General features: G+C 38.4%; 4 protein-coding genes across 4 annotated transcripts in view; 2 read left to right on the forward strand and 2 right to left on the reverse strand.

Annotated features, from left to right (window-relative positions):
* The window catches only part of LOC108669690 (importin subunit alpha-6), a 10,212-nt gene extending 2,599 nt beyond the window's left edge, over positions 1-7,613 (forward strand). Inside the window, exons 3-12 of the mRNA XM_018157092.2 lie at positions 259-382; positions 1,596-1,679; positions 2,194-2,369; positions 2,778-2,857; positions 3,443-3,618; positions 4,693-4,831; positions 5,428-5,603; positions 6,400-6,582; positions 6,910-7,104; positions 7,465-7,613. Of these exons, the coding sequence (XP_018012581.1) occupies positions 259-382; positions 1,596-1,679; positions 2,194-2,369; positions 2,778-2,857; positions 3,443-3,618; positions 4,693-4,831; positions 5,428-5,603; positions 6,400-6,582; positions 6,910-7,104; positions 7,465-7,608 (1,477 nt within the window). The 3' untranslated portion in view covers positions 7,609-7,613. The remainder of the gene's footprint in view (positions 1-258; positions 383-1,595; positions 1,680-2,193; positions 2,370-2,777; positions 2,858-3,442; positions 3,619-4,692; positions 4,832-5,427; positions 5,604-6,399; positions 6,583-6,909; positions 7,105-7,464) is intronic.
* A 614-nt stretch (positions 7,614-8,227) lies between these two features.
* On the reverse strand, positions 8,228-14,303 carry LOC108669691 (protein farnesyltransferase/geranylgeranyltransferase type-1 subunit alpha). Its single transcript, XM_018157093.2, has 8 exons — positions 14,162-14,303; positions 11,826-11,967; positions 11,402-11,525; positions 10,857-10,952; positions 10,323-10,457; positions 9,902-10,102; positions 9,136-9,511; positions 8,228-8,950 (listed from the first exon to the last, which is right to left on the reverse strand). The coding sequence occupies exons 2-8, from the start codon at positions 11,959-11,961 to the stop codon at positions 8,843-8,845; spliced, it is 1,176 nt and encodes a 391-aa protein (XP_018012582.1). The 5' UTR covers positions 11,962-11,967; positions 14,162-14,303; the 3' UTR covers positions 8,228-8,842.
* Positions 14,304-28,973: 14,670 nt separating this feature from the next.
* On the forward strand, positions 28,974-34,051 carry LOC108669687 (patched domain-containing protein 3-like). The gene is made up of 3 exons (XM_018157090.1): positions 28,974-29,440; positions 30,508-30,715; positions 31,390-34,051. The coding sequence occupies exons 1-3, from the start codon at positions 29,094-29,096 to the stop codon at positions 33,994-33,996; spliced, it is 3,162 nt and encodes a 1,053-aa protein (XP_018012579.1). The 5' UTR covers positions 28,974-29,093; the 3' UTR covers positions 33,997-34,051.
* On the reverse strand, positions 34,028-38,852 carry LOC108669689 (stromal cell-derived factor 2). Its single transcript, XM_018157091.2, has 6 exons — positions 38,723-38,852; positions 38,237-38,298; positions 37,716-37,849; positions 37,467-37,566; positions 37,022-37,143; positions 34,028-36,365 (listed from the first exon to the last, which is right to left on the reverse strand). Exons 1-6 carry the CDS (start codon positions 38,769-38,771, stop codon positions 36,197-36,199), a joined length of 636 nt encoding a protein of 211 aa, XP_018012580.1. The 5' UTR covers positions 38,772-38,852; the 3' UTR covers positions 34,028-36,196.
* Positions 38,853-72,089: the final 33,237 nt, after the last annotated feature.

Below are 72,089 nucleotides of genomic sequence, written 5' to 3' on the forward strand. Positions count from 1 at the left end.
AGTTTGAAAAGGGGAACTTTTGGCTCATATATATAAGTTTAAAAAACTTATATGCACTATTTTCATACTAATGAGAAAAATGAATATAACACTACCAGAAGAATTTGTCTGTCTGGTGAAAGAGGAATAAAATAAAAGAAACGAAGCTTTGCTCACTCGAATGGCTATGATTGAAAATGACATTACATGCTTCGGTCTAATGCTTATTGTTGTTAACCGTGCATGAACGCCACGAATTACAAATGCACTTTTCTCCAGCCGCGCCTCCCCCGACATGGGGGCAAACGTGCTGGACAAGCATCGGTCCAGCGACCCCCTCCTCGGCAGACGAGGCTCCGATGGGGAGGCCTCCACCCCCAAGCCTGGCAGCCCCAGCGAGAACGTGAGTGTCGTGATATTCCCCTTCAGTTTATTCAAGGATACTTTCCTATTTTTTTTTGCATTAATGCGTGAATGGAACTGGACAGGATTAGTATGGGAGTACAATGCGACGGCAGCGGCAACAATAAACGCGAACCTTATACAAGAAAGAGCCCCAATTGATAACTTAATCTGATTAATCAAGTTTGAAGTAGTTTAATAACATCATAATCGGTTATATTTGACTACTGATCTCATCAACTTTTTAACAGAGAATTTATCGAACGAGTTCTTTTTGACAAATCTCAGGTTCGGTTTGACAATCTCTACACTGCTTCAGCATTAGTTATCACACTAATATCCGCGTTTAACATTTTTTATTCTCATTGTTTCTTAAATTCAACTTCATCAATCTTATTTGCGCCATAAAGATTCTGTTCAGAACTGTAGAAAAGTTTTTTTTACACGCCGCATAGGTTACTGACAGTATACTCAGTTCTCTTTCCCTTAAGAGGAGCGTCTACCCCAAAAATTATCTCGGCTATTTACGAAAGGATCACTCTGAAACTTGGTACACATTTGTAAAATGAAAAAAAACTCACATTTTGTTCCTGTGAATTTTTTGAAAAAAATGAAAGAAAACGTGAAATTCATAGAAAACGGTCGAAAAAGGGGGTACTTTTGAAATCTATCTCCTCCTAGGATTTTCAAGCTACGACATCGAGACACATATCATTCGATGCGTAAAATCTTTATCTATAAAACGACCTAGCCGTTTTTTTAATTTCTAATTTTTGCGGGTGTGGGAGCATTTTTCGTAAAGTTTTCGGAAATTTTTCGATTTTACCCCTTTCCACCCCCTTAAAGAGCTCACCAGCTAATTAGTTCCTATCTAATTACTTAAAGAACTCCCCCACCCGCCCCCCTTTCATGAAATGTCGTGAAACCATAAATCAACGTAGAGAGATGGCAGTGGTACCGTTGGATAGGGCAGAATGTCAGCTTTAAAATTAGTATGAAAACCGAAAAAGTAAAAATTTTCAATTTTAGGGTAGACGCTCCCCTTAAATTTTCATAAATATAGAATTTATCAACTATATCGAAATATAAATTTCTTTCCTATTCGGTACAAAAGTCATCAATCGGCTACCAGTTCAAACGATATTTTGTGAATTGATAAATAGGATCAAAAGAAGTGATTTTAATATATGTCATGTTTCCTCTACAATTTTCAGATATATAACAGTTCTACACTTGACTATGAAGATCTAGGAAGACCACCTGAGGAAGCCGAGCCAGTAGAACCGGAGATTCTACAGGTGATTGTGCCTTAATCAATTTTGGAACGCTTACGGAATTCCTACAGAATTTGTTTATCATAATTTTGTGCTTCAGAAAATCTATTGAAATAATAATCCGTATCGCAGTTATTATTAAGTCGTAGGCATCGAAATAATTTATTTCTCAAATTAGAACAGCGTCTTCACGTGATCAAACCTTCTGTCGTATTGACATGTCGATTAATCATTTTTCATACCTGAAATATTCTTTAGGTTAACTGACAGAACGCTTTTTTACGCATTTACTTTTTATACTCCGTTGCCTGTAGATTCAGAGTAACCGCAACAATCGAAGAGCCTGCAACTCGCAGGGGTGACTTCTCTGCTGCGAGAAGAAAATTTAAAAGACACACTGCTCAGTTTCTATTGTCACTGTCGTGACCGACCGCTTACATAAGGTTTATAATTAGCGAATATCTTTTTACTGTGCATATCTTCCTATAAAAACAAATATTATTGTATCTGGATATGTATTTTGTTCTGGCGTCGACAGGACAGTGAGTTGCAAGACATTTTGGAGCAGCTACGCAGCAGCAGCGAGAGCACACAGCTAGTGGGCGCAAGAGCGGCCCGAGAGCGCGTGTCCGAGACTGAGAACGATTGTGTCGACCGCTATATCCGCGCCGGCATACTGCCACTACTGCTTGCTCTTTTCCATAAGGATCACAAGTAAGGATGCGTGAGCATTATTGTCAGTATAGAACTATAGAAGAAAGAACGTAATTTTTTAACAACGCAGCACACAAAATCCAAAAAATTTCTGCCTCCTCGGCTTACTTTCTTCTATAAGGATCGAAGTGAGGATAAATGCGCACTATTGTCAGTATTGACAAATAAATATCATTTTTGAAACAACGCTGCTGACAGAATTTTTCAAAAACTCATGCCAGCTTTCTTCCATGAGGTCATAAGTGGAGATATGCTAGCATTATTGTCAGCAGAGACGAAAGAAAAACGTTTTAAAAAGGGTTCAAAAAAATCTTCGTAATATTCGTACACCAAAAACTCGAGTACAATTTCGCATTATCATTACCTTCGTTTTTGATTTGCCATTGACAAATCTTTCATTTTTTTCAGCCCAGAACTGCAATTCGAAAGCTTGTGGGCGATCACTAACATTGCCGCTGGTAGAAACGAACACACCAAGGCCGTTATTGGTGAGTCTCCGTACTGTGCGACGTCGAGATTTATTTTCATTTGAAGTTGACTCCTATTATTCATGTTGAAAATACCTCAAGACCAATCTTTTGACGTTTTTGTACGTCCATACTCAGTGCATTGCACACTAATCATTTTTATCCTTTCACCTGTATTACGGACAAAAATATAATTATGACAGTAAAATTAAGCTGGTTTATCAGTAATGTTCCCACAATATATATAACCGTGATCGTGGCAATTGACTTTTTTTGGGTTGATAGTATAAAGTTTTCCATTCGATTCTGCCTTGGTTAATCTTCCTACAATGGGTAAAAAATGCCTCAATGCTTGTGAATTTTTCTTGTGTTCATGTCAAGCATCCCGAGACGAGTAGTTTACTCCATGACATACCTGTCTTATTCAGGAAGTTCATCCATACTCAGTCGCATGCGCGGATGTTCTTTTTATGCATTAATAATTTTATACCCGGTAAGAACTATTTTCTCTAGCCTTTTATCAAATATTTCTAGGACCTAATGACTTGCCTGCATATTTATCTTATTCTTCCTCATACATTTAAAATTTATCTTTATTCCCCGCAGACGCTGGCGGTTTACCAGGAATTTTGCGCCTGCTGTCGTCGCGGCTGGAGAAGGTGGCGTTGCAGGCGGTGTGGGCGGTGAGCAACATCATCGGCGACAACGCTGCCATGAGGGACTATGTCGTCGAGGCTGGCGTCGTCCCTATCCTCAGCCAGCTCGTCCATAGGTACCAGTCCGTGAGTACTGCCACGACGGCCCTATCCTCAACCAGCTCGTCCATAGATACCAGTCTGTGAGTACTGCCACGACGGCCCTATCCTCAACCAGCTCGTCCATAGATACCAGTCCGTAAGTACAGCCACGACGGCCCTATCCTCAGCCAGCTCGTCCTTAGGTACCAGTCCGTGAGTACTGCCACGACGGCCCTATCCTCAGCCAGCTCGTCAGATTAATACAATCTGATTGTATTAATATTTTTGGTTGAATATTACCATTAGAGCTACCTCTGGATGTTGACAGCTATTCAAAGATAACGTGCAACGAGCGAAGTGAAAAATTTTACTGAAACGTTATGTTTTATAATATGAATAATGGTTAGTTTTATTCGGTAGGAATTTACTAATCGAATGCCATTAAAATTATTACATGAATAATTGTTAGTTTTATTCGGTAGGAATTTAATAATCGAATGCCATTCAAAGCCAGACGGTGGTAAATGTGTCACTGTTGTGGAAGATTGTTGTATAATTTTAAGTTAAGGTATATGCATGCATGCATGCTTATGGGAAAATAATACTTAGTTTAGTGATATAACTGAGTGATTTAACTTGAAAATTATTGGAAGCCATTACCAGGTATCGAATTGTTGAATTGAAGTGAATAAAATTCATTACAAATTTCCTGCTCCTCTCACAGTCAAAGACTTTTTAAAAGCTAAAAAACATAATTAATTGAAGGTTCATCTAAGAATGGGTAATTGTGAACCTGGCGTGAATGTTATCTGGTATAGTATCTCGAATTTCAGAAGCTAAAAATTAAAATTCGTAGTTTATATTTGCCGAAGAATGTAAGTCTCAGCCTAAAATCATTATTGGAGCTTAGGTTTAATTTGCTAATCGAAGTATTATGGCCAGTTTCACACGCACGTCAACTTCTCCATCAATTTCCCTTATTCCTTATTTGATGAACTACGTATATATTTCGTTCACTGCTTGCATGTAAGAAAAACTCTTAAAAAAGAGGATAATTTGCGGCATCTGATTCTCACCAATGAAAGTGAAATCAATAAATTATATTTCCTCGTTGAACAGGTGGAGGCTCAACGCATCATTTCGTGGACTCTGAGTAATTTATTAAGATTTAAACCCGTCGGTATGAAGGATGAGGAGCGAATTATGTGCCTGAAAGCCCTGCAGCCTTACTTACAAGCTGACGACGCTGCGGTCAGAGGTGAGGACAAAATACCCTATGACTGGCTATAAGTATTACTTACCACATGACAAACGTCGGTACTGAAGTCTTAAGATGAAAACATTGTCAACGTGAGTTACAGAATTAATCATGATAACAACATCCGCTCCTTGTCGCTAACGAAACACGCGAGGACCAATTAATGTTGACGGAGACATCATTTGATATCAGTTCATGATGACTTCCACATAAAAAACCACCGGATGATAGTTTCCTCACTGATTTCTAAGATATCTGTTTTAGTAAGGGGATTAGGATATCTTGATTTTTTTATCCCATCCATTGCTTCGCAGTTGTCGAGGTCATCAAACCTCCTTGAAGCCCTCTCTCCTTGAGAGCTTTCCCTCAATATTTTGGCGAGACAATAATATACTATGTATAGAGAGAATATAATATACTCTCTACAGGGAGACTGTAATATACTATCTATAGAGAGAATATAAAATACTACCTAGAGGGAGATTATGCACAACAAGAATATAATATGCTCTCTATGAAGAAACTATAGTTTGCTACCCAATCTAAGTTGTAAATCTCACTATCACCCGACGAATATTTTACGTTCCTTGGTGCAGTGGACGCAGCGCGAGGCATAGAGTTTGCCAGCGACGGCAGTGACGCACATATTCGTCAGGTGTTGGAGCTCAATGAGCTATCGACGTTCATCAGCTTCTTGGACAGCGCTGATTACCGCCTAGTGCAAGTCGGGGCCAAGATTATCGGCAACATCGTATCCGGTGATGACGAACTGGTCAGCATTAAGGCGATCACTGTAGAGTACGAGTCTTGAAATCTTGTATATTCATGATTAAATTAGGTAATAACTTCAACCGAGAGGCCACAGCCTTGATCGGTATAGATTGGAAATTCTGCATTCATTTCGTTCCTGGGTGAATATATTTCATTGTTGTGCCTGTTGATGACCAACAAGGAATGCTGCGATCGATGAGTGCAAGCTCTCTGCGTGCAATGATGGCGTGGCGAGTGAGTGTTTCGATCAATAAGATGATTTAGGTAATGAATGGTAAATGTCAAGTGATGATAGAAGTCAGCGAGGCGGGGTTGATGGTGGTTAGAGTAATTTTCTAACGATTGCGGTAACAAAATAGACAGAAAATAAAAAAAGTGATACACTGCAGTACGCATATATTATTTAATACTAAATAATAATCCTATACGATATACTGACTGCTATTTTGATCGTGCTTTTGAATTTACTGGCGTTCGTCGCTATGTGAGAAACTTGTGAAATTCAGATTTGCAGATCATGTGATTAATATGCTGATTAAATGTATGCATGGTATTATCATGAAAATAAAAAAATCACTTTCTTCTTTCAGCACATAGAGATTTTGATAAATTACTTTCCTACCTTACTTCAAAAAGTTTCATTAATTAAATTGAGCATCCCAAAATTTTACAAAGCTGCTGGTTTCATCCATACTACGGTAGAGTAGTTCCTCTCTCCATTCAAAACTTCCGCTTTTCAAAACATATATCATTCAATGATGCGATCGTTTAATAAATTAGAAACTTCTAATTTTAAGACTGAGCAAGTTGTAAAGGCCGGCGCCATCCCACCGCTCGTGGCCTTGCTGAGAGACGACGAAGAAGGCATCCGCAAGGAGGCAGCTTGGGCTGTCTCGAACATTCTCGCAGGAACAGCCGAACAAATCAAGGAGGCTATGAACGCTGGCGTCCTAGCCGAACTTCTTTACATTTTGGATGATGTGAGTGCAGCCTTGAAGAGAGACTCGTTTGATTTTCTGCTGGACGAATTAATTGATGTGTGAAACCCAAGACTTTTTATATATATAAATTTTGTTTTCTTTTGTCTGTATTGCTCATTGAATTGATTTCTCAATTGGTGCAAATTTCTCTTCTCTGTCAGCAGTTGAATTACATATGTTTGTATTTTGTTTTCGAGCTCTGATTAACTTAATTTCTCTGACAGACTCGTCTATTGTTGTAAGATGATGTGTAGGTGGAAATAGTTGTTTGTGTACATTCGCATTTATGTATCTACTTTCTAAGTTTCAAATTTGTTTCCCATGTAGCCCGAAGAGACTTCGCAAGTAGGGCGCGAGGCCAGTTGGTGTCTGAGCAACATATGTAACGGGGGAGCTGACGAGACCATCGACGAGCTCGTCACCGCAGGCACCATCACCACCATGCTCGACTACCACAAGAAAAACCGGCACGACAAGGACCTAACGACTCTCCTTCTGATGGCGTGCAAAGAGGCCATCAAGGTCGGTTGATTCGGTTTTACCGTCTGTTTCAGTGAATAGGAACGATTCAATACTAATATTTTTGCTTTGCAAGCTCCAATCCCCTTCAAGTGAAAGTGTGATGTACATTGTAGTTGAGATCCGTTTACTCCTGTCGATCCGACTAAAATACGACATTGATCAAAAAGTATCGTTGATGAAGTTTCATTTCATTAAACAAATGTTGCGTCTACCGTTTCAAGGACTTGTTCTGATTAGCTCTAGATGCGCGCTGGAGTGAATGAGAAAACTCTAAAAATAGTTATTGACCCTATCATTCTCTTTCAAACCTGGTTCATAAACGTTATAACTTTCGTCATGTAAATTTTTTTTTGTTTACAGAGGACGACGCGGATAGCAGCGCTGAAGGAATCTTTAAACTACGGCGAGACAGAACAGCTACTCTCGCTCCTCATAGACGAAGGCAACGAGAACGCGTTAGGGCTTTGGAATGAGATTAAGAGCAAAGTCTTCAATAAATCGTAACAGTTGTAGGGCAATTATTATGATGCCGTTTGATCGATTTGGATCCAAGCACGAAAAAATAGTATTGTGGAGTTCTGGGACGAGTTTTACAATTCAGGACCTGAGAACTCTGCCCAGGATCCTGACTCGTGTTTGACTAACGCTACGGTATTTCATTGAATGCCATAATTGGGTAATAGCCAATACGTTTTAGGTCAAATGGATGGATTTCATCAGTTAAGCATCCATGTCACTAGAGAAGCAGAGAGGTTTTAGAGAAGTAATGCCACTGAAGTTGCATAACTAGTTACCGATGCACCGTGCCGATACACCGTTCCCGATATACCGTCCCCGATACACCGTATCGGGGACGATACACCGTATCAGATCAATTTTTCAATGGAATATGCAATGAAGCAGATTGCAACTAATTTTATGAGTGAATATAAATTTCCTGATCTGTGATAACCAGCAAAGTAATCGGACACGTTGGCGCATTGTAACATTAACATCTGTATATATTCATGATTATCATGCCAATCAAGATGATCTAAGACGAAGCAACAATACGTACTTCGATAGGATAGCAAAGATAGTGATCAATAACAATAAATTGTCCTATGTAGAATAAAAAAAGAGATGTTCTTAATCTTTCATTCTCTTATCCCGATCACTTAAACATGGAACATATGATTATTGGATGAAAGTCTTGAGAGAACCAATAGTAATGTAATGAATTCTCAACCTATCATATTGATGGCTCTTGATGCCTGAAGAATAATAATTGCCGGAGGAAGTTGGCAAAGAATCCGTATCCTTTCTAATTGCGTGATGAATTTAGGAATATATATATGCCGTTCATTAAATTGAAAACATGATGATGTATACGAGTAGAAATCGAGTAACAAGGCAAAATGAAGCTTAGAAATAATTCGGACAAATTGTGACAGAGATTTTCGGGTGTAGATATGAAATTTTAAAAATTTATATAGGTACTACATAACATTCAAACGAATGTAAATACTAGGTGCTCAGTTTCAGAAAGATAAGGGACTCGAGAGATCATTTTCAACACGAAGATTGCAACAACTTTGTCATTTTGTAACCCGGCTGAAGTTATTATTAAAGTGTTTGAATTCAGAGTACAACGCAGAAAATGAGCCTTTGAAATCTCACGGTGCAGAAGTATCCTGATAACGGTTTCTGTATTCATTTCTAGCATAATCACTGCAACTAGAGTGAAACAGGGAGAGGATCAAGCGCTTGCAGAGCTACTTCTGTGTTCATGTTGTAGTTGACGTCTCACGTAGTTCCAGTATCGAACTCTGATGCAGTCATGCTGCTTGGCCAGAGTATCGCAAACCTGCAGTAAGGAGGGCAAATTTTAAACTCCAACAATAATCTAAGTACGTTATGAAATCAACAGATGCGATCTTATAAACTAAGAATTTAATTTACAGCACATTTGGAAATGAAGACAACACGAATTATGAGAGAATATTTTCGTTAAAAAGCGGAGTATTTGGATAACTTTCACAAATTTCTTACCTGCAGAGCAATTTTCAGAGGAGTTTCCTTACGCGCGGGGTCTTCAGTTTTCTCGAGCTGATGCACGATACAGTCTAACAGACCTATTAGCAAATGTGGACTAATGCAGCCCTTTGCTATACTCGGCACTTTATCGATCAAATTAGAACACTCGGTATCAGTTGGTAGGCCATTAAATGCATTTCTTGAGCTTTCATTAATGTATGGAAAATTGCAGACGTCGTCTGATCCGTTGTCATCTGGGCTACCATCGTTGCTGTTAGAAGACATAGTATTTTTTGAGACGGCTTTTGCAAGCAAATTCCAACACCAAGCCGTTGTGGTACACCAGCTCTTCTCGATTTCCTCTTCATCGCCTGACGTGTCCATCAACAAACTGCACGGCAACAATAGGCAGATAGGAACAGAGACACTTTGATCAAAATGAAGCTATAGTATCGCCACAGACAATGTCTGTATACCGTATCGACTTTCTATCGACTTATGTATCGTCACAGAATTTAATCACGACTGCATACAGCAGTCGTGATAAAAGCAATAGGGAAAGACAAAGAATATATTTTCTAACTCATGGTATGATTAATTAACGAAGTTGGCTGATTACTAGACTAAATTGTAGACAAAACTTTCACATTTGAGCAAGGCATTAGCCAATATGAGGGCCCTGGTTCTTTCATAAATAAAAACGTGAAAGATGATATCAACGTAATTTCGTCATAATGATCCAGAGGCTCCCTGGCATTATTACTGAAAGATCATAACAAACCCTTTAATGTAAGCCCAAGGGCTCTCGTTGTCGACGAGCTTTTCAATGGCTTCCTGAGTGAAGACGAGCTCGGATTGCAGCACCTCAGGCGTGAGGCCAGACGTGCGCGTGAGCACGAAGTAGCGGTGATTCCATGCGCTGTTGTTGCGCGCATCCTCGCGTAGCAAGTCCGCTGTGAACTGCAGCTCACCTTCGTAGCAACTGCACGCACACAAACGTATTTCACAATAATTACTCATTTTACAGGTACATAATTTTGCCTTCTTACAATAATTTTCGAAAAAAATTGAATAATTATCCAAGCTCCGATTCAAATTCAAAAGGAAATTGCACTCGTACTAAGTTTTAAGGTACATTAGTTATCGAATTTCTTCCATTTTTATCCAACTTGAAATTATCTTGGGGTGAGGGAATGCCTCACCCAAAGGTCCTGAGTGCCCACTGGCGATGCTCCCAGGCATGGTAATTCTTGGCATCTTGAGCAAAGATTATTTTGGTGAGCTGGAGTTCCTTGGAGCCATCGCCCAGCCAGCCAACTATGACTCGCCGGTGATGCCTGTAATCAAAATGTCTTAGTCACCATTTTCATAGTTGATTTTGCCACAACTAAAGCACACTGCAAAAATTAAGAGGTAGTGAAGTTAATTTTTATTTTGCATCCAAGGTATGATAGCATTTTAGCATTCAGAACTATTTACCAATCACTACTTTTTGACACTGGCCATTTACTGTAGACATTATGTTGAATAAAAGTTGAGGCGAACAAAATGCAAAGAAAATGACTGCGCATCCATTATGGATTTAATCAGACTATCATAGCTAATTCTGTTGCAATAAATACATGAAGCTCACAGTGATTTTGAAGATATTTTAGTAGATATCAAAGAAAAATTCAACCTGTCTGGCACTAAATAAATATATGATAAAACAAATTTTTTATGAATGAATACCTTACCAAACTTGATAATTTTTTGGATTGGCTTCAATCATTTCTCGGCAGAAGAGAAGCTCATCTTGAAGATCACATTTAAGATGTTCTAGAATTCGTCGTCTGTAGTGAAATAATAGAAGCATATTAAAAAGCAATGCAACAGTAAAAATTAATGCAGCAATGATGACTGAAAAAAAACCAAGCACTCCAGTGTATAACTGTCAATACAATGTTGCCATCTATCAAGTAAATGTTGCAGCATAAAAAATAAACTTGAGAAAGAAATGCACATACTACTGTGATACATATTAAACTTTAGATGATTCTCCAGGCCCTAGGTTATTTCTAGATGGAAATATTCATATAGTACAGCTATCTAACAACCTAAAGCAGAAGAGAAAGTTATCCTGTAATGAAGCAGGTAATTTTTTTGCACAAATGATGATATTAACTTGATTTGAAATCAAGTTCAAAAGTCATGCCAATGAAACTAAAAATCAATGGGAGTATAATGCGCAAAATAGATAGAACATAAAAAAATTGAATAAAGTTAATGGTTTCATATATACCTGTACTGCCAGACGGTGTAGTTGGCTGCATTCATCTGAATAGCATCTTCAGTGAGAGTAAGTGCACGCATAGATAGCTCTCCGGCAGCCACCACAGCACGGAAGTAGTCATAAACATCCTCAACTGCAGGAATATATAATTTATCAGGAGATTTGTATAGGTTAGGGTTGGGAAGCAACTAATATTCATAGAAAATATGCTAATAAGAAGATTCAATATATATTTCTGAAGTGATAGATAAGAAAATATAAACTGAAATACTGTAGGTATATATGTATAATTAGATGCTAAAAAATTAGTGCTTTTAACCAGGAAAATGCATTAATTTAGAAAGATATAGATGCATCACACTATAAAATAAAATTATGTAGAACCTTTTGTACTATATACTCAGAAATATAATTCACAATGCTCACTACTCACAGTCAGCAGAGTAAGCTATCTTCACAACTGGAGTAGGACCATCATTTTGCTTGATTGGTACCACATCTGACCATTCCTTTCTGTCTTTGTACCTCATCCAAACTTCATCTTGACTATCATCAATTTTTTCAGCCATTGATACCGTAAAATGGGGTAACTTAGACCACTTTTTTTTCTATGAATGATGCAATTTTTTTACTAGCTAAATTAAACTTGAATTGAAACCTGCAAAATACAGGTCTATACTCTAGCTTCACTCACCATAAATTGTTGGCTCCTGCCTCTCATAGTCTTTATGTAATTTCAAAAAAAGTGATGGTCTTTGTTACCCCAGCTCTTGGGGTAACTTAGACCGGGTGATAAAATCAATTGTCATTCGGAAACCTGCTTTTCGATCTCCCGGCTCCAGCTAGAAATTTGGTTCGACTCATTGAAAAGACGAACAAGAAGATTGTAAATAAAAAGCATGCTCTGGTCTTCAATCAAACTTGCATAAAAGAGAAGCTTTTGCCGAACTACACCAATATATATATATATATATATACAGGGGCCAGTGTCTCTCATGTGACACATGTACAATTAATTTCTTATTTTATTCTTTAATATTAAAAAAGTATTATTTCAATTCTTTTCAGTGTACAAAATTTTTTTCTAAGTATTTAATCTGTCAACTGATTCATGCATTTTATCCAACTTTATGTAAAGTTCAAAATTTCAGATGGGTTGGACAGGTAAAAGTGTGTTCAGTATTGATTACAAGATTTGTAGCAGACAAACAAACAAACAGAGAAGAAGTGAAGTTAAAGAGAATTGTTTTCATAATAATAAGTAGAGAAGAGGTGACTCAGGTTAGTGATACAAGATTGACAATCTGCTGTCTGCATGTCTGCAGCTATAAAGCAATCATTAGCCAAGTTGCTAAGATGTCATGCTGTTGTTTGGCAATTATTGGTGCTTCAGAGACTTGTCCATGAAGCTTCATAGTCCACAACTGTAGGGAAATTTGTTGAAGCTGTAGGCTTGTAGCCACGCCCACACGCTCCACACTTAACAGCAACTGTAGGCAAAAGACTGACAGCTCAGTCTGCTCAGTCAGAGCATTGCAACTGCATGGGTTGCAGCAATTGCTAACCAAAAATTTCAAAGTAGGGATAGTACTACCAGTCCACTGTGCAGAGAGTGAACGAAGATTTAAAGACCTACGGCGACACATTATCGGCAAAATTTTCGCCTTCAGAAGATCTTGCCGACACATTTACATTGAAATTCTTGCATTTAATATATTTCTCAGTCTTCAGCCAACTATTTAGAGAAAAATTAAGGTTTCCGGTACGTTGGATGGATTATGATGCAGCGAAGCTTGTCCGGAAATCAGTTGCGATGAGTTCCCGCAAAAAATGTAAATAACATTTTTTCGATTATGTAGTTTCGGTTGCATTAGAGCAGTCAGACTGCTTTATTACTTGTTCAGTTGACACTTGCTGTACAACCGGACTGTTTTTAGGGTAAAATTAGTTATTTGGGGTAACACGTGCATGCAACCTTGTAATAAGTTCGTGGCTTGTAAATAGTTCGTCATAACTCAGCGTAAGTGGCTTTTCATTAAAAATTACCCGGCGACGCATCTTTAAAATGGCCGGCAACGCTTTGGGCTTAAAAATCCATATATTGCCAACGCTGCATCCACCCTCTGCATAGTGGCTACCAGTACTAGTTAATTGATCTGCACAGAGTGCCTCCACTTGAACTCCTAGATGCACCGGTAGGCTAGTCTGGAAAAGTCCTATTTTTGTCTGAAATATCGCGGCTCTAATATCATATAATTTCAGTAGGTAGGAAATCTCGCGGCTCGAATGTCATAAATTTGTTTGATTAAAAAATCGCAGTTTGCACTTCGCAAACATGTCATTTCATAAAATTTTCAACTTCCGCAATCCGCATTGCTTTACCGTTTCCGCCAAAAATATCTTGCAGAAAAAACATAAACATCGTAATGTAAACAAATAAACAAAACATTTGTTGAAGATCGCGCATAGTTGCGGTCATGTCAAAGCGGTCAGACTGTATATTAACACGTGCTGAACTTACAGTAGAGACAAATTTTATTGTTGCCGTTTGACTGTTTAAGGGTAAAATTAGAGATTTGGGGTAACACGTGCATAAACCTGTCTCTTATACACATCTAGATGTGTATAAGAGACAGGTATTAGGCCTTTAATGCCCATTGACAAAATTTTTCTATGTCAAATAGTTTTTGAGTTGTGGGGGTTTTTGTTAAAAAAACTAAAAGTGGTCTAAGTTACCCCGCCGGTCTAAGTTACCCCATTTTACGGTACTGACTTACTTTATTATACAGAAGGGTATAAAAATGGAAGCTTGTTGCGCTATGATACAGATTTCTATTTCTCACTTTGCAAAAAGGCATAAGGTTTCTGCAAAATTAATGAAGAAATAAACTCCAAACATCCAATTACTGACTCACATGATGGAAAGATATCTTAAGTTATACAGTGATACAGTAGGTAAAGAAAAGAAGACAACAGTATTTTTACCCAAGATTCTCAAAAATCACCTATGAAATTTTACTAGCAATTTTAGGAAACTTCTGCCTGATATTCCAAACAGGCCTGTGCACAATACCCAGTATTAGAATTTTCCTAATTATGAAAATAATATGCATTCAAATATTACTTTTCAAAGACAAACTGACTTGTTTTTACGAATAACCGAGCAGTCAGTCTTGCTTAACTTTGCACAACTGTTGCAGATGGTATCCCCGCAACGATCACAGGCCACTGTAGCGTCATTGACGTTAAGCGATCCCAGCTTGCAAAATTTACAAATTTCTCCTCGCTCATTTTGCAATTTGATCTTCGAATTCGGTTTAACAGGACTGGAGGCCTTCTCATTTAATTTTTTTCCTCTCTGACCAGCCATCATGAAATGCAAGAGCTAAAAAAAAGCACAAGCTAAAACTGAATCAAGTTGAGTAAAAATTGTAAAGTTTCCAAAGTGCTGTAAAAACTTGGTTACAGACCTGAGAGTAAGTGACTCTCAGTCAGCGGCTGAAAAGGTGTTCAGGGTAGGGGAGGTATGCCTGGCTATAAAACAAGGGCTCTATTGTTCTACGCTGGCGGGGCAGTGCTCGTTGCCCTCGCTTGACGACCATCGCTGACTCTAGATCGCGTTATTTCAGATGGAAACACTTTTACTATAGGCTTTTTTTCTATTCGCACTCTCTTTTACTGACTTCACTGAAAATTCAGTCATTCACTGACACGGAACATAAAAAAATGCAAAAAGAGTTCCGAAAACGGCACAGTAAAAGTTAAAAGTAGAAAATCTGGGACCGCAAAACACGAGCGTCCGCTCTCGACCACGGTTGAATCTTGACTGTAAAACCTTGAGATCTCGAGAGACCTTAAGATCCCCCCGGGTATTCCCCGGAGTGTTTAGGGTATTCACCCTAACGTTTCCGTATTCAGCCAAGGCCATGCTGAAAGCACCACCTAGACGACTGCGACTCATTCGACGGCGGGACTTTTCAGTCGCCGCCCAGAGGCGACACCGAGAAATTAACAGAGCTTCACGAGGCTCGAACCCACGCCTCTAGCTCCATCTCGGTGCCGCACGCCACATGCGCATACAGTGGAGTGGTTCGCGCAGACCACTGCGCTACAGTGACGCCAATTGTATATGACCAATTGTATCTCTGTATCAAGTATGACCAATTGTATCTCTGATATGAGAGCAAATTTTGACTCTTAATATAAAAATGGAAGTTCATGGAGCAAACAAATTATCTAACAGTCGATAAACAGTTGAACATTCTGTTTGGAATGCTTGATTGATTTCTAATCTATCAATTTACATTGAAAGCATTAAATACTAGAGTTTTAATTACAATAGATATGGACAATACACGTTTAGCCAACAAGTTAAATATATATATTATATATATGGTAAATAAAAATCTTCATGCAAAATGGCTCACGACATCATTTGGTTTCTGTTTGTTGCTACGTTAACATATCGCACTCATTCAGCATATACCTGTTCTTCGTTATAGGCATAAAATATTTCCTGAAAAGTTCAACGATTAAAATATGAGCTTCTGCTAAAGTTTTTTCATCACTATGGCCATGCCATGGTTGAACTATATAACAATCATGGGTCATGCTTTTGCTTTTTTTTCAAATAATTAAATAACAAGATTGTATTGAAATCAGAATCCTAATAACATAGAATTAGGTTAAAGGTAGACAGTTTTCCTTAATATAGCGGTTTCAGCGTTTATTAGGCCATAGGCCCGTCGCCTATTCTTAACATTGCAGAACATTCACAGTTTATTGCGGGCTTGAACTCGCAACTCACTGTTTCCAATTTTCTGTGCTTAACCGCCCGGCCTCCTTGCCGATTCTGACCTGAAACTGGCGCACAGACCTGGGATCGAACCCGCACCTCTCTGCGCCAATCTTGGTACCCTGAACTTTAACCACTGGCCACAAATATTTTCAGGTTATATTTTCATAATTTCAAACTCTTTGATTGTTGTTAACTTACTGGCCAGGATATGATAATTTCTTCATTGGTGATTTCTATAAAATGCTCCATATTCAAACTTCTGAGCAGTCCTGTTTCCACATGTCAATATTGTTTCCACTGTTACCACCCGTCAACATGATCCAAAATACGCGTGCGATACGTGTTACCTCGTTTCCTACATACATTGAGTACATATTAAGCATGCGAAGATAACACAAAACTGAGTTATTTATAAAATCATTATAGAATAAAAATAGATCATCATCATGCTTAGAACAAATCACACGAAAGGATTCCGGCAAATTAAAAGCAATAATCACTTACTGATTCCGTTACATATGGAAGCAAATGTTGAATAAAATATTATTTTGAAATTGAAGTTCTGAACCGGCAAGCGTTATTTAAAAGTCAAGCAAGAATTGGCAAAGGCTGTTTATGCGATAATCGCCGAGAGGGTTCGCATATGGAAACAATAATTATGCAGCTGAGCTCCGATAACTAGCGGTTCTCACGCAACGACCAGGAGTGAATGATAACCTTTTAAACACGTCTTTTTGTTGCCGATAAGTTTAATTGTTTAAATTTAAGAGGCAATCAATAAAAGATGGAGCGTCAATGCATGATCTCTATAAGGCCATGCAGAATAAAACTCAATGATCCTGGTCAATTGAAAATTTCATAACATTAACGCTTTAAAAGCTATATTTTATGACCGCATTTAAAATATTGAGTTCAGTCTTGAAAATTTATGTGCATTGAGTGTGACATTTTCAGCCTGTCGAGTCAAATGAATGCGGATGGATTGCATAAATTTCCTTGTACAAAGATTAAAATTTACATTGAGTCACGGTATTGTTCTTATTTAAACGCAATCGCGAGGTCTGAGGTCCGTCCGGACGTTTCTATGTGAGCCAAATTTTAATCTATCAAATTATTGCATGCGCCTTTGCATGCGGCTTACAGGAGGCGATCGCTCATCAATTTATTTTAGGGGCTTGTAATACGATGCTAGTATAATGTGTCAGATACGATAATAAATGGATAATGAAAGCAGGTTGTATGTCACCATGATAATCACGATGCAGTCAGGACGTTGATTTAATTTTCAGAAAAAAACGTCAAATAAATTTCATCAAAGTGATTTATTTTTACAAATTTAAAGTGATTTATTTTTTTGCAAATTTTAAACAAATTTAATATTAGAGCAACGTTGTATAGGTAACAGCATTTCAAAACTCTCCGTTAACATCAAGACGACGTTGTATGAATGGCGTTGCCTTAATTTTAATTTCAGTCCCCGTATTGTACATGATTCAAACAAACGTTGTTCAAACGGTGGCTGTTTCAACGTTGATTCAACCAGGCACTGTGTGCTGGGTGGCTGTTCAGTGTTCACTCCACGTTAATATGAGTGTTGCGAGTGTCTTTGTTATCATGCACACTTGCATTTCTTGTGCATTTCTTATTTTTCTGTATTTAAGACTCTAAATGCTTTAATAGAAAAAATTTCAGATTAGATGATAAATAAATACCTATTCCGATTTAACTATTAAGGAAAAGATGTTGCCCACACCTCTCATACAATATGGTAACGGACAGGTTTCATTCATGCAATTGCATGCCAATCAATATAGAAACAAGTTCTATTATAATATTTTGTGATTATTAACACCGAATCGAAACTTCTCCGAACCCACCTGCGAACTAAGGACAAACTGTTAGGAACTTCCATGCTTTCGAGTTTGACACTAGGGCTGGGCCAGTGGCTATATACGAGACGACTCGTGAAGAAAAATAGTTGTCATTTACTTCCAAGTAATAAACTTCACTAAGAAGTCATTCATTTTCAACATTGTTATTTGACTGTTCTTGTAAATATATACATATATATTTTTTCTGTAGTGATGGACGTAGAGAAAAGAATTGAGGGAGCATAGTTTAAAAATTCAAAAAGTGCAACGCAAGAAGTAGGTACAGTGACGTAAAAAAACTATGTAGTATACCATAAGAGACCAATTCGAGGAAACGCATGAGATTTATTATGAATACTTTCTTTTATGTAGTAAAAAAGCATCAGGTTAAGATTTTTGACATAATGTATTAGCATTCGAAATTGAGGAATCAATATGATCACTTGATTTCTTTTATAACAGAGTCATACTTTAATCATTTTTTTTTCAATTGCAAGGCATCGTGCGAACTTTGTAAGGGTGCCCATCAACAGGCGATGTGAACGTTAAATGGGGCAGGATTAGATGCATCAAGGTTAATTAGCAGTAAGTAATCTGCATTTAGGAGACAATGAAGATTCTTTTATTTGCACCATCGTATCATAAATTTGTGAGTTTTTGCCGGCCATGTCTTCGTTTTACCAAGATAATTCCTTAATTGATTTGGTCAGGCTAAAACTCTTGCATCTTATCGATAGAAATTTAAGAAATTATCTGAAAAAAACAGCCAGACGAGCTCATATCAGAATGAACAGCTGCAGATTATAGGTAAAAAATACGCACTGAGACTTGCCATGTATGCTTGAACTTTATATCTTAGAAAAATGCAAATTTAGTGCAATGTATTGAACAAATCAATTGCCTGTACACGATTCCACTTACGTAATAACTCAAGGACGAGGACAATTGTTTCAAAAGGAAATGTTGACGAGGTCTTAAGAAATAAAATAAAGCAATTAAATAAATAAATAAATAATAAAACAAAGACGAGGACAAGTTGGTGCAAGACGAGGACAATTATTTCTAAGTATCCGATAAGTAACCCGACAAGTAACCTATCTGGAAGTATTGACTATCACTATGGTACAATTCACAATAGATTTAATGCCTGAAATTCTTTAACGCATTAATAATTTTTGAAAATCAATTTGAATTGCGTAAACAATTAGTAGAGCTGCCGTATTCAGTGTTCACATGACCGAGGAATAAAATTAAGCAGAGAAATACGAATTTAATCAAGATGTATCAAGATTGCCTCGTATATATAACATAATTATTTCTGAATAATTATAATTATTTGTGAATAATCTATGAAATCCAAAGCCAAATATATAGATTGAATTTATTTCCGTGAATATTTAATTTCAACTCATATGGACTCGGCGGGTCGGCGGGCAACCTAATTGAACTTATAGGAGGAATTAAGGCGGTCCACACAGCCTCCACACAGCGTGGACAGCCTGCAAATAAGAAGAATGACTTATAGCAATGCGTCAGAGAAACAGGTTGACTAAACTTGAGTCGCAAAGCTCAGGTTTTATCATAACCACGTCTTCCTTCCGCACTAGCCGCGAAAATGATGCCTCACCAGTGAAACATAAACTCCTTCCACTTCGAAAAAGTTGAAAAAATTGGCTTTACGTCGTCTGTATTAAAAAACCCCAATATGGGGTTTTCTCGTAATTTGACTGTAGGCTAATGCATTTTGATTCAAGACGCTCTGCAGGACCAAAATTATAGATACATTTACTTTTTTGTTGAATAAAAGAGGATCTATGTAAATTTCTCATAGTACACTTATACTTATGCCCAGAGGTAAATCTCAGTTCTAATAAAGATATAACGCGATGGAAGAATGTATATATGCCCATCGGACATTACTCGTGAATGTTGAGTACGATTGGGCTACGGCTGGGCATAAGCTTCCACGAAAATCCGGTTTGCATCGTTACATAACTCAAGTTATATACATGTGACCCGCTTTATCCTCAAGACAGCTTAAGGTGCTCATACAATTATTACGTGGCATTGTACATTGAAGCTCAGTTCAGACCGGTCCGGCCCCGGCACAGCCTATATTCTATATACTCTAAAGTCTATACTCTAACTCTATACACTCAGTTCGTGAGGTGCAAGCGTTCGGACAGGTTGTATGAGGTCGCAGCGTGTGCATTCGTTGATGCGGACGCGGAAAGATGCTTTTATCATGTAGGTTATGATAGGTTTGAAGGTAGACATTCAAAAATGTGCGAAAAACTTTGTAATATCGATTTGCTGGGCTATGTCTTTGAGTGCTGTTTATGCAGTGGCTGATAATATAAAGCAGTTTCCTTAGACTTGAGTTTAGTTGAAGGGTGCTTTGTGTATTGTGCAGCTGCGGCGAAAAGCGTCTTCAATAATTACATGTTATATACAGGTTTGTTTTAGTTACGCTTTCTATTGCGCATTTGATGCCATCTAAATTTGATTTCCACAAGCCCAAACGCTTGATATGTTTGTATTAATAATTTCGAGTGTAAAAATGAATATCCAAGCCCAGTAATTAGTATGACAACGTGGATGAGAACATGTGGGTGGTGTCGAGACGCTTTCGCGAGGAGCAAGATTGAAGATTTTCGATGTCGCACTTCAGTTCAGTGGCTTTCGAGTTTGAGTTCTGAAATCTGTGCCGGTGTTTTCTGAAGTTAAGTTCTCATTGTGTTCTCAACTGAACTCAGAAGTTTTGTATGAAATGAACTCATTAGAAACAGCAAACATATACAATATTTCTTACTATTTCCCGTAATTTTGTTGCGTTTATGAAATGGGGTTAAAAGTTCCTCAATTAGTTTGGGGACTCGTTAATTCGATTCGAATTGTGTTCTAATCTTAAGAATTACTACGTAGTTGAAAAGCTTGGAATGATTATCCAGGCGTCATAATTCTTGCAAGAGTATGTAAGCGTTATGTGAATAGTGGAATTTAATGTCTCTGTCAGGAAAATACTGTGTGGGCTGCAAGACTTTTACGTGTGTAGTTTGGATGTCTTTCTACACTGTAAGTAATTTTTAAGGTTGTACTCCTACTACTATATCACGGAGATTACCAAGACTCTTGCGTGGTCACAGGCTGCTTCTGGTAGCTGTGACTTCACGACAACATAGCTAACAAAAACTAAACTTAACCTGGTTAGTTGAATGGCTGTTTCATGGCTGTTTTTGAAATCAGTTAAAGCTAGTACATCAGTTAAGCTAGTTCAATAGCACATTTCTTCCAATCGCATGCTAGTATTTCAAAATCGCAAAAATTTCTTTCGCGATGCGAATACATGTGACCTAAGGTACATACATTATGATAACAGTTAGGTATTGCATACTATTGTTCGTTCTCTGCATTTAGCGTTTTTGTAGTCCAATCTCCAATTAAGGAATGGGAATACAATTAGAAATAGAACCAATTAAGCAAAGGAGTGGTGCCCAAAACGAGCATTGGACGTCCATTGACATAACAGTCGAAATATTGCTTGTTGATAAAAGTCACATTTGAACGGAAAAATTATGTTTTCGTAGCCGTGGTGTGAGCGTCGTCGAGATCACTCAGTACTGCGCGTTGCTATCTCCTGCCCAGTGGGCAAAATCTTTTGAGGTCTAAAACTCATTAGCTCAACTGGTGCGAATTGTGATAGTATTTTAATGCTACTACTGATACTTATACAGTTGTACCTACACTAAGATCTTATAGATGGTTTTGATAAGTGATTTAAACAGTATTTTGGAATTGACTGATTGTTAGCGCATTTTCTCAGTTATGGAAAAAATGCCCTGTTGTGCTCGCCATGTCAGTGCTTCTGTCCGTCTGTCTGTCCGTCCGTGACTTCACGTTTTCGTCGACGAGAAAATGCGCTCTCTGTCACTCACTGCAGTGAGTACTGAGTTATATATATATTTTTTGATTGTGCGTGTTTGATTGTGATATCCAATTTAGGTTGTGACTCTCGGCACGGTATACACTATTTGAAAGGTACGTAAAGAATATAAATAGTACAAGGATTTGTGATTAATTTATCATTGCAATTAAAGAGAGCAAACGGTATAAAAAATGCGTAATCAGCTGATTAACAACAAATCTTGTTTGGTGTTCGTTCTTGAATACAAGGCGGAACAATGCTAAAACTATTCGAAAGTCTGATTTTCTTCATATGTTAGCTTAATCGATTGGAAGAATCAATTTATAACTCGCGTTTAGGCAACAAGTTCGTAAAAAGTTCAAATCGATCTATGATACGCCATAAAAGACCTGTACAACATAGCCATTAAAAGGCTTTAATAGGATAGCCATTAAAATGACCCCGTGTCATTTTATTTTTCTTTTCGGTTCCGATTCTTATGGACTACTCTGTACACTTTAATGAAGCAAATCACGATTTTGTTTATTTCTATCTAGAGTTTTGTTAAAACTTACGCAGGTTCTGTGGTTAGAATGTTTGAATCCCAAGTCATGTTAATTTTAACTGGTCTAAAGATTAATTTTAAGAGTTCTTTCGACCGCAAGTAAAGTATACTGTAATCGGGCGCCCACACCCTTGCTCTTTAGGAGCAAGTTTTTTTCCTCAGGGGCAAGCTTTTTTTCGCTCTGTGGTTATTTAAACTATGGGTGGAGAAATGTCTGGATTTACGCCTGCTTTAATTCTTTAAAAATTTTCTGCTAAATTACGTAGTATGAATATTAACATATATAGGCTAAGTAACCTGAAAATTTAACTAAAAGTGCATAAATACTCGTACTACCTGATTATAATGTTTCTCATGTGTTAATTTTGTTATTAACCTTATGTGAACTCCAACAATACGAGTATTCGAAAAAAATAATCTATAATTATGAAATTTATCTTTAAAACACATTCTTTCTACACTAAAGGTTCAAAATCGTAACGTGAAATATTTACACAATAATTAGATACTGGGGTTAATATTCTCTAAAAAGCATCGTAGAACTAAACGAAAAAAATTGATTAACAAATTGTTGAAAACATTTTTTGAATTTGCATCCAGTGGCCGGTATTTTGGGACTTACTCGTTAGCACATGAAGTATAACCTCGAATTGCTAATTAGCTTAGGCGAACACACTACTTCACTTTGTTTTAGTAAATGCAGGGTTCGTAAATAAAAGTAATTTGTCCAAAATGCAACTTGACGTAAGTAAGGAATTTATTTGAAATAAAATATTTTCAAGGTCTTAAAAACCTTCCGAGTAAATTATGAAGCTTTACTAATCATATTATAACTCTTACCTATGTAATACTCAAAATTCCGAAAACGCAAATTTTCTGGTGGAGAATTATTGTGCCGACATTTGTTCATTCAAATATTGCTTGGAGCTCAATTTCAAAATGAGATTGAGAATGACCCGAAGCTCCAAAAATGAGCGTGCGAGCAAAAGGCGGAAGGTTAAACGAGCATCCTTTTAATTTATATTTTTAAGTTATCTAAACCAAACCAAACCAAACGTTGCTTTAAAAAATAGCCATTAACTTTCTGAGCTGCAGTGGCCTTAGAGCAAATTGATCATGCGCTCGGCATTACCAGCACTAGTTTTTCTGAACTTGATTGCGCTTGGCTGCTGTTGACTGACGTTAGTTTGACGGTATATAATGACCTGGAGATAAGGTGCATTGTTGGATCTAAGCCTTCAGTTGTTGCGTAAATGTCACTCGTTATAAACCTTCTATAAAAACATGGCAAGGCTTAAGAAAATTTCTCCCAAGTGTAGGTATTTGGCTAGGTGCTTGAATAGAACGTCATTTCGTATCTGTTTAGTGATAATGGCCTGTATGCGACTCGAAAAAAAATATCTGAGATATATTTTTAAATAAAATGCGAGCTAATAGGACATGACAATTTATTTTTCAATGAATACAGATACACAAGGTTTTATTTGGTGGTTCGTATCACTTCTTTACGCTCAATGCAATGACAAAGAAAAGGACTTAAAGGAATATAATCAATAGATTATTGCGTAACAGCGTTCGAAAGCCTGCTCCAGAGTATTTTTTTACGACCGACGTGTTTGGTCAGAGGCGTTCACTTGCGACCTATAAGCTGAACTATAAAGAACCGTCGCCTGGTCGAAGTGAAACGGTAGAATTTATGGGTGCAAAAAATGCAGCAGCTGGTACACTCTGTTTCTGGTTTGTTTAAATTATTACTGCAGGTAAAAAATCATTGCTGATGTCGGCACTTAGACAACGTGGTCAATTACATTAAAAAAATTAGTTTTGATAATGCCGTGTCATGAAGGTATTATATCACTATAGAAGACATATATAGATATCACGAACGACCGTTGAAACAATGTTGAAGCGCGAGTAAACAGGATCAATGTCTTTGATCTGCTAGGGAATATAGGATTTGTGGATTTTTCGATTGCTTGCAGCTGATTTTACTTATGGCCTCTTCATCATTAGGATAAGCTTTACATTCTAAACTATTTAATTCATATGATTAAGTGAAACTTCCTGCATTTAGTTGTAATAGGTATTACCTTTAGGAAAGGGCACCTAAATAATTCGATTACTTAACTGCCGTAAATAATACTTTTATTTCAATTGAACGTTTCGAAAATATCGATCGCGTGATACAAATGCCACTCTACTGCTCTGAGAACTAAAAGATTATGAAAAATATGTTTTATCCCACTGTTTAACGAAAGTACCTGGTAATTATTCTCCAAAACAAGAAATTTTTTCAATGAGTGCATGCGAAACGCTGTTATAAAAAAGTTGTATACCGAACAACAAGGCTACTGAGAGCAACTCATGCATCATAGAAAGTATGCGTTTATACGTAGGCAAGGTTACCACCTTGACGTCCGGTGGCTTGACGAATAAATTTTACTCATTCAATGACGGTTTCAAAGCTCGAAATTAGATATTATGAGATGTTCCATAGCGATTAGCATATTTTCAAGTTATTTTCGTCGGTTATGTCATAAAATGCGATTTTTATGCCAATTTTCTTATCATGAAATGCTATGTTTCACGCCAATTCTTATTGGTGTCGAAACTTGATTTTGACTTGGAAAATTCACCGCAGTAATTCTAAAAGCATAATTGTTATTGTGACACAAATCTATGTTTTCAAATTTTTCGCCCGATGGGAGCTTTGACTGTCAACCTTGAATGAATTTTTAACGTCGTTGCGGAGGGACGAAAAGGTACACAATTGTATTTATCGTGTTACCGTATAACGAATTATATTGCACGAGATACTTCTGCTTTATTTTTGTTTTAATAGTTAATAACTGCCAATCTCTAGCGGATATGTGGCATGAAAGATGTAAAAGACTTGGACGTTTGTTCACGTTTTTAGGATAAAATGCCTCCACTTATACTGGTGCGCACCCGAAAAATCGTCGTTTAGAATCTGAAATAAACGAGACCTTGACATCCATAGACGCTTCCTTCCAACGATAATGCTCGATCATCACCGATAATTCGAATTAATTAACACAAATAATTATCTGTGCTTCAGCACAGGTGCGCTGCACACTATTTTTGTTCACTATTATGGATGAAATTGTACAGTTTCCTAAAGTTGCCGACCATATTTAAGACTGAGGATTATATGGCCAAGAATTGCAAACGTGTATCGGCCTTTCTTCATCTACGGTTAAGAGGATTAATTTAATACCAATTTGATATTTTTTGTGACCCATTGGTCACATTTATACGATTGATTGTTAATATACTGTAAATAACTTGTTATCATAAACTAATTATAATCGAAAGAAACACCCTTACGTCAATAAGAAATAAGTAAGGAGGATTCATTGGTCTTGATCCTTGACTTGTATGGAGGCAGGTAGGTACGTAGCAGGAGACCTTGGGCCGCAGATGTAGCTCCTCGCCCAGGCGTAGGACAGCCTGACGCTTGCGTAAGCCTGGCTTTCCAATGCGGAACGCGTAGAGCCACAAGCGTCTACCAACAGAGCAGCCGTACGCGGAAGAAGTGGCGAGTGAAAGTCTAGTGACGCATGTCACGATGTACGTTTTCTTCGCTATCAAGTCTTTCGTTACTTGTAGACGAGTGTGAATATAGAGAAATAATTGATTGAACGTGATTTTTCAAGAGATATAAGATACACCCAAATTTATATGACGGAGTAATCATTATACACAATAAAATGAAATTGTTTGGTAATTTTATATTATACGTCTTTATCGCTTTCTCGTGTTAAATATCCGTAGCGAGGATTATTGAGCAATGTTCATATTTGAACTGGAAAATTATAATGTTATAATTACCATATTGGATATTGTCATGTGTAGGTATTGCGAAAGCATCCGCAGAGGCTCGTGTGACAATTGCAATCTAGCGAATGATTTACTTTTTCTTTGACCTGAATGGCTGTTGATAGTCGACTAGCGCCATTAGTCTGACATGTTTTAATCAGCACATTTAGATAGTGCAGTGCGGCACCCTCAGACTGAAGCAGCCTTGACTCGGCACTTTTTAAATCACAGAATGAATAATGAAAATAACTTCTATGGCTTTCATTGTGGGGTTAGTGCAGACTGGAGGTACAATGCATTTGCCTACGTTTCGACCACACCACCTCATACCATACGTACGCAACTTCGCTAGCCTGATTTTTTTAACATTATAGAATACTTATTATAGAAACAGTTATTCCCTAAAGTAAATTTTCTAGAGCGCTGCGTTGACATCCATTTTGTAGTTAGTCCAGTACCCACGCCCAAGAACCAACGGCGGAGAGGTAGCACGATTATCCCTATACAAAAATACCATATGTCCATAGGCGGTGGCCTCCTGCATGCCTAGAATGACTACACTCAACTGGGTAGCCTTGCAACCGTGTATCCAAGGCCAGGAGGAGTAACCCGAAGCTTCAATGACAGAATACCATGGAATTTGGCATTAAAAAAATAATGATGCAACAACCGAATTTTTGGTTGAGGTCTAAGGAAATAAATAAGAAGTGTTAAGTGAAAACTATCGTTTCCTCACGCTATGTGCAAAGGTACAATTCATAGCTGAGCTGTATTTGTGAATGTGTGGCGTTTGTAACGCGCATTTTTGATGTAATTATTGTCATAGATGTTTTTTTATATTTCGATAAGAAAATGAATTTATTTCTCATAAGTTTCCTAATACGTTCTTGAAGAATATTTTGTTGATAATTAATTTTTTATTGAGAAATATACGCGGTTGTGGTTTTCAGCACAGCTTTGAATTCTTGTGATGCACACGGGTTAAGATATCTTGACATTTGAAGATAATAGTTTGGTAAGGCGCTCCAGGCAAGTAAAAAATCTCTAGTACATATTAACGTTTACTTGAGCTCGAACCTATGTTCGTTCGCTAATTCTTGATCTTGTGTTGTGACTAAATCACATTGATAATAAATAAATGCTGAATTAAAGACTAGGTGAACAAGAGAAAAAATCACAATGAGTGGCAGTGGTTATTGCAAGCAGCTCTAATTAACCACCAACCACCTTATCATTACTCAGCAATGAGTTGAATATCCAACGAATGGCATTAAAACATCCCTTAAAACAAATATTAGCTCCAGTGTGAACGTTTTCTTGCCGTCAAACTAAAATGGCGAGATCTTCAAGCTTCACCGTCAACCAAATTTTCACTTGCAAAATTTATGTTATGTTAATTGTTATGTTATGTTTCAGCAATTGTTATGTTATGTTTCAATTGAAGTTGAAGTCTCGTGGCAAATTCAAAAAATATTTTTACCTATTATTTTTTAGATTTTCTTATGGATAAGATAAATTTTAAAAATGTTATTATTGATGTACAAAAATTACTGATCTTTTAGCTGGATCTATTACCGAATAGGTATAACCTCAAAACTTTGCTTGTATGGGTTACAAATTGCCGACCATATATTCACTATGTGTTAGCGAATAGCATGGTTTAGATAACTCAACAAAGCTCCTGCTCGGCCTTCGAGTTTTTGCTTTCAAGTCACACATGTAACAAGCAGCCTAAACCCAGCATGACTGCGAAGTCTCCTTCGAACGCATCCAGTTGTGACGAGGATTCAGCAAGTTTCAGAAAGAATTTGCTCTTAAGAATTAGTTAGGAGAATTTCAATAAATAACATTTCTGTATTAATATTGACCTTCACTGTACAAATTATTTTCCTGTTGTAGATTCATTTAAATTCTCTAAAGCAATTTACTGCTTATAATTTTCCTCAAATAATTGATTATTTGATGAACAAATTATTGATGCTATAATTTTGCTTTCTGTATGCTGTTGGTATGCAATATTTTAGATATTCAACTAAGCCGATGGCGCACGTCATACGTGTTACGGTGTTAGATGACGATTTAGTTCGCGAAATTTGTTGATTGTTTTAATTTTAAGTATCACTTTACAAAATTCATTTATTACGTTTTGATCACTTTTTTGTTTAAGTTATGATAACAGCGTAGCCAAAATTACTCGTGAGGGCAAGACTTAAAGGATCGAATTTCATGATAAAAATAGGAAGAATGTAAAAGGGATGGATAACGTAGAGTTGAATCTAATGGAAGTTTGACAGCAGCGATGAACTTGGAGTTAGTTCAAAGCTCAAATTGTCAATTTCAAAAACAATGAAACTTATTTAGTAATAGAATAAAAAACACGTGAAAATGCTTTTGCCCGGAGGAAAGCTTATGGGACAAAACTCAATATTTTTCGATATGCTTTCGTGTCACAATTATATTTATTACAATTTCAGTTAGACAATAATACTATGTACGTGAACGCCACCCTTAAAAGTCGATGCTTTCAGTTAACTTAACATGAATAACATTAATTCAAGTGTTCATTATGTTTGATTAAATAACTAGTATTTTTTGCATTTTCCAGGCATTTTGTTTATCAGCATAAAAATGAAATTCCTACTGGTGCACTACAGGAACATTTTTATCCAAAGTTTAAAATTCATGAATTAAGTTGTGCCAGCACGCGTGCAAAAGATCTCACGATGGGTGGAACGCATCGAGAAAACGATGAAAATGATGTAGACAACACAGAAAATAGAGGCGCTCGAGGACTTGATGAACGAGTTAGTGGTGATGACAACAGTGAATTCAGAACTAGAAGTGATGATAGAGTGAATAATATCTGTAACAGTGAATCAAAACTAGCTGCAGGTAACATTCAACAAGAAAATACTGTGCACAACAATCTAGAAATGCAAGGTGTTGTGCAAGAATCGATCTGCATGGAAGCCACAAACTCCTCCCAAAGATGTAAGGGGGATTCCCAGGCTGCCTCAGACGAAACAAAAGACGGGGCTGGAGGCCAAAAGAAAAGCCCCAGAAGCAGCAGGTAAAGACAAGAACGAGCCTTCTGTTACGACCGCAACTAAGCTCACACGATAGGGCAAAAAATTCTGCTGCGATATGGAGGTTGTAAATATGTTACATTGAATTGTCCTGCCTTAAATTTTAAAGGTCAATTCCTAGTGGGATTTTTAATGGTCGTTATCTGGCGTCATCTCCTTTTAATCCTGCGTTGCTGTGTCACATAATGTACTAGTATTAGCTTTAACTGGTGCGTAAATCGAACCACGTGCATCAATGATGAATTACCTACGTTTCGCCTTCTAAATGTTCTTTAAGGACTGGTTGCTGAATCCCATTATGTAAAACTTTTCAGTTAAGAAATTTTCCTAATACAATCATTGTCAGATAGCTGAAGTAATAGTTGCATTCTGCGGCAAGTGCACGACTTCATTTTCAAAGCACTATCACACAGTTAATGGAGATAATGGTTACGCAATAGTGCAAAGAACTCGTTCTCTGCCACACCGATACTTGTAATCCCTCTTACATGCAAGCCTGGTTGGCTGGGTACTGCTCGTGGTGGAGACGAGAGGCCAGAGGCTGGAAGTTTTCTGGTGTTAGCTACTGCTTTAGTTCGGTCTTCAGTAACCGTGTGATGAATATTTTCCTCTTCTCTTATCGCGAACACATACTAGTCGATGTTATCTGGTAACATACACATTCAGCTTCCTGAGTGTATTATTTATTAAATCATTTGAATTCAGTTCCAATTATTTACGCATCATTATAAGTTTGTCGTAGGTTTCATATCTCACGTACATTCCCATGAGCTCATCTATTTTCTTCACGATGAACCATGCACGTTAAGTCTTTGCCAGCCTCATCCCTCTGCGCTGCATCCCCAGCTATGCGTCCACTGGACAGATAGTATTACATGTGCAGTTTTGGACATAGACATGGCCATTGGCCAGGGGCCATATATTTTGGGCAGCTATACGAGTCAGGTACAAAACGACGAGATTCGGGAAGAGCTAGGCCATGATCATCCATTATCTGTGCCTACTCATGCTATGCCAACAATGGCTGCTCACCCACCCTTTACTTCTGCAGGCTATCATTGGCATCATGCAGTGCGTTTATCATCCAGAAGATGGAAGACGGCTTCGAGCGACACGGGCGACGGGTGGCGACGTACCCACTCTCGACAATCGCGATTTGTGTCACCGTGACGCTCGCAATGGGCATCGGTGTCATCAATTTCAGATCGGAGCTCCGCCCGTTCAAACTTTGGTTGCCACAAAACTCAGCATTCATTAAGGTTAGTTAAATTTGCCTATAACTGTTGGAATAGATTGATTAAAGCTGCTACTTGAATTACGTAGTTGTTAATAGCGTGTCGAGCACAAAAACTGAAGTTCAATTTGATGTCAAACTCGAAATATCATGTAGGCTGCTCTCATTTAGTATTTATACGGTTTTCCAGTTCTTTCTATTTCGTATTTTTGCATCATAATATGGAACATATTTGCTTAACATAACATAACATAGTGATGTCGGCTCTGAAGTGTAGGCATGATATGGCCTGTCGCCGATTCCTTCCAATTTCGTGCCTTGTTCATAGATCTAAACTCGTGTCATTTGACCGGATCTTTTCATGACTGAACTTGTACTAGCCGTTTTTCTCACTATTCGCACAATTTTGATTGAACTGCACTAAAATTGAACCTTTCACTGAAATCGTTTCGGTACAAAATTCGCGAGATAAGTCAAACCGGCATAGTAAAAAGTGAGAAAGTTGGGACCCGCAAACACTACGTGCGTCCTCGATCACTGCCAGAACTCAACCTCCTTTAGTATTTATTTGGGCAGCTATACGAGTCAGGAGATATTGTTAAGATATTGTTATCAGAATATTAGTAAAATACTTAAGGCAATGATACTGTAAATTCTGAGTAATTCAAGAGTGTTAAATTCATATTATAACTATTTCAGATGTTGGATTGGCAGAATGAACATTTCCCGACATACTTCAGGCGCCACATGTTATTGTGGGAGTCGGAAAACGTCTTGACTGCTCACGCCATGCAGGAGATATGGCATCTGCACCAGGCAGTGAACGCTGCTGTAGAACCAAAGTCCGGCAATACATGGGAAGACGTCTGCGCAAGGCTGCCGTCCCTCAGCGTCGAAGATAACAGCAATAAAGACTATGATGACTATGAGCTCGGGACGCTTGACTTTAGACGCCGACGTAGGGAAGTGATTGAGGATCTTGATGACATCAGTTTCGCTTTGTCGCGCGAAAGTTACTGCAATGTTCTGGATGAACTGCCTTCATTTTGTTACGAAACCAGTCTTCTGGAAATTTGGGGGCTCAACGAAGATATAATTATGAGTCTGACTGATGAAAAGGTTGTCAACGATTTTAATAATGCGACTATAAGTGATGTGTTCGGGGTTAAAACTGATTTTCTTTCATACGTCGGCGACGTGCAGAGAGATGATTCAGGGAAGATCATTTCGGCCAAGGCTACCCTACAAATTTGGATTAGCAAGATCGATGAAGATGCGGTCGACAGAGGCGACTACAAAGTGGACCTCTCTAGTGGCCAGCTAGTGGATACTGCCAGCATGGATTGGGAAAGTGTGTGGCTTGACACAGTCTTGCAACAGAGCCCAAGTAAAATGACAGTCTATGCCAACGCAGCGAGTAGTTTTGGCAACGTCAGCGATAGTAACATATGGGGAGACGTAACGTTTCTTACTGTTGGATTTGCTCTGATGTTCATATTCGTCAACGGCACGCTGGGGCGTCGCAACAAAGTGGAACAGAGGCCTCTACTCTCATTGTTCGGTCTAATGAGTGTCTCTATGGCTCTGCTGTCATCGTACGGAATCTGTTCCGCCATGGGCATCATGTACTCTCCCGTGAACTCAATATTACCATTACTGTTGATAGGTCTAGGCGTCGATGACATGTTTATCATCGTATCAACTTGGGATACCGATACAGAAGAATTAGCAAACGCAGGCAAAGGTCACGAAGACGACGATCTGGTGGCAAAGGCAGGCAGGACCATGCGTCACGCTGGGGTCGCTATCACTGCCACGTCACTAACGGACGTCACTGCATTCGCTATTGGAGCGACGACTGAACTTCCAGCTTTGCAGTCTTTTTGTGCATACGCCAGTGTGGGCATTATGATTGTGTACATTCTGCAGTCATCTTTCTTTTTAGCATGGTTGACGTTCGATGAAAAACGCTTGAGGCAAAAAAGGAACGGGTTATTGTGGTTCCTCACTCATAAAGACTGGAAGCCCTCACACTGCAGCAAAGTTGACATCCTCAATAGGATGTTCAAATGGTACGGCGAATTCTTAATGAAAGTTCGTTATCTTGTGCTAATCGTCAGCGGGGTGCTTTTCATTGGGTCAATTATTGCCACCACTTACCTCAAACAAGAATTTAACCCTAATTGGTTTGTGCCGCGAGACTCTTACTTAGCCGACTATTTCACGACATACAAGACTTATTTCAGTAAAGAAGGAGCCCACAGTTTCTTTTTCTTTGCAAATGATGGCATGGCGGCTAATTTACCACAGTTGATAGACTTCAATAGCGCACTGCAGCATGCCAATTCAGTTCTAAACGTTCATGGATGGTTCAACTTGTTCAAAACGTATGTAGAACTGAATGGAGAACTGTCCAACCGCACATGGAACGAAGATTTCTTCTCTGAGGCCATATCTCTTTTCCTCTACACACCCACCGGTGGCGCGTACAGAAACGACCTGGTGTTTGACGGAGAGGTAGAATGCAACGTATCTGCGCCACCACTGAAATATTTCCGCATTCCATTCAAGCACAGACCAGCCGACACTCCGGTGCAGCAGCAGGAAGCAACATCAGAAATCAATTCCCTTCTGACGCGCTTCAGCTTACCAGGGTTTCAGGGCACGTGGTCTGAAGCTTACAGTATTTGGGAGACGAACACGGTGGTAGGGGAAGAGCTGCTCAGGAACATGTTGCTAACAGGCCTCGTCATCATGGCTACCACAGTTGTACTCTTGGTGTCCTTCAAGGCCGCGTGTTTGGTGCTCATGTGTGTCGCTGCGACGGTGGTAGGTGTGGCCGGATCGATGCATTTATCCGGGTTCACCATTGATACGGTCTCATGCATTTCGCTCGTACTAAGCATAGGTCTGAGTGTGGATTACTCTGTTCATATCACACACACGTTCCTCACGGAAAACTCTACTGATGATCGACTAGAGAGAACGAAGTTGAGTCTGGCCCGCGTGGGTCCAGCGGTCCTACAAGGCGGTGTCTCTACCCTCATTCCCTTCATAATGCTCGCTTTCTCAAACTCGCACGTTTTTGTAACGTTCTTCGTCGTCTTCACACCCACCACTGTTCTAGGAATGTATTACGCGCTAGTGTTCCTGCCCGTGTTGTTATCCTTCGTAGGACCTCCCCCATACAATACCCAGACATCTCTTAACGTGACGACCAATGGCTGCGTAAACAACGGCTACGCTCATGACTCCTCAGATCCTAAAGTGGAGGGAGAGAGAAGCGTTAACTCACTAGACTTATGACCTAGCATACGGACAAGGAAATAATACTCTATTAGATTAAAGAATAATTTAATTACGAACTCTTTCATTTGAACCTGAACTATGTTACGCAGATGTGACGCTTACTCGAACGAATATCAATAATCAACACGTCATGCGCTGTATCATGAAGCTGGACAAGCTAACTACAATCAGATAAATAACACAGCAACGAAACAAATTTGGTGTGGCGTATCTTCAACATCCGATTAATGGAATCCGATGCTTCTGTAGACTTTTACAAGAATCAGAGAATAAACGTCGCACAGAAACGAGGTTCATTTGCGCAATATTATTCGAAATAGATACATTTCGCGCATATACTCCAACAAAATATTCATAATACTGAGAAATCTTTACTCTAGCACTGAAGAAGTAAATGGTAGTTGAAGAATTAAATCATTGAATTAAGTTCGAGCAACGTTGAACAACAATATACAATGAACTTAAATAGATGCAAGTTTGTGCGTAAAATTAATGCCCAAGAATAATATAACTGAGCAGTGTCAGTGGATCTCACTAGTCAGCTCACAAATAAATAACAGATATTCTAAAAATGACTCGAAACATCCATCTCTTTTCTTGGAGTCATCAGTAACAACATGTCAACACGCCTTGTTACACACGCCAAATTTCACGCCTTGTTCAGAATGACCCCGAAAAGCTCGGACCAGCGGAAACGGTCACGAAACTGGCGCAGAAAATTAACAACTATTATCAAAGTGTCAAATAATAACGATTTCGAAGCAGACCGTACAGCAGAGCAATGCCCATGGGATATGTCATGCTGAAAATAATTCCTATGATGGAAGTTAGATGCAGGAAATTTAAAAACTAAATGCTGAAAGCTTATAAATAAATTTTTGTAAATGAAACCTTTATGAGTAGCTCGCTTAGTATTCCTGAAGAAGTCGACTGAACGAAAACGGAGCTGCAAACTCGTCCGAAACTATTGATTGAGCTTGAACTTTCAGCCGCGGCAATCGACCTCGGAAGACACCAGTAATATTCTCAAACCGAAACCGTAGTAAATGAGACTGATAAAAAGCTGCAAGTCTAAATCTGCATGCGGAAAAAGAGTAAGTAATCTCTATGTAACTGGAATGCAACCATAAAAGCGATTGGAGACTATAAGAGCGCAATGTGTGAGAGAATTAACGTAAATGAGCTTATGAGATTACGTAAATGAGCTGAGAAGACAATAGTGGAAAAAACGTGAGCAGCTTCCCTAGGCTTAGAAATAATTTCAAGAACTAGCAAAACAGCCCAACTGGAATTCGTCCGGAAAAAGACGTAGATAATTCATTCGCTCAGTTATTATCCAGGAGATCTAAGACCCGGAAAGGCATTATGCCAAGTTTCTAACCAACGAATCAGCTCTGTGAGGAAATGCGTGACGGGCATATTCAAGAAATAAATCTTTAATTTACGTTAGGAGAAACGATTACCGTATACATTGAACTGATTAACTAATAAATAAACGTCAAATTTTACACCATATCAATAAATTCCATGCCAATATCTTTTATAAAGAGAAAACAAGCCTTAATTCCATTCTAAATTAATTTAAGATATCTAGATCACACTGACAATTCGTGCAAGTAGTGGTGATTCTCAATCAAAACGTGAGACGATTGTATTGTCTGATAATACACAAAACACAGCAAAAGTTTTGCATTACATTACCTATTCAAACTAATGACTCGCTTAGCACATGCTTATAGGCTCACAGTGTACACATGAGTAGGTATGGTCCTGCAAAATTAGGTAAAAGCGTTCCACTACGAGACGCTCATGACTGGATGATTGACGTGAAAAAGTTCGTTGGTCCGGTACCTCGAGAATTTAGAAAGAAGTGCGGCCGGGAGCTAGCAACATTAATAACATTTGATCTTAAGAAATAAAGTTACAACAATTTCTCTTTGACCGATTCTCCAAGCTACTAACTCGCGTTATGGAGACATCAGCTCAAAAGCTCTGATGCGCATAAACTTATTAACAGAACACTGCTCGGCCTATCGAGTAAGTTTGTTTGTGTAGTTCCTATAAGTCCGAATGTGAATGAGAGGAGGGTACGGGAAGCTAAGAACATTTAACATTTGACCTCAAGAATGTTACAAGAAATTCTTCTCGGGACCGATCATCGAAGCTATAATCTGGATTAAATTTGATAGTGTAGTTCCTATAATTCCGCGTGTGGATGAGAGGAAGGGACAGGGAGCTCGGAGCGCTGCACAAAGACGCCCTCCATGCTCTGCCAGTTGGTCTGTGGTCCAGACCGTGTCAAGCCAACCACTTCACTTTGTCCGTTGATGGGACGTCCGTACTGCTGCCCTGTCACCCCCAAGTACCTGAGACAAGGTTTAAAATGGTTACCGTTTCTTAATTGATATTGGTACTTTTTTAGGGTTATTAATGCTTGTTCATTAGATTTTTTCATGATGATCATCATGAACAATATTTTCATTCAACATTTTTCATGATGTTCAAATTCATGCTGGATAAATTGAATTAGTTAGTAAAATTATTCTATGAAAAAAAATAAAAATTGAAAAAGAACTAACAGCTTTAATTGACCAAAAAATAAGTAGTTGTGAAATTGAAATAAAAAAACTCCAGTCTATTTAACAGAAGAGGTAAATGAGGCTAGTCCAGCTAGTACTTACGAGAAAAAATGAAAAATTTTTCCGATGTTCATATAATACGGTACTGTATCCAGCTTTGCATTGTAATTTAACAGAAAGTGAATATGATTCAGCTCAAAATTCAGCTTCCATTATTGACTTTATTGTTAGCGGTAAAGCAAGATATTCCATAATGCGTCATGACTCAACAGATTAGACATATATATATATATATATAAGGAATAACGAAAAACTATTTAGCATGGTTAAGCTTCAAGCTTTTTACCAACTTCATTCCTAAATGAAGTTAATAATAAATACATTCCTGATACGTGAGGGAACCATCTGTAAACAACTATAGAAAAAAACTAATAAAAACTGACACGTCAGTGTCGACGTGGCGCAGCATGATTTGGTCGCCTCTCCGCCATGCTTCACCACTGCAGATGATGGACCAGACATCACCCGTGTCGCCCTCGCCTTCCTCTCCAAACGCTGACACTTCCTAGCACAAGATACGTATAAGGATATGCTGAAAGCCAAAACACTATAAAAATATACATTAAAACCAACACCCCAAACAAAATCTAAATGTAAGTTATATTTATTTTCTAAGCATTAATTCGTGAAGTGGGTGGTCTAAATCATCAATTGTTGTTAAGTCCTCCTATTTTTTTGTTTTGGCTGACACTTGAGAACAAAAAATTTTCCCACCACAGAAGAAAAAGTCGATGCAGTAAGAATGATGGACGTGGTAAGGTAGTTTTAAAAAATGTCCCCAACCCATATCTAGGGGTCAAAGATCTGAGAAATTTATTTGGTAAACACCTGCTGGTCAGAGAGTGGAGAAGAGAAGTGGTGGGAGTGAAGATTCCTGTGTGTACTGACGTGCTCCAGCCGCACCTGCTCTCCACACTTAATGGCTTCCCTGTTATGAAACAATGATTAAACATAACATAAATAAAATACATGCAAAGTGAATATGAGCAGAATTTTAAAAATCATCCGTAAGTAACACCAAGACTCAAAATAGCACGGTTTTCAAAGTACAAGCCAGTGAGACCAAACAGTACACACCCTCTGGTGCAGGGTTTGGCAGGAGTTCCTTTGACAAGCCAATTGCTATTGTGGTCCTCTTGAGTAGGCGACCCTGTCACTGACTGTTGACCTGATCCTGATCCATACTTCACATCATGAGAGTGTAAACGCACCTGCAACATGCGAGAAGATGAACATAATGTAAGCCTCAATAATATGGCTTGGAATTTAGTGAAGCAACTTCCTGGTTCAAATAAATCTCAAGATTCATAGCATTAAAAGTTAGGAAGAAAATTTAAGTACACACCAAAGATAGAAACACATTGTATTTACAACTAAACATCATGTACACAATAATTATTACCATACTGTATTCTCTCAAGACTAAATTAAGGTGTAGATGCAACAAATGGAGAATAAATAAATAGGAAAATTAATAAAAAATTAATTGCCTATGCTCAATAAATTGATAGAAATTACATCATAGGGAAGGGAATGACTGTGCAGTACAGTCATTGTATGAGCTTGGTATGTTTAAATAGGTTTTATGGGAAACTTACCCTGTAATGTGGGTTATATAACTTGGTGATGGAACCACATGTAACAAACTGATCTGCAGCCCCTGTGGCAAGCAATACAAATTATAACAGTTAATAACAAATGAAGCTGTTATTCAATAAAGTAATTCATCTTTAGAATTCCCCAAACTTGAAAAATAGTAGCAAATCATATCTGTACACTTGCAATTCATCATGAACAATTTTTTTTTCGGATGAGGATCATTTGCAGATGAGGAACCAACACAAGCAGTTCTAAAATAGCTAATGCTAAATATATCATTATGAGAAGGTTCTGGTTATATTATTATAGAACACACTTGACACATAATTTATTTACATCCCATTTGAATGCATATATAGTTAGAACAAATTTGTTCCATCAGGCAAAATGCATAATTATTTATTTTAGAAATTATTTTTAGCTACGTTATACAGTATAATATTTCATTTGCTGCCACAGTAATAGAGATCAATTCTCACACTTACCATATCCAAAAAGGCTAAGAAATATAACAAAGAGATCACTGAAGTTCATTTTGGTTAGAAAGTAATGAAGTTTATGCTAATTCAAAATTCAAATTATGGTTTTCTGGAAAGAAATTATTGAATTATCATGAGCCTCATCCTAACAAACTCTAGGTGTAATTAAAAAATTTATTAACAACGCAGCCTTCTAGAATAAATATCCAACAATAAAAAGGTTTGCCTGAGTAACAGCCAAAGTTTGAAGTGCAGCCAGAGACAAAACTAAAGTGCTTGTTTCCGGAGAAAAAAAAGAAGTGCCGTTTTTCTGATGGCAAATCCTGTCCCACACTCAAAGCCTCTATAAACTCTCCAAATGTTTAATTACCATCTTGATCACAGCCACAGTTGCTCCCTAGGGCAAATCTACAAACAGGGCATCATCCATTTTCTCATACTCCCTCCCTCTATTAATTAAAAATCCAACCTCATCTCTTAACTTATTCTTTGATGTCACTTATTTGCTTAAATTGCAAGTTTACTAAAAATGTAAAAGCAATGAATATAGTCCACATAAATTCATATCTTTATGGAGAACATTTCAGAGTCCAGCTCTATCCCCAGTTTGTAGAATCTGGATGAGCAGGACAGCCTGGACAAGTGCATTAGATTTAGAGTGCTCCAGCACCAAAATAACTGGCATTTCCTTAATAAAGAAGTGCCAAATCCTTAAAAATAGCACTCTTTGATGCCCCCCTCTGCTCCTCAGGCACTCTAAATGGCCCCCCCCCACACGCTCCTGAAGTGAGTTGTGTTGGAGTGCTCTGATCATCCTAGTGGATTTGAGTGACAAAGGGCTTTACAGAATACCACCATATTCTCAGTCTAGCAGCCTTCTGTTCAATGTACAGGCCATAGAAAAGTGGAGACAGGATACATTCTTGTCAAACATCCCTCAGACCCTCATGCACTTCACCCAGTCAGTACCTACATCTCCAAGCCTATATTTAGCTCAAGTATTTAATACATACTTTTAACTATCTTTGTATACTTTTCACTCATATCAATTTCTTCTAAAATCTGGCACAATAATTTTCTGTCAACTCTAACCTCTTTATAACCCTCTTCAATATCTCTGAATGCCAAGTACACTCTCCTTCCATCACTCTTCATTCTTTCAATCAATTCATTCACAACAAATATGTTATTTTCTGCTCTTCTGTCCCATTGACCAGGGAGCGGAAATTGGGTTATTGTAAGATCTTTGGCAATGCATCAGCAGCAAAATTAATGCCTTCAGAAGATCTTGCCAACACATTTGGATTGAAATAATTGCATTTTAGAAATTACTTTGAAATTATTGCAAATCTGAAAGACTGCAAGCAGCAAGCACACACAGTAAGGTTTCCAGTACGTTGGATGGATCAGGATGCAGTGAAGTTTGTCCGGAAATCAGTTGCAATGACTGAATGAGCATAAGTGTTGCAGTGCATGGAGAGTAAGGGACATACTATCAAAGTTGTAAGCAGCATTTTCTTATTAAAAATTACCTGGCAACTCATCTTGAAAATGGCTGGCAAGACTTTGGGCTAAAAATCCATATCTTGGCATTTGGCAATGCTGCTTGCATGGTGCACCCTCTGCAGTCTGCACCCTGGACACCTGAAACCATTCTGCTACTCACCAAATACTCTTCCATGCTCCAGACATATTTGCATTTGCTCATCCAAAACTGCACAGAAAATCTTGCTACACCTACAGGTGTCAGCAGGAGTAATTGGCCTGTGGTTTTTCAGCTCCTTCTGCTTCCAGCTCTTGTGGCTATGTGGCCTCCCATGTGCAAAAAGGTCACCCAGCTAAGCTGGCTTTCATTCCATTTCCATGCATAAGGTACACATTCATTTGTCCAAACAACATTGAATTAAATAGATCAGCAGTCTGCCAATTGCACTCCCAGTCTCCCACTTCCATACTTATACATCTCATATGCAATATGGTATCTCATCCATTCCAGCTGCCGTATTATTCTTCAGTCACTCTACCACCCATTTCACCTCCACATTTGTAATTTCCCCATCTATACTACTCAGGTCTTTATGTTCTAGTGATATATTTTCAACTGCATAAATTCCTCATGCTGTCATGCACCCCACTAGGCATGGAATATTGCCACTTGGCAAGCCGCAACTGGAATTTTTGAGCTGCGGTTTTATGGGTTTCCAAGAATGGAAAACTTCTACCATTAGGGCTGCAACTAGAGCTTTCCCGCCATTCCCGGAACCGCAAGATTTCAGCCAGATGAATTACCTATTTAATTGTTAACAAAATTGCACGATTGGGTCGCAAGATTCCAAATATATTAAAAATTTGTCACGTTGGAGCCGCAAGATTTCAGAAACAAGTAGGAAAATTTCAATCCTGTGGGTTTGCAAGCTGTGATTCTGTTCAAGTCCTCAAGCCATGAACTCCATTTCTTGGCCCTAAAAAGCATTTACGAGCTGCAAACTTATTATTTACAAAGTCCCATGCACGTGTTACCCACATTTCTAATTTTACCCTAAAAACAGTCACTAAAATTTGTCTTTACTTAAGCAGCAAACCAACAACTGAACAAGTGATAATGCAGTCTGACCACTCTGACATGACTGCAACTATATGATCTTAAAGTTTCAAGGAAACGTTTTGGGTTGACTTGTTCTTGTTGTTATTATGTTACGCATGTTATTTTGGTGGGAGGTGAGAGCATTGAAGTACAGGGTGTGTCAGAGAAACTTACTTATTTGAAAAAATTCCTGTGTGGTGAGTTGGGCGGTTAGAGGGGCCAAAGGGGGCGCATTCGAAGGGGAAAGTTCCAAATTTGTTTTTCAAATAAATTTGCTGTTGTGCAAGAATTAACTGAACGCGATTTTGTTGCCCGTAAAATACGTGTGAAATGCAGGTAGACAACCTTCCTGAAGATGCGGCCGTTTTTCCAGTGACGAAGCTCACTTCCACATTTTTGGCTGCGTCAACAAGCAAAATATGCATTATTGGGGTGGTGTTAACCCATGTGAGCTTCACCAGAAGCTACTCAACTGTGAGCCAGTTACTGTCTGGTCTGGTGTGCGACCTCAGTAATGGGAATAATTGGTCCTTATTTTTTTAAGAAAACGAACGCGCAGTTACCGTTAATGGAGCTCATTACAGGAACATGATCGAAGAATTTTTTCTTCCAAGACTCAAAGAAATGAACGTTAGGAACGAGTGGTTTCAGCAAGATGGAGCTACAGAACACAGTACACACAACACGAGAGTGATGAGACTCAATGAATTTGTTGCAACAACATTACCCCAACTGCCTCATCTCTCTCAGAGGCATCTCCAATGGCCGCCACAGTGGCCACGCTCTCCAGATTTGACTCCATGCAATTTCTTTTTATGTTGTTATTTGAAATCTCTGGTTCATGTTGATCGACCACAGACCATAGCACACCTCAAGAACAACATTTGTGATGCCATTGCCCACATACCAATTGATATGCTGCAAAGAAAGGATGCGAAATTAAAAAATCAACTTCATCAGACATCAGTGTATGTGCAATGGAGGTTGCCATTTATCCGATGTCATTTTCAAGACTGCATGAAAAAATTATATTTCAAGTAAAAAAAATTTAAAACCATCATTGAAGTAGGGTAAACACGGTATATTTTGACACATTAAGGATGCATCGAGAAATGAAAAACTATAAAAAATAACCGTATGCGTTACTCAAGATCTGTTTGCTTTATGTGACTCGCAAAACACCGTACTACGCGCCAGCAACGATGAAACGTCACAAAATGTTGACATATTTATTTAAAAGCCTTTAGAATGCAAACCTACCAAATCCCTATATTCTGACACTGTGTGTGGCAATATTTGGCACGTGGTAAGGCGTATTCCGTCCGCGCTTCAAATTCTACTGATACGTAATGATAGTTCAACGCGCAAATGTATGACGTCACCATTTCAACCATCAACAAACACATGGAACTAAAACAAAGCTTAATATAAAGGAAAAACTAGAGAGGTGACGGAATTACCCACGATGTCAGAATATACCGCGTTTACCCTACTTTTGTTTATATTGACCTTTCAAATAAGTAAGTTTCTCTCAATTCTCTGGTCTGGCACACCCTGTATATATAATATATATTATATAGGTACTGTGTAACTGTGGAAGTGTGGATTGTGAAACATAATTTTATGAAACGACAGGTTTGTTTAGTGCAAACTACAATTTTTTCAATCAGACAAAAAATTATGAACATAGAGCCATACAATTTCATACCTACTGATGTGATAAGTAATGAAATTATATGATATTAGAGCCATGATATTTAAGAAAAAAATGAATTTTAAAGCCCTGCAGGCTGCACCGTGTGCACCCCTTATGTCTTCCCAAAATTCTTTCACAGCTTCAGGCCTTCAGCCTACTGCAGGGGTGGAATACATCTACTTTTAACGGAAATTTCGCGGCCCGAGATCTCCCATTTATATGTAAGTTTGAAATCTCGCGGCTCGGAAGTCAGGTAAAATATATTGATTTAGAAATGTCGCGGCTCCGAAATGGGTCACGTGACGTGTGATGGAAGGGCAAGCCAGCGGTTGGCAGTTGTCGGCAGCAAAACGATAAAGAATAGTGCACCGGCCGATGTATCACTGTATCATTTGAGCTCATGTTGTTGCCACGTNCTGATACTAACCAAAGCCACCTACACACAGAAACAAAAACGCTGCCAATAGACCAGCACCTCAGACTCCATGCAATCCAACTCAGACTAAAAGCTCAAGCACCGACCCACCCACTTCACACCTGTCTCTTATACACATGTGAATTAAGGGAATAATGTTTAACTGCTGTTTCTAGGGCAAAATTTGAGCTTATTCGTGAATCGTGATCGCGCGCTGGCGGCGCTGCGCGCGTGCCATCGCCGCCAAGAGTTCGCAAGTTCGCGGTTCAAGAATGGCTTTCCACGGCTTGAGAAATAGACTTACGGCTTGAAAATTCATTATTTCGCGGCTCAAAAAATCCAGTCGTGGCTCACAGAGTAGATCTTTTCCTGACTTGGCCTACTGTGCAGAGAGTGGATGAATATTGCAAGATCTTTGGCGACGCTTCAGTAGCAAAATTTATGCCTTCAGAAGATCTTGCTGACACATTTAGATTGAAATTCTTTCATTTAATATATTTGTCAGTCTTTGGCCAAGTGCCAACTATTTAAAAAAAGTAAAGTTTCCGGTATGTTGGATTGATCAGTATGCAGTGAAGCTGGTCCAGAAATCAGTTGCGATGAGTTCCCACCAAAAAAATGTAAACATCAAGTTTACGATTACGTAGGTGCGGTCACATTAGAGTGGTCAGACTGCATTATCACATGTTCAGTTGACACTTGCTGTACAATCAGACTGTTTTTAGGGTAAAATTATTTATTTGGGGTAACACGTGAATGCAACCTTGTAAATAAGTTCGTGGCTTGTAAATAGTTTTTCATTACTCAGCATAAATGGCTTTTCAATAAAAATTACCTGGCGACGCATCTTAAAATTACCCGGCGACGCTTAGGGCTTGAAAACCCATATATTGGCGACGCTGCATCGTGCATCCACCCTCTGCACCATGGCCTTCAGCCATTCTTGTTCGCTCAGACGGCTACATTCACTGTTCACACATAACGTAGTACCTAGTACTATGGTAGTAACGGTACTACCTACTCGGCTACTCATAGTGGCAAACCAGTGATTTTTTTAGAATCAGTTCATTTTTAATTTCCTCATTTACTCAAGATTTTAACAGATTTATTATGTATGATAATTCTGGTATCCAAGATACTTTACTGGTCTGCTTATAGGATTCAAAAATGAACTTTAAGAAGAGTCTAAAAAACTCTCTGCTTTGCCACTATGCGGCTACTCCTACATTCAGTACTAGTCAGGGCACTGCCACAATGTCCAAACAGGTACTTAGTCAGTTAGTGGCACTGTGGCACTCACCACGCCACCTGCCAGCACTCAATCTGAAGTTCAGAACTAAATTCATTAAATAATTTAACCTAAACGTCCTATTCCTAACTCAGTAACTCGGGTAGCTCCTAGAGGCTAGGTACTACCTAACTCCTAGTCCTAGCGAATTCCGAATTGTGACCAACTCACCAAGTCTCCTCACGCGTTCACGCCTCGCCTCAGCCTCCTGCCTCACAGTCCTGTCTGAACAGACTAATTTTTTTGTGTATCAGTGTATAAACTACCAACCATTAAACGTTAAAAGGAGTGTCATTGGCAAGTATTGAAACGCTTTTATTGTTTTTTTTTGCAAGCGACAAGGCAAATGCACTGTTGATATCGAAGGGCGCCTCCGAGCGGCAACTCAGTCTCGTGTTTATTGGCGGATTTGACGCGTTTCGCGAGCTGCGTTTAAAGACTCAAAACGAAAACGAATTCGGGGTAAATTTCACAAGTTGTGATGATACTTGCATGAACAAATAGATTTTTGTTATATTTAAACCCTGATAACGAATAACTCGCCCTGCTCGACGACCTCAACCCAAGTCCCAACGAAGTGTCACAGTCACACAATTCTTGTACCTGCAAAGAGCATGGTCTGAATCCAATAACAAATAGCCGCGTCAGCTGTAGCGCATTGCCATATCAGCAAGTTAAATCACGCTAAAATCTACATTCCAGCTGAAGGTAATCAATCTGTCAGCGAGAATCGGAAAACATTACTTATTCTTCAAGATTTATTGAAGATTTATTATGAGACATGTGACTTTTCCCTAGCTGCATTGTGAATGCAGCGAGTTAAAATAAGTAAATAAATTTTAAACTATTGGCATTGTTAGGTTATCAATCATGAACTTTTTATCGATCATAGCATATGATACAATAAAGCGAATATTGATGTTGATGCCAGTTTAGTCAAATAGTTTGAATTACCCAAGCTATGCCAAAATATTTCCAAATATTGTAAACGGGATTGTATGAATTTTTTGATAAATCACAAATTTTTAGCTTCGAAATTGTGAAGTTTTAATGTGTCGTTTATTGGTATCATTATACAATAATACGAGTGGTATTAGTTTTATGGTAAAATTCGAAACTTTAATACAACTCTTTGTTGCGACAGACATAACCTTTATTCATAATGGTTTTTCTATTATTCTCTGTTATTTATGGGAAGCCACTCGAGTTCAGTTGGTCTCTATTACTCGGATTCAGTTCCGGCGGCAGCGTTCATTATAACATTCGACATCCCCAACCGTACGATATACTTTAGATTTCCTGGTGGAGAGGCATGCAACACGGAATACATCAAGTTGTTCTCAACAACAATCTCGAAGTTGCCTCCAGATTTGTTAAGATTAGTCTCACGTCCAGAACCGATAAGCGCATTTAGGAAAGCTAGGAAAATAATAATCTTATAAAAAGTAAGACAGTGAACTATCAACGTCTGTGTAGTAAATGAAGTGTGCAATTTCTGTCTCACCATATGTCAATTTTCTATTTCTCAGTAGGAATGTTCAAAAATCTGAGTGTCCGTTTCGTCGGCGGAGAACATTTACATTTTAAACTGAGTTATTTCTCGGTTGTTACGACATCCAACTTCAGATTCCTAGTAAAGTAGGGAGTTGTCTTACCTTACTACCTCTGCATGAGAGAAATTAACGTCGACTGCAGTATACTGCGCAGGCACTGCAGACAGTGCCACCGCACCCCGCATCCAAGTCTCATATTCACTTGATTAACTTTATTAATTATTATCACTAATAACTTAACTTTATTATTATTGGTTAATCTGAGCTGATTATCTCGATGGAATTTTACCGAAGCTGTTTGTAGGTGGTCGCAATGTCATTGGGATTCAAGTAAATGTGTATATATAATGTGTTGTACAAGCACCATCTCAAAGATATGTGTCGTTTTTTTGTAAAGCAACATGCAATCGGCTCCATGTTAGAACCTCACGTCGTACCCATCCCATATGTTGATCACACATAATGCTAAAACATAAAAGACAGCATTGCTTGATAAACCGTAGGATTTGAAGCGTTTATCCTTAGATAAGATAGACGTCCACATATCCCATAGGTAAAATAGATTCGTTATAAACTAATAATTCATTTATTTACGTGTACGTTGGACAATTTTCTTTATAAATGTGATTATGAAGTTAATTTAATCTGGTGCAGAATATAAAGAATAGTCTATTTGTAGTTGTTATGAGGCCTCCAGTTTTTGAGGTCCTCAATTAATGGATTTTGCACCAGTTACTATTGGTGCGGACGACGGTAGTCTTCACACAAGACTGCCATGAAAACATTCACAAGACCGTCGTCTGCGGCTCCCATAAATTGTTACGAGAATGTTCACGTCATCATTGTCAGCATGCAGTGATGAAAAACTAATACGATCATCGCTTATACGAATGGAATACCTCGAGACGACTAACACGATCATCGTCTTCACGAATAGAATACTAAAAAACTTGCACGATCGTGGTCTTGACGAACAGAATACTTCGAGAAGACTCACATGAACATCGTCTTTATGAAGAAAACTCAAAAAAAAAAAACTTACACGATCATGGTCTTGACGAACAGAATACTTCGAGAAGACTAACACGATCATCGTCTGCACAGATAAAATACTCAAAAAAGTCAAAAGATGGTCATCCTCTCAATAGAATACCTCGAGAAGATGACTTCAAGCTGAACCATAGGCAGCGGGTCCATTTTTCCATCGGCAGTTCTTCAGAGCTCGCCCTAATTACCCAAATGGTCTATAAGTGCCAGCGAGGGAACAATAAACAGCCGCTCTCTTTCTCTTAACTAAATGCGTTTGTTAACCCAAGTCTGCGAAGAACAACTAAAAACTCTTGAAAAGCTCGTGCTCTTGTCTCGCCCCCTCTAACGGTCCTCAAATGACACAAAGCTCACAACTCAAAGTTGACATCTGAGATGCCGAGGCTCCATTATGGAATTCCAACAGGATCTTTAGATTCACTCCCTATCTTTTGCATAACAAACGTTGTTTCGCTCTGAAGCTGAATTACTGTATGTTGTAATGCTGTCCCATGCAGCGCACGACGTAATGCAACCTATCGGCTTAGTTCTCAATAGTAGTTGCATGAAGCCTGCCAAGTGACGTGATAGCATATTAAATCTCAAAGTCGAGTTCTTTGAATATTGAAGAAAAGTTTCTCAAGCTCAAAATTTAACAAAGAACTTTATTTAAACCTAGTTTCTGCGATATGTCGAAACTTTTTAGACAATGACTTGAGATAAATTCGTAGAGGCATAGAAGTTATTTTTATTACTGCACAAATTTCGAATTTAGTAGGGAAGACATCCGCTTTTTATAATTATTATTATTACCACGTTTTTTATTATTACCACGTTTTTCTTGACTTCGTTTCGTGTCTGTCTGTCATCAAAAATTCAGACTAAAATTGCTAACTAAAAAGTAGAAAATAAATATATATAAAAAAGTATTTGTAAAAACCACGTTTTTTCTGGTTTTTACAAAACTAAAAATAATGAATTAAAACGAATAAAAAAACTGTTAAAAAACCACGTTTTCTTCACGAAAAAAGAAAGAAGAACATTTACTCATACATAACATTACATAACATTTTACATAACTTAAATGTTATGTAAGAGTAAATGTTTTCCTTTTTTGTCCGTTAAGGAAACGTGTTTTTTTAACAGTTTTTTATTTGTTTTAATTCATTATTTTTAGTTTTGTAGTAACCAGAAAAAAGTGGTTTTTAAAAATATTTTTATATTTATTTATTTTTTAGCTTTGTTTCGTGTCTGTCATCAAAAATTCAAACCATAATTTAAAGCACTTCTGAAGATCCTAGAAACTTCAAATTTGGTATGCATGCTTATGCTGCCTAACAATTCAAGATTTGATCATCAGTAGTAATAATTAAAATTATTATTTATTAAATATTGAAAAAAACCTAAAAATTCACGGTTGGGAATCGAGTTTTTTTGTCGAACATCCAGACTTGCCAACCTTGGAAAATGATTTGAATTGCTAAAATTGCTATACTAAAATGTAGTAAATAAATAAATATAAAAAGCCTTTTTAAAAACCACGTTTTTCTGGTGGTTACAAGACTACAAAACTAAAAACAATGAAATAAAACAAATAAAAAAAACTTCCGAATACCACGTTTTCTTCGGACAAAAAAAGAAAAACATTAACTCTTACCTAACATTACATAACATTCTACATAACTTCAATGTTATGTAAGAGTTAATGTTTTTATTTTTTGTCCGTTAAGAAAACGTGGTTTTTAAAAGTTTTTTATTTGTTTTATTTCCAGAGTCAATCAAATGCGTTAATATAAATGTCAAATGCTTAAATAAAGGAATTAAATTTCACTCTATAATATAGATTAATAGTTTTTCATTAAATTTAAGGTATCCGTTTGAACTGTGTTAGAGGCAGCTTACACTAATGCTCACAGTCATTGTTTTATCCTTTTTTTAGAGAACTGATAACGCCTAAATTTACTAGAAGTTCGAGCATTTTAATCATAGTTTCCAGCCTTGCTTTCCTCTGGGGCGTTTCTTCCAAAAAATTACGTTACCCAGAAACGCAAGGTAACCTGCTACTCTGGGTTCACATGAGAACCTGCTTCCCCGTGTTAAACTATGGCCAGTGTCTGTTAAGTTTATTTTCTACTAATTATCACCTACAACCTCCCGAGCAAGATAAGATTTACTCGCTAGTCGGCATGAGATTTCAAACGAAGTGGGGAATAGAATACGTTTGATTCTCAACGTGTCAAGGCAGCGGAAAAATCAACTCGGAGTCAGCGTGATAAGACTTGTGGCCCAGCATATGCCTGCAGGTGTGACAGAAATAGTTCTCCCTGCGGAGACGTTGCGTGAAAAGAAAAGTTTTTCAAACACTGCTAAGTAATGCCTGCGATGTGACGTTTGATGGCATGAACTTGGTAAACACGCACCATGCATATCTTGGTGAGACCCTACAGCGGTATCACTTGAGAGGAGGGAGTTATATGTAAAATGTTGCTGTTAAAGTTAAGCTTATCATCAAAATTGTTTCTGAGTAGTGATTTAATGCTTTAGATATTGAAATAAATTTAGGAAACAGAAAAAGAAGCTGTGTTTCCCTAGATCTGTTGCCATAACTAATCAAGTAAGGGAAAAAATGACTAGACCTATTTTTAACTTTAAATCCTTTTTATTAATGCCTGTGAGTTTAACTTTAATGTTTCAAGATAATTGGTTTCACTTCAGCCGCTTCGTATTTAGGAATTTTAGAATCACTACATATTTTTCGACGGAAGCCTTGCCAAAATAACGCTTATATACTGTAGCTGCCACAGTACACAATACTGTAGCCACGGTCCCGTGTACTGTGTACTTTGATAGGTTTTATGTTCCGTTGTGTTTTTTTTCGTTACATAAGCTTTCATATGTTCTATTTAAACTCTATTTCTCTTCATTGTACTCGTATTGTCTACAATTCTGAACTGATGAAGGAGCTGGCCTCCGAAACCTTTTTGTTGAAGATATGGTGAATTTACCTGGCGCTTTTTTCTTTTATTTATATATAAGACTAATGATACAAGAAATTGAGCATTGCTCTGGCTTCCAAATACGAGAAAATGTTCAAATTCACTACCAGAGCTTACAGACAAGAGGTTCTGCTGTAATCGTATAGCCGATGGTTTAACTGCGATATAATCTAGCCGCGGAGGACCCATGGCGTTGGCCAGAACTCGCAGGCGCGTGGACCCACGTTTATTTATTATCTCAATTAGATTAATAAGAGGAGAAAGAGCTCGTGCCTGGGATGAAGGAACGCTCGAAATAAGCGTCGTAAATTGAAGGCTTTAGGGAAGCCTGGCCTGCACTTGCCGACCGCGCGGTCCTGCCATTTTTCCAGTTCTCCCTCAAAACTCACACTGCACTGCTGCCTTGATTTATGAACATTAATCTCATCATCAATTACTCTTCTTGCCGCTTTTGAGAAATTCCTTGAGCCAGCATAATGTTGTAAGATGTTGAAAACTCAGCGTTTTACGCGCACTTTGCTCCATAATAAATAAGCAGATTTTTTAGTTTGAACAGGCCATTGACACGCATGATATTCTCCAAGACGAAAGTCGCATAGAATAAAGTTTATTCATTCACTAGGCAGCAAAATTTATATAAATTTTCAAGGAAGCGTTATGATATACACAATTTTGACATAATCACGTAAACAGGAGAGTAAATGTTAAATTTACGAAAAATAAAGCTTTTTTTAAACGGAGGATTTATACGGAGTTGCCGACATCTATCTGTATGTAGACCGATGATGTAGTAGAATTTTTGAGCACATAATTTTTTTATGTTTCATTCTGTATGAGATTCGTGGGGTTTTGTTGCTAATTTTTTTTGTTCCATTACAATTCATTTCAAGTAATCCAAGTAAAAATGTTATGTTCTTGCCATCAACTTTCCGTAAATAATACTATATTGAAATTTCCATAACACTGACTTTTTTTAAACGATTCATCTACATTAACTGAAATACTGAACAGAGATAACATTTTTGTACTTTGCACATCACAAAATATGTAACTCGGTATTCACTGCAGTGAGTGAAAGAAAGCGCATTTTCTCGTCGACAAAAACGTGAAGTCACGGACGGACAGACAGACGGACGGACGGACGGAAGGCCGGCATGACGAGTACAATAGGGTTTTTTTCCATGAAAGAGAAAATGCGCTAAAAATGAATGACGACTTGCGATATTTTCTTTCTCAATTACCACGATTTTTCTAATCATAATGTCTTAAAAAATTTGTGACTGAATACATGAATTATTTCAGCCGCAATAATTTTTTTCTTTACATTCACATGAGAGAACACACATAACCTAGAACATAATAAAAACATGGTGTGGGGATGCTAATGCAAGTTCGACGAAACTAGGCAACAACAATCAGAATACATTTCCAGTGAGCAACAACAGTGTTGTGAGTCAAATTAAGGCTATATACTTTCGATAGAAATCTGCATCTGCACAGTACAGCGGTGCCGGCGTTAATTTGGCTGTTAGACCTGTCGCCGATTCTTAACATCGCGGAACATTCACAGCTTATTGCGGGTCTCAATCACGCAACTCGCTGCTCTAATGTTGCTGTGCTTAACCACCCAGCCTCCTCGCCGATTGGAAAAGAAATGATTCTGATTCTATCCCAGGTAGCTAAGATTGAATTAACAACTTTCCAGCCACGGTACACTAGAGAATGAATGCATAAAATAAAATTAATAGAGGATGAACTGATAGCCGCATGCCACTTTATTAATACAACATCAAAATTAGATGAAGACTGGGACAAATTGATATCTGAAAACAACATGTCACTGTTTAAAAAAAAGATTGAAATTTCAATTATTTTTAATGAAATTTGATCTGAATGCTTTTCACGCGAAATCATGTCTATAAACCATCAAAATATATTTTTGTGATTTATACAATCAAGTTATCTTCCATTCATATGAGCCATTTAATAAACTCATTACGCTTTTAGCGTGAGTAGGAGCGTTCTTCATTTGTTCATGCGCATCACCCAAGACAATGAAGAGGAAACACTAGAAATGTTTTTATTCAAAGAAGTCTCACTGCCTCGATGTGTTTACATGAGAACACAACAGCTTAAGCGAGCACAACAATACAACATGTTGTGTTTGGCTCGCCCTGGCCAGATGTTAAGCCACAGAGCTTCACTCAGAGAAGTTGATGGCTCATATAGTCTAAATAGTGACTCACTTTTTCCCAAGTAGCGCTGATACGTTCCTTTTTTGACCCACACAAGCGCCAAAATGTATCGATGTTTGAACTTTTGATCATTGTGCAAATTTCAAGGTCATTTAACCAATTAATCATTTGATGCCAAGCTTCTTAGCAACAAAAGCTTGATGCAAGCGTTATTAAAGTTGCATTTCTTCACTTCTGACCATAAATAAAATGAACTTTTGGGCTTGGGGAAATTTTCCTTTTGCTTCAAGCCTTCATGTCATTTCATTCAGTCTTATCATTCTATATCATTAATTGTTTTCTTGTCACTTCATTCAGTCTTATAATTCTACATCATTCATTGTTTTCATGTCATTTCATTCAGTCATATCATTCTATATCATTCAATGTTTTCGTGTCACTTCATTCAATCTTATCATTCTACATCATTCATTGTTTTCATTTCACTTCATACAATGTCATCATTCTACACCATTCATTTTTTTCATTTCACTGTGGTCCCTAAATTTTGCTTTAAAAAATGTTGTAGACTTCTTCATCATTTGGGTATACATGTTTACAAACTACCAGATATGTCTAAACTTTGAGATTGTTTGCGGAGGGACTTTCTAGCTCCGAATTTCGTGCTGTATCCTATTTACTTGTTTAATTTTCTTATGTTTACCGTTAGTCAATGCTTCTTTTAATTGGAAAATGAATGTTATTACATTCGAAACGTCGTTAATATATTATTATTACTTGCTAAGTTTGCCTTTTGATCTACAGACGTCATCTAAAGAATTGTTCGACTCCTTGAAAAAAATCATAATGCTTTCTCAGATTATTAATCGTACGCGCTCTAACATTAAAATTCTGCCATCTAAACATTAATTTCGAAGTAATAATATGTTTTCACAAATTAGCGTGATTTTAAAATTTCCAGACTGCAGTTGAAGGTAACGTATTTTTAGCGCATTTTCTCATATATGGAAAAAAAGGCGCTATTGTGCTCGCTATGTCCGTCTGTCCGTCCGTGACTTCACGTTTTCGTCGAAGAAAAAATGGGCTCTCTGTCACTCACTGCAGTGAGTACTGAGTTATATTTTTTTCAGGGACTACTTATCATAATTTTACTACTTATCCATCCACTAGGCATTCTGATGGCATTAAAATATGCCATCATATTTTTGCATAAGAATAAAATAAATATAATAATGTAAATAAAATATATGTGGCATCAAAATATGCCTGATGGCATCAGAAACATTAATAAAAACATCAGTGGCAACAAAAACATCAATAACAAAAAACTAAACATTCTAACACTTTGGTTTTTAGGATGCCCATACAAATAATTTTTCAGAGTAGTACTCGGACAACACACTGTGGTGGTCCTTCCGAGGCCAAAAATTCCCCTAGAATGAAAATTCCTCCCTGGTCCTTCCGGGAAGGGGAAGAGCAAGGTTTGGAAGAAGCTATTTGCTCGTCTTCCTCAATGTCGAGGGACCCATTTCCCCAAAGGATTGTACTCAGTGGAAGTGAGTGCAGAGAAAATATGTTTTCATGTGAACATTGCGTGCGTTTTTAAACGAGCTGATGCCCAGCGATCGTCGTGTCGGGCATGCGATGTTGCTAAATTTAAATCCATGTTACCATTTAATTCAAACGAACGATGGGGAACTCGATCGTTCAGAAGTTTTCCAAGTTCTTGCAAGTGAAATATCTTATTCCTGAATGGTTGAATAAATACATATATTAAGTCATGAATACTCTGTCATAATTTTTATTTGAAATTATGAGTGGAATTCCGTGATCTACCGGTCTCAATTATTTGTTACTGTAGAATGGGATAGATTTGCAACTAGTAACAGGATGAGGTAGAAAAATTTGTCTCAGTTTTCTCAATTTTTTTAAATAAGCCCATTAACACTTCTTAAAAATTATGCATGCAAATTTAAAATGTCAAAGCAACGGATTTATTATTTTGGATCATTTATGGCGGATTCAGAAGGATCCAGAAACTTGTTGTCTACGGTAAATTTGAAGAAAGTGCAAGGAAAAGACGGAATGGTCACTTGAGAATGTGAGAGAATTCCACAGAATAACATTGAATTGAGGCATATCTTCAAATGTATAAGCTTTATTCTGCACCGAATTTTGGTATTTTTCTACTGACCAAGGTAATCTTTGATAAGTAAATCTTGATAATGATTTGTAGATTTTTTGATGTCATTACACAATCTCTGAGACTGAAAATTTAACACATAGGCTACGATAACAAATGACCTCCAAGAGATCTCATTTGAGGAGAATCGTCTTGTACCATATTTGACAACTACCAGCTGGTCTTCGGTATAGAGACCACAACCTTTCTTTTGAATGCATGAGTTAGTTTAGTTAATTTTATTTCAGCTTTCATTAGGATATTAGGCTCACAAGCATAAGCAAGTCCCATCAAGACCTGTATTCGGAATGATCATTGTCAGAATAAAAAACACTATCAAGCCTTTTATTGTATTCGAAGCCAAAGCCGAGCAGGTGCAGGCGCTGCAGGTCTCACAACAGAGACGCCATCGCCGCTAATCACGCCCGCGCCTATCGATCTTGCGACTGATATTTTGTGTACCCTCTTATCCCGTCACATTACCGCCGTCTGGATATTACACGCAAAATCGAAGGCTTAGCGCGCGTGTCGGCATTGTTTGCCTCCACGCTCGTCTGATGAGGCTCTCGTTCAACGCGGTGTAGCCGGATTATGGTGGTCGTACCGAAAATTATAAAGGAATTCTTACTATATACTTATGTATAATGAACGTGCACATTGCATCGATCCATTTCTTATTGGGATGATCATCAAATTAAAGAAAAATGTACACATACTCGGTTGCTAATGATTATAGAGTTGCGATCGATCGACGGGTTGCCAGAGTACGCCGATAACACAGCATGTCATCTCAACCTATGGAGACATATCAGAGGGTGAAAAAAGCTGTATAATTCTAAAAAACTTTGTTCAAGAGCGACTGAAATAAATTTCACGTCCCGAATGTCTTGTTCAAAAATTTTTCGTTAGAACCAAAAAGATATGTAGATGAAGCATCTGGGATATGTTGTCAATCAAAGAAACACAAATAACTAGAAACGAACAGACCGAACGCGTCGATTTCGAGTCAAACAAGAACTCATGGATGTCAGAGGGAAATTTTTTTTTTCAGGATATCTCGTCAAAAGACGGGAATGGGACGGCGAGAAAGAAGCCATGGCACTGAAACTGGCGAAGGGGAGCGACCCAATCAACGCGGATTTGAAGATTTGCCTTCTCGCCCCGAGAAAAATTAATGAAAGATTGTAACAGATTTTGACTTTTTCAATTTATTTAAAATGGGACGAGCATGGTTGACCGTGAGACGAATAGATAGAGGTGACGCAAATCGATCGTTACTAGTAAAGTTTTTATTTGATTCAAGATTTTATAGGTTCAGCATTCTATCGTGAAATTATTCAGTTCAAAATAGTACAAAGTTACATTTCGATGTTTTCCAACTCCATGCATGCGTCTACTAGCTGAGCAGTTGTGTGAAAAACTGAGACAAACAAATTATAAAATTCAAGCAAATCAGACTAGGAAGCATATAATTCATACTATACGTTGTTTAGCGAAACCAGTTACAATTGTGCAATTTACTTTTCTGTACAGAAATATATTCATTTGAGAATGTCGATATAAGCAGCTAAAAATCGTAAGAGTCAGAGTTCTTAATTTGTTCCGCGAGTAAGCGAGAAAAAATGAATAAACCAGTGTAAATTCTTCCAATTTCCAGCCACATCTTAAAGTTTTAAACTATCAAGATCTTTTTGACATTGTCGATATTAGAATGACACTCAATAAATAATAATCGACATGAGTAATTAATTCATGATACTTTATAAATTCCCTCTTTTGCAAATTGTATCTGGCACTGGAAAAAATTAATAGCGATACGTCGATCCCGCGCCTGGCTGGGCACGTTTAACGGGTTGCGAAGCTCTTGGCCTGATGAACTTGTAGTCATTTTATTGTGCATCGGGGCATGATCGTTGCGCGTTGTCGCCCGGCGAGTCCAATTGGACGCGTAAAGAGGAGGCTCATCAGGCTAACGTCCTGCTACATGTAAAAGAGGAGGCTCATCAAGCTAACGTTCTGCTAGATGTAAAAGAGGAGGCCCATCAAGCTAACGCTCTGCTAGATGTAAAAGAAAAGGCTCATCAGGCAAACGTTCTGCTAGATGTAAAAGAGGAGGCTCATCAGGCTAACGTTCTGCTAGATGTAAAAGAGGAAAGAGGAGGCTCATCAAGCTAACGTTCTGCTGGATGTAGCGTTGAGTCGGAGTGACGTCGCGGCCGTGAGGGGAGTGAGTTTATGAACAGCGCTTCTCTCTGACACGATAATTTTTGTTGCTTATTTAACAATTGGTTTAAAATATGGTATTTGGTTTGAAATATGATGAGGCGCAGGATTCGATCTCTTTACGACGGTATGTCTGTCAATAATTGTTTTCATAAGTCGCATGCGTGTGATTTGAATGATCAGCGTAGAAGATAAATTCGTTGGCAAAGTAAGTTCCAGAAGTAAACATTTTTAATAATGATTCTCGTAACGTAACAATTGATTTGGGATAGTGAGTTGGTAGGTGATAATGAAACACTCGCTATTTATTCTGAAAAACTGAAGTAACTTTTACCAGAGTTACTGCTTCCGAGGCATCCACTACATTTAGAAGACATGTTAGATGCCAACCTAATATATCAGTATATATTAAGCCTGCACTGTTGTCGTTAAAGACTATCCATAGCATCAAACTGCGGGTATGGTATTTACACTATACTGCCATGCACGCATATATCATTTATTACAAACTTTTTGCAATAAAATTTGTCCTTAAAATAACTCTTGAAGATCTTGAAATTTTGTCGTCGGCATCTTCTTCACAGTTTGTTAGAGACCTGAACAGAAGAGAGAACATCTGTTTTAGAGCGGTACGTGCAATATAGAGCAGTCAAAATGACCTGAAACGGCATGCAATGACACCTTAGTGACGAAACAACTTAGTGACGAAACAGCTATGGTGGCGAAACAGCGTAGTGACGAAACAGCTTAGTGGTGAAACAGCTTAGTGACGAAACAGCTTAGTGGTGAAACAGCTTAGTGACGGAACAGCTTAGTGACGAAACAGCTTAGCGACGTAACAGCTTAGTGACGAAACAGCTTAGTGGCGAAACAGCTTAGTGACGAAACAGCTTAGTGACGAAACAGCTTAGCGAACGTTGTCTTTCCATATCCATAACATGCAAAACGCGATTATTGGACAATAATCTTCCACCAAGCAGTTTTTGTTGTATAATTTTAAAGGCGCGGCGATGCTAATATTATTTTATTTTAAGTGAAGAATTATTCAGTAGCCAGTTTCTAAATTCAGACTAAGGATCTCTTTAATCAAGTTAATTAGTTCACGTCATCATTAAAAAATGAATTTATCTACATTGATATCGAAGGAAATTATATACAGTATACGAACTGTTTCATTGGAACAAAAAATTCGTACTCATTTGCTTTTATAAGGACCATTCTCTCATTTGATTAATTTTTCTATGCATTTTTTGACAAAATTCTTACAAAAAAGCTATATTAAACAAAACATTCTTAAAATATTCATTTTGCGCATGATATTCAATCCGTAATATTTAAAATTGAGTTAAAATATGCGACCTAACGGCTAACCTTAGGAAAACGAAGCCAGGTGACATTTATTACATTACCATCGAAGTTCCTTATTAAATTTTAAAAGAGGATACCTGTTCACTGGGTTCGACTGTTCTATGTATGCAAAACTCTGGCTATTGTGTAGAGACTACAAAATAACAACACACATGATGTTGTTCCTTGGATTTGTAATGAAGAGTTGAACAATGAAATTGCCGGTGAAGATGTAAACCTGAGCCTTGAATGTGCCAGACCTTCCCCTCGGCCGCTCCTCAGCTGAGGTAAACACCTTCATGGACTGCACGCTCCCCTCATTCTAGTAATTAGAGATTTAGTGCTGCACGCTTCATTCACTGTACTACTTAGAATTCTTTCTCAGCAGACATATAACTTTGTAACAATGTTTACTATAATCGAGTTGTAACAGCTGGTAAATTTATTACGTTCAATTACATCAAATTAATGTTAAAGATTGACCACTATGTAGGCTTCATTGTCGATTATTGGATGTTGATAAATTTTAGCCACTAGACAGAATCCAGGTTGTTAGGAGTTTGACGTTGTTTTTTGACTCAACGTTGTTTTGAGTTTGACGCATTAATGTGGATTTTGCAGCAGAAAGTACGTACACCGAATAATTTTCACCCAACTTTTAAAGAAATGTCAATTAAATATTTTTCACGAGATACAGTATAGTCATTGTGATCACATTGGCCAATAATTCGCAATTTTAACTGGTATCTTACTGGATTTGACAAAATTTGATTGAAGACCCTTGGAGGCATATGGTTTTCATGTTCTGTGAAATGGCTTAAACACTTGAGAATCTTTTCTATAAAAGCCATGGAAATAACAAGTTAATTCATCGTCTTTTCATTCAAAACGTCCCACCGCTAAATTGAATGCTAATATTTCAACAGTGATTCCAGTCGGTACGTGAACACTGAAAACGCATACGGGATTTGAATGATATTCACTTGCCTATAACGATGCAACGAACCCAATTTACTGATCTTACATTTAACTGGTGGCGATTTGCAACAGTTGTCAGACGCTCCCATCACACTAATGAATTCTAAAATTGAAATGGTACATTTAATTCACTAATAATTATGAGTTTAGTAATCAAGAAGTACAGATTTCAACTATAATATTTGGTAACTGTTAATATTGAATATTAGTTAGCGGGACGCACAAGCTACCTTGTTCTACCTGGCGCGCCAGCAAACCATAACAAAATTTGGGTACCGCTGGCGCCTTGGCTTCTGTCAAAGTTTCGCTTAAAAGTTATTCTGGGTCTGCTTGCACACTGGGATGGTTTTTATTTGTAATAAAAAATTTTGTCTCTAATTTTCGATATCTCACTTCTCTAATTTGTTTCTTTCTTTCTGAAAGGGAAGAAACAATTAAACATTTAACCCGAAAATGAAATTCTCGGGTGAAAATGTGATGGGAAGATTTTATTTTTACTATGACGGTTTCATCATGTGAATTTTTTATAAATCGAATTCTGCACCAGTTAGATTCAGCATTAACGATGCAGTTAAAAAAACTTGGTAAATTCACGACCGTTTATGGAATACGGAAAATACAAAACTGCCAAATGAAAATTACGAATTCAATAACTCACAGTTTTCTTATTATCAGCCATAAACTCTGAACTAAGTACGTGCCTAACATTCAAATGCATGTACATTTTCCACGTTGCTTCTATTCAGCCAATGGAAAAGTTAACTTTTCCCGAAGCTCGATAAGTATAAAAAATGTAAGGCTTTTCATCTTGAGCCAATGGAGCGATAAGGCAAGAAACGACACAAAGCTAACCAATCGTCCTCGAAAAAACTGCCTCGAAAATCTTTCTTTCTCAGCTGAATGTTAAATAATCCCACGGGTGCGATTGGAACTCATTTCTCAGGGAGCAGCGAGAGGCGTCGTGTTTTAGGCCTAAGTTCAGTCGCCGGCATGCAAGGATCAATCGATGGCGAGCCTCCAGTGCAACGGCCATCGGAAGCAGTCCCTCAAGACCGATGCCTCGACGCAGACATTTGCATGCGCTTGGCCCGCGCGACGGGTGACAACTTCCGCTCGACCGAGTCCCAGGCAAGATCTGCTGGATACGACCTTCGGCTTATAGAAATGTAATAATGAACTCTCGCCAACACGGAGTAAGAGGAAGCCTTTGGCTTATTAAAAGTAACTAATGAAATACCACGTTAGAAATGAAATGGTAACAATTTCGGCTATATGAGTGAAAATTATTATAGATATCAACCGGACTTAACCGGTTGGTTCCCGATAAATTGTGTTATTTTAGGGACGCATTTCCCTCATACCGCAACGCTATTGCGTGCAAGAAAATATACAAAAAATTCATCCATGGACACATGAATTGAAAATTTCTCATTCACTTAGCCTTCCAAATGAACTTTTTCCTGGAAGTTTTTGATATTTACATATTTTGGTTTTTATTAAAAATCAAACGGTATTCCCAGACTTTATTATTTTATGCAAACTTTCTATAAATTCTGTAATTTTTGAATGCCTTGAACTGTATTTTCGATAGGAAAAGACGGAATAAAATGAGTATATCAAGTGATTTCTCTAAACACTGGTCTAGTTGACGGAGAATTTTTTTTAAAGCGTCTTTTGCCCAAATTCAAGCCAATTGGGCACATGTCATGTAAATCAATTTGTAGAAAATCTTGGAATGTTCACTAAAATAAATCAATTTATGGGTGCAAAATTCCAGTGCAAACATAATATTTCCGATTGTATTTATCTCTAAGAATCAGATTCTAATAACAACTTGTATGGTTCATAAATGTTTCATTTAGCTTCTCAGCTATGCACGACCTAATAGCCAAATTTTTTAATTAAAATGAACACGTACCGCAGAAATAATTTAATCATTATTTAGTTTATTATCATGGGAGTAATTATGACAGACTTTTAGCTGGTTGATCCTTTCATATTCTAATTTGATGATTCCGATTTATTTTTCGATTGTTCTTTTAGTGAACTGAGAATTTAATCCCTCACATTTATCGGACTGAATGAATGCCCTCTCCCCCCCCCCAAAAAAAAGAATCGATTCCGAAAGCTATAGCAAAAACAGAACCAATCAATCTGAACTAGCATCCGACAGCCCACTGGCCGCATTTGCTCGATATGGCTGAACGGAGACCAGCTTCCCAGCATCGATGGCTTCTAAAACTCATCAGTGTCCCTCTCGAGCCGAAGCATCAGTGCCCCTGTCGAGTCGAAGCATCAGTGTCCCTTTCGAGCCGAAGCATCACTGTCCCTCTCGAGTAGAAGCATCAGCGTCCCTTTCGAGCCGAAGCATCAGTGTCCCTCTCGTCCCGAAGCATCAGTGTCCCTTTCGAGCGAACATCAGTGTCCCTTAAGTTCGAGCCGAAACATCAGTGTCCCTTTCGTGCCGAAGCATCAGTGTCCCTTTCGTGCCGAAGCATCTGTGTCCCTTTCGTGCCGAAGCATCAGTGTCCCTTTCGTGCCGAAGCATCTGTGTCCCTTTCGTGCCGAAGCATCAGTGTCCCTTTTGTGCCGAAGCGAGCACCGGCCAGAAACCCAGTGGACTCGTATCGCAAGGCCATTGCTCAAGCTCCGACAGGGTCTACATGCCGGTTGCTCGAGAGCCATTGGCCTTCAACGTGAACCAATATCCATTCAAAGCCGTCAAGGCTGGAGGTAATGAAATTATTCCTGAACCCTGATAGCTATTCAAGAAGTCTGAGGGTTACTCTTGAGGCCTGATAGTTATTCTTGAGGCCTGATAGTTATTCTCGAACTCGGACGGTTAACCGGGAGCTCTGATAGTTATTCTCGAACTATGATGGTCATTCTTGAGCCCTGATTGTTACTCTTGGGCTCTAATAATTATTCCTGAACTCAGATAGTTTTGATGTTATCATATATGGTTAAATAATTTCTGATATCTTTATTTTGCAAAAAAACTTGGAATGAGTTAGTTGTCTAAATTTGAATTTTTTATGTTTTAATAGCCTTCTAAGAAACTCCCAGATTTATATAAAATATTTCTGTTGAATGCGTTTTACGACGCTGGGCCAGAAATTCATTTAAAAATTTTCAGCTTATCTGCGACGGGCCTCAATAAGCCAGCTCAGCATTCCTCCTTCCTCTAGCAATTATCAAGCGGTAAATGTCGACAAATTCTTAAGCCTCCAACTTCAGCCATAGGAGCTACGGACCTCTTGTGTACGAGTGTCTAAACGATCACAAAGTTCCGAGCTGAGTTGACCTATACCTGTGAATATGCGTTTCCCGATTGTTCGATCGTTTTCTCTTCCTATCTGTGTAAAACTTTCGCCATTTGTCGCCAATAGATCTTAAATACTTTGTCTTATCATATAGTTGTCTGTATTGCATAGTTTTCAACCTAGCACTAGTTCTCACCCAGCGCACCGTGGTCTAGCAAGCGATACTGGCTGATGTTTTAAATTATTCATCCCACGTCGGCGGAACATTTATTGCAAGCATCTGGGCGTACATTCGAAGCCTGCGTAATAACGTCCAGCTCGGGGTTCAAGGATGAGGAAACAATTAAAACTCGTTGGAAATTTTACGAAAGCGGCTTCTTGTGAAGCCTGTTTCGTAGCGCCTGCTTCGTGACGCGTGTTTCGTAACGAAAGCTCCGTGACACCTAGCTGTTTCGTGACGCGTGTTTCGTGACGCCTGCTCCGAAAAGCGTGTTTCGTGCCGCACGTTTCGTGGCGCCTGCTTCGTGACGCGTGTTTCGTGACGCTTGTTTCGTGACACCTGCTCCGTGACTCAATGCAGGAGGTCACCCAACGGCCAACTTAAGGCCAAGGCACACTCGAGTGGCTAGTCAAGGAAGCTAAATTGAATTCCGTGCCCCATAGTTCTATACCCTAATTGTGAAGTGCTGCATGCTGGCAATCCTATAGTAGGTGTTAAAGCAGCCGCATTAATATAAATTCACAGATGCACTTAACTTTGTATTACATAGAATAACCATATTAATACGACGACCAATTTACTGCAATCAGCTTAAACCACGTAGCATAACCTTAACAATTGAGCAGCCTTATATTATTATTATACATGATTTGAAGTATTTGATCTTCTGCAGCCTGTTGCGTGCCTGACGCTACAGCGTCGCGGATTTTTCCTCTGATGTTTGAAGCAATTTGCTTGCCTTTAAGACTGAAAGTTAGGCTGAAAGGCCTTTGATCTTCAAACATTATGATGACAAATATGTTCTTCGACTCGCTTCATTGCACTGCTTACCTTCTTTGGATACAGAAAGCTAGAGTCTCGAATTAACTAGTGTTTTGTAAGTGCTTCCAATGGAACAAAGTGATTGAAAAAAATGACATAATTTTTACACGGAAATCTAATCCTCATTTATTCGTTTTGCTTGAGTAATTGGACCATGATTTTCGTACGATATCATTTCAATGACAACCTCTCTCAGTTATTTTTCGAGATTCGAGCATAGAACTTTGCTTTGGTTGGGAATGAAGACTATTATTACGTTAGCGAGTTCTCGAAGAATTGCAATTCGTGAACACATTTTGCCACAGTAAAGTCTGTGGGATGAGGCTTTTAAAGGAATTACGTTCCTTGGGAAGATACCTTTCTTTTGAGGGCAAAAATGTGCACTGACTGCAGCTTCCGCGAGGAGGCTGCTAGTGTCTGGGGAGAAGTTAGCGGCTGGCATTCAATCGCCTGACCTCAGCGGTATTTTCCGGCTATTTTCTCGCTTTTTCACAATATTGAGCTGATCCCCGGTGCGAGGTGAAATATATCTCTTCCGTGAAAAAAGTTGCCGAGGCATAAATCTCCGGTGAAGGAGAGACGGGTGACGTTGTCAATCAGTTACGAATATGCACTAAATACTTCGTAAATTAATTTTTTTATCGTTTGGATTCATTTAAAGTGCAAATCGTGTCTTGTATGAATAATGACACGCAAAGTTATGTATTCCGCAAGGTTAAGCTGAGCTTTTAGCTGATGCGCAGTTGCGTAGAAATACTATTTAGAGTGGCAGTCGGGAGAGACTTGAATCTTTGTTCCTTCTCTCGTGAATGTTTGTTTTCATAGGTGTTTCCAAAATGACAACGCCCAAAAGGAGTTGAAGAATATCATTGAAATTAAATTTAAAAATTCCGTGTTGTTTCTAACATATTAGAGATATTTGAACCACTCAGCCTATTCTACATCCTAAACACAATTCCAATGGCGAGCCTAAGTTGTTCGGTGCTGCCACGAGACAAGGGCCTACGTTTTCAAAAAAGTTAAGAGATCGTAAGTTCATCAGCCAATCATTGACGGCCTTTCAAGTAAAATCCACCATTCATAGACAAGAAAATAGAGTGTAAGTACTTACGTTCACTTAGCGAGTTTTGAAAGTATGGCCCCAGACGCAGCTCCTCGATCCAGCTTGACTTCAACACTGCGCTGTAGGAAGGTTGTCGCGAGTTATGTATATTGCAGTCATGCCGGCCGTACATTTCGATGTTTTGTTGCGAGGATTGACTTTATTTCTGTAGTGTTGCCTGCTCGCCTTTGTAGCTTCCAACAATAGGCTTCCTGGTGCGAGTTTTTGGAGCGGCTTATCTGCGCTGTTGAGCCTGTCTTAATGTGTCCATGCGGCCGATACAACTGCTGCTGACACTGTGACAACTGCTGCTGACACTGTGACAACTGCTGCTGACACTGTGACAACTGCTGCTGACACTGTGACAACTGCTGCTGACACTGTGACAACTGCTGCTGACACTGTGACAACTGCTGCTGACACTGTGACAACTGCTGCTGACACTGTGACAACTGCTGCTGACACTGTGACAACTGCTGCTGACACTGCCACAACTGCTGCTGACACTGCCACAACTGCTGGTGACACTGCCACAACTGCTGCTGACACTGCCACAACTGCTGGTGACACTGCCACAACTGCCGCTGACACTGCCACAACTGCTGGTGACACTGCCACAACTGCTGGTGACACTGTGATAACTGCTGCTGTCACTGTGACAACTGCTGCTGACACTGCCACAACTGCTGCTGTCACTGCCACAACTGCTGCTGACACTGTGACAACTGCTGCTGTCACTGTGACAACTACTGCTGTCACTGTGACAACTGCTGCTGTCACTGTGACAACTGCTGCTGTCACTGTGACAACTGCTGCTGTCACTGTGACAACTGCTGCTGACACTGCCACAACTGCTGCTGACACTGTGACATCTGCCGCTGACACTGTGACCATTATTGCTGTCACTGCCACAACTGCTACTGACACTGACAATAATACTGCTTACCTAAACTAAATGCTCTGGATGCCAGCAAAATTGCATTGAGGACGAAAATAAATTGGTGTCTACTGGAAAATTCATATATAAGGCTGTTTGCAGTGACTCAAATATGGAGATTAATAATTCAAGTTAGATACCATTGCATTTTTGCTAGGATATACCATGCAGTCGCAGGGCGCTGTTGGTCTTCTCTCATTGATATTCCAGTGTGCTGCAGGGGTCTTTTCACGACCTTGGCCTTTCCCTAATTCGAGTCTGAATTAGCAGACACCCTCCACTCTATATTATAGATGTCAGGGTTATTGTCTTTAATTTTTAAGCCGACAAAGTTTTGGCTATACTATGAGTTCTTGTCATATTTCTCATGTACTCCGTAGTGCAGTCCTTGTCGGCCTTAACTTCACGTCTCTTCAAGATGCATCTGTCATACGCCTCTGCTGTCATAAGCCCCTCTTGGTATAGTATTTGCTCCTTGTGTATGTCCAAGTCCCCTCCTTATGTCACCAATTAACTTCGTAAATGCCCAAGCCCCGCTTGATGCCGCTCATGAACCGTACGTATGTATGTTCAGGTCACACTTGGTATCGCTCTTGCTCCGCAACTATTTCGCTATTGACAGGTTCCTAACCGTGTATGTCTTGTTGCTCTTAACTTCGTCTGTCTCCCACACGTCTCTCCCACGCTTCTGTTGTAGAGGAGGGAAAGGCAACTTTTATAGATATATTTTACATTGATCCTTTTTCTAATCAAATGGCTTTAGACTTCCGTGCGATGTTGCCGGATTCGCTCTGTATTGCGGAATAGTAGCAGCTCTATTGGATCACTCGATCTGCGCCACCATACGGGACAGGTGTGTACTGTGCACGGGATAATTTGATATTTTTAAATAGGACCAATATTGCGTGCTTCATTGTGACCTGTGCTATTTTAGTGTGATGTCAATCCGTATAGCTATAGGCGTGAAAATGTCTTCTTAGTTTTTGTGATTTAGATTTAGGCATGACCCATTGTGTATAGTGTCTGTAATACTTTTATCTAATACAGAGAGACCTCGAAGTCTTGATTCGAAGTCGTGACCCAAATCATCAACTTGCAAGCACTCTGTTTATCTTATCGTCGTTGTTGAATGAAAGTTACGCATTGATTGTCCTTATTCTCCTGTCTGTTACTGTGTTCATCTGCAAGAAGTGTAACGAACTGTGGTTGGGTTATTACGGATAGGATGAAGTCTCCCGTCACGACCAGTTGATACATGGCCTGTAACACTGCCATGACAGGACCTTCTTGGTGCCGCATATGCTTTATCTGTACGCCCAGGCCCTTGTTGGTGTCACTCATGCTCCTTGACTATGCACATAACCTTCTTGTTGTCACGCAGGCTTTAATTTTGTACGCCGCAAGCCTCTTTCTGGTGTCACCCATGCTCCTTCTGTATGCCGCTCATGACAGGTTCCTCTTTGTGCATGCCTTGTCGCTCTTAACTTCGTCTGTCCACGACACGTCTCTCTCACGCCTCTGTCAAGTCAGGCCCTCCTCCTGGTGTCGCCCATGCTTCTTGTGTATGCCGCTCGTGTACGTAATTCGAGAACTTCGTCCCAACTTCTCAGCATCAGCGGCCTTCGGGAGCCATCGCTCGTTGCTTCAAATTCTTGAGCAATTGCTGGTGCATTTGCGCGGCCCAGCCTTAGCATTCACAACATTTGACGTGGTCAGCTTTTTACTACCTATAACGTAATAATTTTATAAGACTTTTCCCGCCGTACAATATCAACTTTCCTTGATGGGATTTTAAATACTAAGGTTAGATTCGACGCCGCAATCATGGTTGGATCGAAAATTACCCTGTGGTCGTTTCTGAAACATCGATCTGACTGGCATCCAGCCACGCATTCGTGGCTCGCACGCATGCGGACCAACTTCATCAATTCTTAGAAAATGCAAACTTCCTGTGAATTAGTATTGGACGCTAGACACAAATGTGAGAAAACAGTTTCTCAACATGCTCCAGATTCTATCTGGAAAAATTTAATCGAGGATCATGCGACTCATAAATAGAACACGATATAATTTTGTTTTTCATAAAAATCATTAAGAAGTGAAACTACAAATTATCATAATTATAATCCTAAATAGAGTTTGCATATCATAGATGTATATGATATGCAAACGTTGAAATTTCCTTAAATTGAATTTCATGCAAAATTAGTTCCTTCATCTTAATTTACTTCGATATTGCAACGTTTTCCAGACACAATTAAAGTTCCACTCACAACTTCAATATTATTTCTGGAAATACAGTACGTAGTATCACGAATAATTTCTATCAAACAATGTATGCCTAACAGCAAGATATAATGCTGCAAATTAGCATTGAAGGTCTGAGGCGCGTTGCTTAAGCTCCACTGAATTACCCGACTTATTGAGTGCACGATATCTGCCCTGGAACTGAGCTGTTGTCACAAGGAGCTTCATGATTGCCACAACTCCTGAACTCAGACTTGACTACAGGATTACGTTTCTCTGTTAGCTGAGCTACTGCATGCAAACTCCGTATCAGGGAAATTCTGTATTCTGGAAGTTTTGTATTCTTGAACTTCTGTATTCTGGACATTCTGTATTCGGGGAATTATCTATCCCAGATATTCTGTAATATGGAAATTCTGTGTTCTGAAATTCTGTTTTCTGGATATTCTGTATTCTGAAAATTCTGTAGTAATCTGGATATTATGTAATCTGGAAATTAATTATTATGTAAACTCTGTATTCTGGAAAACAATTAATTAGAACACATCCTACATGGAACTTATCTTGAAAAATCGATAAGTTCACACATGCTTAGCAGATCTGAATAGAATTTAGCACCCAGGCTCGGCCAATATGCCAATAGGCAATATTACGCAGCGAACACTAAACTCTGCATGTGATTTTATTTCGCATGCAGTGTGCCTTTCAGGTATAAATTTCCGCGATCCATTTCCGCTTTTCTCAGCTCATCTTCAGCGCGCATGCATAATGAAGGTCCGGTCCGGCGCTGCTCGGGCTGAACCTTTATTTCTGATTACATTGTGAAAACTTCAGCCGGAGCATATAAGCCTCCATTATAAAGACCTTGAATAACATCAGGCGCTGTAAGCATTACAATAATTCTAGACAGGATTTACAAGGAAATGCATTGCGCTGAAAATGTTGACGCTCGTGATATGTTAATTTAATATTATAAAATGTCAATAATGTCTGCAGATATGTGATAATTTTTTCCTAGTTTAGATCTATGTGAATTTCGACTATTGTGGCTAGGTGAGTAAAACTATGCGTATTTTTAACGATAGAATTTAATATTCTAAACTTATTCCTGGATTATCTTGGCTAATTCTCACATTTTTCCATTTAATTCATACGCGAATTATGCGTAAATGATTGCTAGATGTGAATTTTAATTTAAAACCATAAAATTCAGGATATAAGCTGAATCATTTCCTCTAATGAAGGAATATAATTCTGTGACTTATTGTTTATTTACAAATTTCAACGAATTATATACTCAATATGCAGTGTTGGCTGCATTGGACAATTAAAAGCAAAACCATACAATGAATAGAAATAAATTTACAATGACAAATTTTCATGAGGAGCTTGTCGGCATATAATCGGGACGTAGAAATTTTATCATCATCATCATCACCATCATCACCATCATCATCTCCATCATCACCATCATCATTACCATCATCATCACCACCGCCGCCCCATCATCATCCTCATATATATAGCCGCATCGTCATCATCGTCATTTGCTGGGCGTAGCAATCTAATCATCATCGTTGCATCATTATAATCCTCATCATTATGATGCATGCAGCAATCAGATCTTTATCATCATAACCGTAGCCCAACTATCATAATCATCACAACATCCTCATCATCCTGATGATGATATCATTTATATGATGCAGGGATGATGTCTGCCCTGCGCTGCCGCTAAAGACCGCTATGTTCTAGCGTGCGCTGCTCACTTAGCGCTCATTTAGCGCGCTAATGCCGTCAAAGCTTGCCATTCGTGATTGCAAAATTCGATAAAAAGTATAAAGTACTGCAGCGTTACTGAGAGGCCAAAAAAAGTCACTCGTATCGGTGGCAATTACGTTAAAAACAGGGTAACAAAAGTTGCCCTGAAAATTAGGGGTCACAAAAATTACCTTAAAAAAGTTGTCACATAAACACGGATGGGTGCAGGTTGTGTGCGCAACAGGGTAATAAAGTGGGTTTGTGCATGCCTCTTGATGTCGTATTAACGTAAAGCTTGCAAATGGAACGTAAAATGAAATTGCGTTGTTTTGAGGTCGCATAATTGCATGGTAAAGTGCCCTGCTGGGCTAGATCGTCCAGGCATGCGAGAGAACAACTCCAAGCTAGAATAAATTCTTTCTTATGAGGAAAATAGGATGGGGTTCTTATGATAATAGATAAGGAATTTTTCAGATTACAGGGATTTAATATGATAAAAATCTACACATTCCATTGACAGCAGTATGAGCAGCGAGCAGCACTTGGAACGGCTGTCCACCTATTGTATCTCATGGGCGTATGTAGAAAAATGCATGACTGCTACTCAATTATCTTTTGTCTTTCCCATAATTTCACATCAGACCGAAACTTTCTTAAGTGACGATAGATGTAAAGTTTTAATAATCGTAAAAATTTTCAACGACTAATGGTAAAAGGATAACATATTCTTTTATAAAAAGCAGCAATTTTTGGTTATAGTAGCGATATTGCTGACTCGTCGCATAAAATTGTTAAAAATCAATTAATTTACTTCAATTTTAAATGAAGCTTGTGGTCACGGGAATACTACAATCGAAATAATTCTCGGTGATGCTGATTAAGCAAATAACACGAATGTGCAGGGTGAACCAGAATTAACTGACCCTTTTAATTTGTTAATAAATAAAAAACTAAGAACGTTATGAAGTTGAAACTTGTTTTATTTAAAGAAGAACATTTTTATGGTAATATTGTATCCTAGTTTTTAGGATACAATAAATAACTAGGATACAATATTACATACAATATTTCAACTAATACATATTATTAATACATAATAAATATTTTAACTAGTACAATAATCAAATATTGTAATAGGATACAATATTTTAACTAGGATACAATATTACCATAAAAATGTTCTTCTTTTAAATAAATCAAGTTTCAACTTCATAACGTTCTTAGTTTTTTATTTATTAACAAATTAAAAGGGTCAGTTAATTCTGGTTCACCCTGTTTTATCCAAATTGAATCATACATGAATTGCTTTGACCAAGGAGATTTTAATGAGGAGGCATGAAAATGAAACACATACACTAATGAAATGTCTGAAGACAATATAAAAACTTCCTTGTGTTCTCGCGTGAAGAAAAATTTCACATTCTATTATTTTTAAAGTCAAACAACTTTATGTTTGACGAAGACTCAAATAGCAGGCTGCCTGATACATGGTATGGTACTCTTTACTCGTACTCGTCTTTCTAATGGTATTACAAATAAGACGAGTATTTAACGTTGAAAACAACACATTAATTGCGGCCATCGGCAGCAATAAATGTTGTTTATATGTTTTAATGCATTAATTGGACCGCACCGTTTTCGCATGGCTTCACAAAACTTACACAATTGAACCGCCGTGTATAAGCAAAATGATTCAAAGCAGAAAATTCAAAAAGGTTTGATGTAAATTTACGATGGAAAAGCTTTTCTCATTTACAAAGTCTGTTTTAGCAGAACTGTTAAGTAAACCACTTCAAATCCTATGTTGACCATAAAACATCCACAATCGTTCAATTTAAAAAAAAAGTTTCATCCGCAAAAATTTTCAAACAAACCAGTGAATCGTTCAGCCCTCTTAAGTTGACTGAATTATAAAGGTCCTAAAATAGGATCAACAAAAATAATATAAGCTATAACCGGGCGCGAAATGAAAAATTTCCTAAGCTTTCTTTGGAGATTTTGCGCGTTCGAGCCGCAGTTTGGCTGGAAAGGTGATCGTAAGAGGAAATATTCAACGGAGGATATTGTTGGCCCGCAGACTCAGTCTGTTTGCTCGGCTAATCGAGAGCCGAACAACCGAGTGGTCAAAAAGCGGATGAGAGTGCTAGGAAGGAGGGATTTTGGAGTGCCTAGGGAGTGACCGGAGGGATGTAGGACTGCGAGAAAGGAGGGGTTGTAGAGTGCCGAGGGAGTGACCGGAGGGATGGAGGACTGCGAGGAAGGCGGGGTTGTGGTGTGCTGAGGGAGCGACCGGAGAGATGTAGGACTGCGAGGAAGGAGGGGTTGTAGAATGCTGAGGGAGCGACCGGCGGAATGTAGGACTGCGAGAAACAAGGGGTTCTGGAGTGCTGGAAAAGTGAGAGAGAGGCTGGAGGACTGCGAGGATGATGGGTTCTGGAGTGCTGGGGAGCGACAGGAGTACCATAGGATTGCAAATGAAAAGTGATTCTTGAACGCCGATAGAACGACAGGAACGTACTGGAAGTCTGAGGGGCAGTC

The sequence above is a fragment of the Hyalella azteca genome, unplaced genomic scaffold, assembly GCF_000764305.2.
Source record: "Hyalella azteca isolate HAZT.00-mixed unplaced genomic scaffold, Hazt_2.0.2 contig16724, whole genome shotgun sequence".
NCBI lineage: Eukaryota > Metazoa > Arthropoda > Malacostraca > Amphipoda > Hyalellidae > Hyalella > Hyalella azteca.

Bases quoted from the DNA above. Each gene is read 5' to 3' on its own strand.
- LOC108669687 (XM_018157090.1), top strand. From the start codon at position 29,094: ATGGGTGGAACGCATCGAGAAAACGATGAAAATGATGTAGACAACACA. The intron at 29,441-30,507 runs GTAAAGACAAGA...TTACTTCTGCAG, and splicing joins AAAAGCCCCAGAAGCAGCAG to GCTATCATTGGCATCATGCA. The intron at 30,716-31,389 runs GTTAGTTAAATT...TAACTATTTCAG, and splicing joins AAAACTCAGCATTCATTAAG to ATGTTGGATTGGCAGAATGA.
- LOC108669691 (XM_018157093.2), bottom strand. From the start codon at position 11,961: ATGGCTGAAAAAATTGATGATAGTCAAGATGAAGTTTGGATGAGGTAC. The intron at 10,103-10,322 runs GTGAGGCATTCC...GTGTGCGTGCAG, and splicing joins TGGGCACTCAGGACCTTTGG to TTGCTACGAAGGTGAGCTGC. The intron at 8,951-9,135 runs GTAAGAAATTTG...TCCTTACTGCAG, and splicing joins CTCTGAAAATTGCTCTGCAG to GTTTGCGATACTCTGGCCAA.
- LOC108669689 (XM_018157091.2), bottom strand. From the start codon at position 38,771: ATGAACTTCAGTGATCTCTTTGTTATATTTCTTAGCCTTTTTGGATAT. The intron at 38,299-38,722 runs GTAAGTGTGAGA...TGCTTGCCACAG, and splicing joins TCTTAGCCTTTTTGGATATG to GGGCTGCAGATCAGTTTGTT. The intron at 37,567-37,715 runs GTGTGTACTGTT...GTTTCATAACAG, and splicing joins GCCAAACCCTGCACCAGAGG to GGAAGCCATTAAGTGTGGAG.